This window comes from Bidens hawaiensis, unplaced genomic scaffold, assembly GCF_021521415.1.
Source record: "Bidens hawaiensis isolate Kalapana, Puna unplaced genomic scaffold, B.hawaiensis_p1.1 tig00008375_1, whole genome shotgun sequence".
In the NCBI taxonomy this organism is placed as follows: domain Eukaryota; kingdom Viridiplantae; phylum Streptophyta; class Magnoliopsida; order Asterales; family Asteraceae; genus Bidens; species Bidens hawaiensis.
In genome coordinates, this window is record NW_027491593.1 from 484,730 (window position 1) to 556,818 (window position 72,089).

The 72,089-nt window shown below is 35.0% G+C and overlaps 4 protein-coding genes, 1 long non-coding RNA gene and 2 pseudogenes across 7 annotated transcripts; 2 read left to right on the top strand and 5 right to left on the bottom strand.

Annotated features, from left to right (window-relative positions):
• Positions 1-22,665: 22,665 nt before the first annotated feature.
• On the bottom strand, positions 22,666-25,684 carry LOC143637659 (protein NONRESPONDING TO OXYLIPINS 2, mitochondrial-like). Its single transcript, XM_077104998.1, has 3 exons — positions 25,525-25,684; positions 25,250-25,368; positions 22,666-23,000 (listed from the first exon to the last, which is right to left on the bottom strand). Exons 1-3 carry the CDS (start codon positions 25,653-25,655, stop codon positions 22,975-22,977), a joined length of 276 nt encoding a protein of 91 aa, XP_076961113.1. The 5' UTR covers positions 25,656-25,684; the 3' UTR covers positions 22,666-22,974.
• A 3,797-nt stretch (positions 25,685-29,481) lies between these two features.
• LOC143637641 (uncharacterized) lies at positions 29,482-30,372 on the bottom strand. The gene has a single exon (XM_077104977.1). The coding sequence runs from the start codon at positions 30,370-30,372 to the stop codon at positions 29,482-29,484; it is 891 nt and encodes a 296-aa protein (XP_076961092.1).
• A 33-nt stretch (positions 30,373-30,405) lies between these two features.
• LOC143637642 (uncharacterized) lies at positions 30,406-32,548 on the bottom strand. Its single transcript, XM_077104978.1, has 4 exons — positions 31,800-32,548; positions 31,391-31,482; positions 30,813-31,285; positions 30,406-30,675 (listed from the first exon to the last, which is right to left on the bottom strand). Exons 1-4 carry the CDS (start codon positions 32,546-32,548, stop codon positions 30,406-30,408), a joined length of 1,584 nt encoding a protein of 527 aa, XP_076961093.1.
• Positions 32,549-43,549: 11,001 nt separating this feature from the next.
• Positions 43,550-44,280, bottom strand: LOC143637660 (uncharacterized). Its single transcript, XR_013154468.1, has 3 exons — positions 44,216-44,280; positions 43,805-44,127; positions 43,550-43,704 (listed from the first exon to the last, which is right to left on the bottom strand). It is a non-coding gene; the product is annotated as an uncharacterized LOC143637660 (long non-coding RNA).
• A 2,757-nt stretch (positions 44,281-47,037) lies between these two features.
• On the top strand, positions 47,038-47,637 carry LOC143637644 (uncharacterized). The gene has a single exon (XM_077104979.1). It carries the CDS (start codon positions 47,038-47,040, stop codon positions 47,635-47,637), a length of 600 nt encoding a protein of 199 aa, XP_076961094.1.
• A 603-nt stretch (positions 47,638-48,240) lies between these two features.
• Positions 48,241-52,381, top strand: LOC143637661 (putative transcriptional regulatory protein At2g25830; annotated as a pseudogene). The gene is made up of 7 exons (XR_013154469.1): positions 48,241-48,482; positions 48,632-48,795; positions 49,102-49,162; positions 50,254-50,410; positions 50,483-50,760; positions 51,453-51,573; positions 52,031-52,381. The product of XR_013154469.1 is annotated as a putative transcriptional regulatory protein At2g25830 (transcript).
• An 806-nt stretch (positions 52,382-53,187) lies between these two features.
• On the bottom strand, positions 53,188-57,396 carry LOC143637663 (carotenoid cleavage dioxygenase 8 homolog B, chloroplastic-like; annotated as a pseudogene). Its single transcript, XR_013154470.1, has 7 exons — positions 57,138-57,396; positions 55,602-56,268; positions 54,530-54,606; positions 54,115-54,308; positions 53,640-53,829; positions 53,469-53,571; positions 53,188-53,333 (listed from the first exon to the last, which is right to left on the bottom strand). The product of XR_013154470.1 is annotated as a carotenoid cleavage dioxygenase 8 homolog B, chloroplastic-like (transcript).
• Between the last annotated feature and the right edge of the window lie 14,693 nt (positions 57,397-72,089).

Genomic DNA, 72,089 nt, shown 5'->3' on the forward strand with positions numbered 1-72,089 from the left:
AGTCTTCGGGGTCCTTGAGTAGCTTAATTGATGTGACTTGAAGCACCATGAGGTGTTGCATTTATAGGAGTTGGAGCAGTCGAGGTAGATTGACTTGGGATACCTTGAATAACTTGAGCTTGAACTGTTTGCAAGAAGGTTGTTTGGTGGAAATATGTCTGGTAAACTTGAGCTTGTGGTTGCGAGGTTTGGTAGTGTTGGGTTAAGTAAGGTTGACCTTGATTGATGGGGGAAGCTTGAGAGACATGAGGTTGATGGGTTTGAGCATGGTAAGCATGGGTCAAGTAGTAGGGTATGGTTGTAGATTGGGCTTGATGAGCTTGGGTAAGTTGAGGGCAAGTATTACGGAGGTGATTTGGGTTTCCACAATGGTAGCAACACGAGCATTAGGAACATCAGGTTGAGCATGAGTGGTAGGTTGTTGCAGAACAGCTTGTGCGGTAGGCGGGTGATATACATGTATTTATACATCTCGAATCCCGTGTAAAGTTATGTTTATTTAATGTTTTGAGTTCGTTTTAGTTCGAGTTTTTTTTATCTTTTATTATTTAAGGTTTTGAGTCAAGTATTATAAAATTATCATGTTTTAACTCGTTTGATGTTTTGCATGTTAAGTTCTAATTCTTTCTATCATTTCATAAGAAGTTTATGTTCGTTTTGATCGTCACCGGTTACATGATTAGTTCACTTAGAGTTTTGATTTGTTTTCATGTAGATGGTGGTTTTTAAGTCAAGGAAAAGAAGGCCTAGAAGGTTCATATCGTTGCTTGGAGTTCAAGGAAGAAATCTAGCATGATTTAGCAATACATATAACAAAATAATAAAAAATCCGAAAATTCCCTCCTAGAGGGTGCCGTCGCGAGCGACCGGGTGAGACCATTCCCTCCGCGCGGCGCCTAGGGCTTCCTGGTCACACGTTTTTGCAAGTCCAAGCCCATTATGCGTTCTATATATACATCTTTATATCCTAGCCGATTCTAACAACAAGTGCAACCGATTTCAAGAGTGTTTCCAAGGTTTTCAAGTTGTTTTTGGAGGCTAGGAAGAGAGGAGATAATAGAGATTTCATACAATTGTTCAAGGATCGATTAAGAAGGGTTATCTCGTTCTTTATCTTTGTTCTTGTTCATTATCTTTCATGATGTTTCTCTTTGTTGTTAATACTTGTTTAGGATTGTTTTTAATAATGATTCTAGGCTAGCCTTCATGTCTACCTAGGTTTAATGAACATATGTTGATTTGATACTTGCTTTGGATAATTGTTTAATTATGGTTTCGTTATTTTAATAGTAAAAGACTTGATTTTTCTTTCATGATGCATATGAATGTTTATTATCTTGATTGATTATTAACTATTGCTTCACATAGATCTTATATCTCTTGATTGTGTTCTTTAGATTTAGGGTTTATGTTTAATCATTAATTGGTGTTTTGATTATTGTGATTGAATGGGCCCATTAGATCATAGAAGTTAGTTGATTGTTGGTTAGGGTTTTGAATGTTCTGCTAAATTCCAATAGCTGTAAGGTGAGGAGTTGTTCATGTGTCTTGGTCAATTGCATGCTAGGATAGATAGTGACAATATTCTTGCTCAGTGTGTTGATCCTTGTTCATGATGTCGTGTTTAGCCTATCAAGATATCTAAGGTTTAGTGTTTCATGAGATTACTTGCTTTAGATACTATTAATTAACCATATTTGATAACCGTGAGGAAATCAATATAACTGATTGCTTAATAATCTAATATTCATTCTTTAGGATTTTACTTGATGCGATTGAGGGTCCTTTAGGGTTTGTTAGATGAATACGTTTAGAAATCAGCTTCCATATCATGTTATTTGTCCATTGCTTGATGATTGTTGATACATGGGATTCTTACCTAGGTAGATTCATTCTGTGATTGGTTTCGATCTTGTGGTTAATTGCTTATTTCTTGTTTACTTGTTTATTTGCTTTCTTAATTAAATCCTAGTTTAAAAACCCCCTTTAAACATTAATAATAAATAGTCGAGTCTAATTAGTTAATTAACGTAATTTATAGAGTCCTGTGGGTTCGATATTCCAGACTTACTTAGCTTTAGTACAATTGACCGGTTCACTTGCCGGTGTATTATGTAGTTGAGTCTTAAGTCTAATTTTTTATTACTTGTTTTGTTTAGTTAATATTTAATTGACTGTTTTCATCACATCAAGTTTTTGGCGCCGTTGCCGGGGACTCTTGGCAATTGCGTTATTATTAATTGGACTTATTTTCTACGTTCATGCTATTTGTTTTATTTTCGTTTGAGTCGTAGGAGTCTAAGTTAATTTTAGTTTATTCTCGTTTTTAGCTTTAAATTTTATTTTTTAGTCTACTTACTTGGTATGTTGCGATTTCAGGTTTATGCCACATCTTCGTTCGCCAGGACCACCACCGGTAAATCTGGATTTTTCTCTGTTCAAGATCGAGACCAGCTCGTCAGCAGAGAAACCACCGTCAGAAGCTACTTCTTCACAAAAATCGTCACCGCACAGTTCACCACCAGAAAGTCCGAGAAGTCAACCAGACGTTCAAAGGGCCGACGACAGAACAATTGCTGCTCAAGCCTTCGATAGTTTAACCGGAAACCAGTCATGCATCGTCGCTCCCGCAATCAACAATCCCAACTCGTGGCAAATTCCGTCATACGTCATGAACAACATCGTTCAAACTAATCAGTTCATGGGGCGTGATGACAAGGATGCACCGGCTCACATTAACCGACTTTACCGCGTTCTTAAAACTTTTAATTTACAAGGCGCTACCGAAGATGCTATTTTCTTACATCTGTTTCCATTTTCACTTGCAGGTAAAGCAGCTACTTGGCTTGATACTCAGCCGCCTGGCACGTTCACCACTTGGGAAGCACTGCGTTCTGCATTTATTAAGAGATACTTCCCACCGGCTAAAGCGGTTATTCTTCGCGATCAGATTCACTCGTTTCACATGGAACCGGGGGAGCGATATTGTCATGCTTGGGAGCGTTTTCAGAGCTTGCTGTCTCGATACTCACAGAATGGTCTCACACCATGGGCTCTCGTGGAGAAATTTTACAATGGGTTGAACTATGAAACCCAAGTTCGGTTCGACACGGCCGCGGGAGGAAGTCTACTGGCCAGGAAGAATGTCGCCGAATGTAACGAGATGTTTGAGAGTTTCGCTCAATCGGACCTTGTCAAAGAGCCACATCGCAGGAATTCCACTCCCGTCAGCAGTACATCCTCATCTGCTCGAGGTGTACACCAGGTTAATCTGGATACTAGTGTGGCTGCTGCTTTGGAATCACTAACTAAAGAGGTTAAGGAGCTGAAGGCTAAGGTGGACAGATGTGAGTTTTATAGAGGTGGACATGGTACGTTAGAGTGTCTGGTGATGAATCAACAAGTCGATTTCGTTGCTGGTTAGACTAGGTTTCCCAATAATTACAACACCAATAATCAGAATTGGAACACTTACAAGAACCCGAATCAGAATAATGCTAATTGGCGTCCGTCGGGTGCACCACCTGGATTTCAAAATTCATATAATCAAGGACAAGGTCAGTATTATAATAATAATAACACCGATGGTACTAATGTTCCAAATAATGTGCAGGATTCGAACGGTGGACTTGGGCGTTTGGAAGAGATGATGAAGCTAATCTTGGATAGAGATCAAGTTACACAAAAAAAGTTAGCCGAACACGATTTGCTCTTCAAGAATCAACAATCTTCTATTCTCGATATTCAAAGGACTGTTGGTGATATTGCTCGTCGTTTAGAAGAAAGGCCCCCAGGTCAGTTTTTGGGTATCCCTCAAACTAATCCGGCTGCTCAATTGAACGCCATCTCCACTCGTAGTGGTAGGGTTTTTGGTCCGGAGGTAGTTAGTAGAGAAATTAGGGAAGATAGGGACGATGAGTTGATAGATGAGGAGATAGAGGTAGATGCTCCAAGTAAGTCACAAAATACAACACCAATCATAGAGCCGCAAGTTAAGAAAAACATCGATAAGAAGTCGGTTGGAGTCCAGCCACCACCACACACCATTGACTTAGCCTATGTCCCATATCCCGCTCGTCTATAGAATCAAAAGTATAAGAAAGATTACGGGCATTTTCTTAGTATATTTATCCAATTGAATGTTAATCTCCCGTTTGTCGAAGTTCTTCAGCATATGCCTAAGTACGCCAAATTTTTGAAAGACCTTCTTAAAAGAAAGGATAAGTTGGAGGAGATGTCGACTGTGCCCCTAAATGGAGAATGTTCCGCAGTAGTGCTCAATAAAGTTCCGGAGAAATTACCCGACCCCGGTGTTTTTTCCATTCCATGCCTTTTCGGAAGTGATAAGACGTGTCAAGCATTAGCCGATCTAGGAGCTAGTATAAACCTTATGCCATATTCTTTGTATGAAAAGCTATACCTAGGAGAGCTCACCCCTACTCGTATGACATTGTCGTTAGCCGATCGTTCCGTTAAGTATCCCAGAGGTGTCGTAGAGAATTTGCTCGTTAAGGTAGATAATTTGGTTTTCCCCGTAGATTTTGTTGTTTTAGATATGGAGGCCGACGAGAGAGTTCCTATCATTTTAGGTCGTCCATTCCTACGTACTGCTAGGGCGGTCATTGACGTGTTTGAAGGTAAAATTACTCTTAGAGCCGGTGATGATAGTGCCACTTATTTGGCTAAGTCCATGAGACATCCGAGTGGTCAAGACGGTCTTATTGATCCATGTCACCCAGTTTACTCGATAGAATCATTTATCTCGGGCATGGGCCCTAGTCTTGACGATTCCCTTTCTGTAAGTTTAAGTGTGGGGAAGGAGCGAGCGGTTTCTAGCTCTCAGGAAATGGTGAAGTGTGTTGGAGAAAGAGGTGGTGGAAAGCGTAAGTTTGAGAAAATTCGTGGTGTTAAAAAGAAGAAGACCAAGATTGACGAATGGTCGGATCGTGATTCGATATCCTTGAGGGCATTGGAGTTCTACCGAGGTGGAGGAAGCTCCACTCGGTCCACCACGTGATTCGCATAGCATAGGTTCTTGAGTGAAAACTCAAGTGTAGAGTTTGTAGATTTTACTTTAGTTTAGTTTTTATTTTCTTAGTTTTGTTGAGTCATCGAGTCGCTAACGTAGTATTTTGTAGTTCGTTGTTGTTTTTGCGTTTTTGAGTTTTTCTAGGTAAAAGAGAGATTGTATGAGCTAGAGAGACGATCCCCAAGGAAGAATTTATTGAAAAAGAAAAGTGTGGGGATGGAGTAGCAGTGGAGCCGTATACTTCATGCTTATTTATTTGCTCCTGATTATTATATTTTATATATTTATTGGTGAAATACTTTAATTGCTTAATATCTATCAGTTTTGATAAGATAGATTATTAGATATGTTTGTTTTGTTTGGCCGCTTACGTTCATGTGTGAGAGAAGGAGTTACCATTGTTGAGCATGTTCGTAGTTGGAGGGCATTCATGGAAGAAGACTCTAGCATCATGTTTCATTCGCATATTATCAACTACGTCTTTTCCATTATCTAGCATATTAACTTTTTATTTTGTTTTTATAATTTTTAGAGTCTTAGTTTTTGTAGGCCGGTTTTATTTTATTTTTTTTTTAAGTCGTCCTTATCCTTGCATTGAGGATAATGCAAAATTTAAGTGTGGGGATAGGATATTTGAGTCTTGATTTTGTTTTAAAAAAAATAAATTATTAAAAATTTGAAAAAAATGTTTTAAAAAATGTCGCTTGAATTTAGTTTTTTGCGTTAAAGTGGGAAATGATGATATTTATCGGGAAATCGGTTTTTCAAACTACTAATAATATGAGATAAATAAAAGAAAAAACACTTAACTTGGGATGTGTCGGTAGGCTCAGCCTTGAAAATGAAAGGACAAATTTGATAAAATGGTTAAAACGGAAATATTTTGTGGGTAAAGCGTTTTGTCCGTGGAAAATATGTAATGAAAGGTCGGGCCATACTCAAGCCTCAATTATTGGTATGAAAAAGTGGAAATATTATAAGTTTTAAAATCTGAATACGTTATCATATGATGCTTGGGTAGGTTTAACGTTAGAGTATGTCGTGTAGCCTGTGATATAAATCTTAAAACTGCTAGTTTAGTGTTTTACACCTCATCGGCGTATGGTTTTATAACCTTAAATCTTGTATTGATGGGATGCTTCGGGTCCGGAGACCATGGGTCTGTATGTAATCTATTCATCTAGGTATTCACAATTCCTAAGTGGGGTTATGGATATTTAAAATAAAGCCAAAAAGAGCAAACCTTTATAAGTCTTTAAACATGATCACAAAAGTACAAATTCACTACAGACTTGATCATCCACGCTGTTAGCCATGTGAGGTCCCCTTGCTCGCGTCTCATTACCATTAAGAAACGGACCACAAGGGACACACTACATGTAAGCCCTACAGATGAAATTTTGCATGCTCACCTATGGTGATGGATTTGGGGTATTGCTTGATAACGGGGGTATGTCATGTTGTGGGAAACACTAGCTATTAATTAATTGAACCTTAATCGTATCTAATGGCTGCTTGGTAGACTTTTATGCTTAAGCTTAGGTGGATAAACAATACCCTTGATCGTCTTAACTATTCATGAAAAAAATAGAGCAACAAAAGTTTTAAATCTGTTAATTTTGAGGTTTAACTCAAGTTGGGGTGGTCTGGTCCAGTAAAAGCTGAAAATAAGCGGGTCTTAATTGTGTAAACCACTAAGTACTATTATTGTCGGATCTTATTTGTCCCGGTAAAGATTAAGGCATGGGTTTAAGTGGACAACAATATCGGTGATCGCGGTTTTTGCATTTGATGTGCGAAAATATATATATAAATAAAACACAAGTCACAACTAAGCTTTAAAAACCAAACAATCTATCCTAGTTCACACAAATGGCAAGTGTACCGGTCGCGTATAGCACAGATGAAAAAAATCCGGATATCGAACTCGAAGACACGTGAAAACGTTTATAATTACTAAACTTTAACCAAGACTCACCAAAATATTTAATTGATTTATTTTAGAATTTAATTTAACTACTTAACTTAACTGAATGAAAACTTTTGACAAAACTTTGAAAACTTTGGTTTAAATTCAATATATAAAGACGTCTACCTAGGAATGAATCATGTTGACAGAAATAACAAGACAACGGATTGAAAAAATTCACGACGCCGGTTATAAAAGATGACACAACTAAAACTTGTTTAAGAAAGTCAAATTACCTCTCAGTCTCTCTAACAATCTCTAACTTATCTTAGTTGATTTTAAAGAATAAACCGGAAAAACAATTATTAACGTGTTCAAATAAATGTCGACTCTCCTCTCGGTCTCATCGACACACTATCCTAATGGAGACAAATACTATGTCACCAAGGATAGAGGAACAATTTAACTTAACCCAAATTAAACCAACTAATTGCACATAAACACTCAAACTCGACAAGACAAAAACCCGCTCTCGCGCGGTCTTAATTCTAACAAGTAAAAGCAACGAGACAATATTACTTCTTATCACCTCTCGGTCTCAAAGAAGGTGTATTTTAACTGATTTTAGATTATTTATATTACCCACTTATCCCTACGGTTGTACACCCCGCAAATAAACCCTAAACACCAAGTCAAGAGTCTAACAAGCAATCGATTAATCAAAACTAATTCAATTAACTAATGCAAGAGGATTATAAGTAATAAAACATAAAACACAGCCATGACACACAATCTAATTTATGGTTTAGTTAAACTTTACATCAATAATTCAAGTCTTGAACATTAACAATCCATTAAACAAGTCTAAACTACTCAACAATCATCTATCCTAGGCAAAACAAGCAAGTTTAGCTACTCATAGATTTTGGACAGCCATGTATACTTAAGAAAAACATCACAAACATCAACTTAAACATGATCAAATTCATTCAAGATTCAAACACAATCAATCACAAGTCAAACTATCAATCACTTGCAAAACAATCCAAAGTAAAAGATTAATTCAACAAAGTTAGGGTTCTTGAACAATAACCAAAGTTTAAGGACAATTACTTAGGGTTTATGGCTGAGATTTATGATGTATAAGATGCCTAGCAGCTGCACAAGATGCCCCTTGATGTTCTCCTTCCTCTCCAGCCGCCACAGCCACCTCAGCCGCCCTTTTTTCTCTTTTTTCTTGCTGCTACAGTTGTTCCGATTGGAACAGTAGAAGAAACTAGGGTTTAGGGTTTTTTTATCTTTATTTCGGGTTTGTTGGTTGAATAATGGCTGGAATCTCAATTAATTATCTTAATATAATATTATACAAGGCTTCTAACTTGTGGGCTTGGGTTGGGCCTTGAGTTGTAGCTTTAAAACTTGACCAACAAGTCCTCTAGAATCTTCCAAATTGACTCTTTTTTCACCATCTTTCATAAACCTACAATTAACATTTAAACTTTGTAAATTATTGCACTTAGCCCCCAATACTTTCATAAAATAAACAAATAAGCATAAAAACCATGATAAAATCATAAGGAAAGTAAGTGTGTTTTACTACACATCAGCATTCTTCTAAGCTTTAAAAATTAACCTATATGTTTGTTAGACTATAATTTTCCGATTCTAATCCAACTGCATAAGACTTTTTCAGGGACGAAAAAAGAGTAAGTGTGGGGATATTTGATATACATGTATTTATACATATCGAATCCCGTGTAAAGTTATGTTTATTTAATGTTTTGAGTTCGTTTTAGTTCGAGTTTTGTTTATCTTTTATTATTTAAGGTTTTGAGTCAAGTATTATAGAATTATCATGTTTTAACTCGTTTGATGTCTTGCATGTTAAGTTCTAATTCTTTCTATCATTTCATAAGAAGTTTATGTTCGTTTTGATCTTCACCGGTTACATGATTAGTTCACTTAGAGTTTTGATTTGTTTTCATCTAGATGGTGGTTTGTAAGTCAAGGAAAAGAAGGCCTAGAAGGTTCCTATAGTTGCTTGGAGTTCAAGGAAGAAATCTAGCATGATTTAGCAATAAATATAGCAAAATAATAAAAAATACAAAAATTCCCTCCTAGAGAGCGCCGCCGTGCACGACTGGGTGAGGCCATTCCCTCCGCGCGGCGCCTAGGGCTTCCTGGTCACATGTTTTTGCAAGTCCAATCCCATTATGCGTTCTATATATACATCTTTATATCCTAGCCGATTCTAACAACAAGTGCAGCCGATTTCAAGAGTGTTTCCAAGGTTTTCAAGTTGTTTTTGGAGGATAGGAAGAGAGAGATCATAGAGCTTTCATACAATTGTTCAAGGATTGATTAAGAAGGGTTATCTCATTCTTTATCTTTGTTCTTGTTCATTATCTTTCATGATGTTTCTCTTTGTTTTTAATACTTGTTTAGGATTGTTTTTAATAATGATTCTAGGCTAGACTTCATGTCTACCTAGGTTTGATGAACATGTGTTGATTTGATTCTTGCTTTGGACAATTGTTTGATTATGGTTTCGTTATTTTAATAGTAAAAGACTTGATTTTGCTTCCATGATGCATGCATATGAATGTTTATTATATTGATTGATTATTAACTATTGCTTCACATAGATCTTATATCTCTTGATTGTGTTCTTTAGATTTAGGGTTTATGTTTAATCATTACTTTGTGTTTTGATTATTGTGATTGAATGGGCCCATTAGATCATAGAAGTTAGTTGATTGTTGGTTAGGGTTTTGAATGTTCTGCTAAATTCTAATAGCTGTAAGGTGAGGAGTTGTTCATGTGTCTTCGTCAATTGCATGTTTGGATAGATAGTGACAATATCCTTGCTCAGTGTGTGGATCCTTGTTCATGATGTCGTGTTTAGCCTATCAAGTTATCTAGGGTTTAGTGTTTCATGAGATTACTTGCTTTAGATACTATTAATTAACCATATTTGATAACCGTGAGGAAATCAATATAACTGATTGCTTAATAATCTAATATTCATTCTTTAGGATTTTACTTGATGCGATTGAGGGTCCTTTAGGGTTTGTTAGATGAATACGTTTAGAAATCAGCTTCCATATCATGTTATTTGTCCATTGCTTGATGATTGTTGATACATGGGATTCTTACCTAGGTAGATTCCTCCTCTGATTGGTTTCGATCTTGTGTTTAATAGCTTATTTCTTGTTTACTTGTTTATTTGCTTTCTTAGTTAAATCCTAGTGTAAAAACCCCCCTTTAAACATTAATAATAAATAGTCGTGTCGTAAATCGAGTCTAATTAGTTAATTAACGTAATTTATAGAGTCATGTGGGTTCCATATTCCGGACTTACTTAGCTTTAGTACAATTGACCGACTCACTTGCCGGTGTATTGTGTAGTTGAGTCTTAAGTCTAGTTTTTATTACTTGTTTAGTTTAGTTAATATTTAATTGACTGTTTTCATCACATCAGCGGGACACAGCAGGTGTTAGCAAGATGGCCATAACAGTTACATTGGATGCAGCGACGGCATAGGGATTTAACCGGGTGATGACGGTTCAAATGGAGCATAGCAGAAAAGGACCGAGGTAAGGTTTCTTGTTTGAGGAGACTTGCAGGTGGGTAGGATTTGTTGCAGCGATGTTCTTACATCTCTTGTTGTGTGGATGAGTCGAGGTGGATGGTTTGTAGTCACCAGCAGATGTATTAGTGGGAAAAGTTGAATTGGTTGCATTGATGTTTTGGATTTGGGTCACTATCCTCGGGATTGTAGCAGTTAACTCTTTGGCTATACAAGTAGCTATACGGTGGTTGTGAGAACCAAACGATTGATGTCGAGGATGACGGTGGGTTCTTGAATGAGACATTCTAGCGATCAAAAATGAGGATTTATAAGATGAAGGATAAATTGAGGAAATCATAATAATAGTAAAATGTTTAATTATGTGGAGATAACAATGTTGTCTTATGAAGTAAGAGGAATTGCGTCATGAGGATTAAAAGTAAAAGTTTATAAGATGAGGGGATACATTGCGTAAATAGTTATTAAATGAGAGGTCAGGAAATAAACTAGGAGTACAGTATTATAGAAAGTTGTATTTTGAAAAGATAGATTTTATTGTATGAGCATAATCACTAAAAATCAAAAAGCTATTAGAATAAAAAAAATTAAATTCAAAGATTAAATAAATATTTGTTATATGAACAACCTAGAAAGATAAAATATGTTTAGATAAAATGACAAAAACATCTTCTTTGATAAACTTAGTTATGATTGATTTAATTTATCTGTTTTAACATAACTTGATTAATTAGATCTATAAAATTTTGATTAGGTTGCAAAGTAGGGTTTAATAAAAAAGTTTGGAATTTTTTAGCTTGTTGAATACGATTGGATAGAGAACACACATGGCGTAGGTGATTAAGACTTACATAGTTAGTAATTATAGGTAGAAAGGTATGAAATTGGAGAAAACGTCGTAGCATAGGCTTTAGAATTTGGTGCCATAGACAATTGTGGAACGTCTTGTGATACGTGGAAAGTATTAACAAGATAATCGAACGATTACATGGGGTACAAAATGATATGAGGGTTAAATTGAATAGTGATAGTGGCAAGTGAAGCGTAACGAGTGGATTTTGACGTAAAGTTTCTTGATTGAGACGCTATGATTTTGTTGAGATTGGTTGCTAATTTGATTAATGGCACATAGTTTATGTTTAGACTTGCGTTTGTTATTATTATTATCATAAGAATGAGTAGGGGTAAATGGATCAAAATTACCAACAATTTAGTTTAATGAACAAGATTTAGTTGATTGTATTTACGTGTTAGAAATTGAGTTTATATTTTAGAGATCGCAGGAGCTATCTCCTTGACTAAACATGTGTTCATGAGGCGGTTATAGAGAATAAATAATTGATGTTGGCTGATGTTGAAAAAAACATTCTATGATTAATAAAGATGTGATTTAATGAGGAAATTGGATAATTGTTTAGATTTCATATGAGTTATTGTGTAAAACGAAACTTAGATATGTTATGTTAATTTTTATTTACAAGTTAAGGATAAGTTAGAATCTAAATCGATAATCGATAAGTTGATTTGATGAGAGAAAAGTTTTATCAAAGTTTAATATGTTTTTAATGAATTAGAATTTGAGGTTGAATGCTTAAAATATATTTAATGGTTTATGTATATGATATCATGAGTATTGAATTGTGCTATATCATTTAAATCACTGGAGGTATTGATATTATAATAACGTGATCAGATGAATATGTGAAAATTGATAGAGTGTAAATTGTTTTGATTGGATTATGATAACCGGGTTTTGATAAATGGAGAATTTGTATCCGATCAGGAGAATAAGAATGTTGAGTATATGAATAGATCGAATCAATAGATCTTGATTCAAAAATGATTTAGTAAGTAAAGAATTGATAAATTGCATAATTGAATAATAGAATAATTGAGTAATTAAATCAAGTCATAAATCATTTCGTATAAAATCAAATAAACAAACAAATAAACAAATAACGAATGTTCTTCGATGTGTTGGGTTTCCCATGAGCTTTCCATAGCATTTTGTTTCCCCACTTTTTAGCATACCAAAACCAAAACAAACGTGTAAGTTGGCTTCCCATGAGCGTTACATGACAATTTGAATGGCCCAACTTAATTAACGGATTCAATGAATCAATTAAGTTTGTCAGCCCATGAGCGTTACATGGCGATTTAACAGACCAAACTAAATAACGAATAAACGAACTCAAACATAAGTAGTTGAAACACCTTGTGTATCATAACGGATGATAATTTTACAACAAAATACCGCAAGTATAACGAATTGTGCAAATGCATAGTTGGCTTGTCCATGGCGTCCCATGGGGTTTACACCCGACTAGACATTTTAAAAACAATAAAACGCAATAAAGGGTGTAACCGTTCAGCCGATTACGATGAACGTTAAGCAAAAACAAAGCTAAGAAATTCTCAAGAAAATTTCTGATAATAAAAAAAAACAATTTAATAAAACTAAATAGAAATATTTTGAGGTTGAGGCGTAGCCTCAGAGTTATAAAAATATTTTGAGGATGAGACATGGTCTCGGTGTAATAAAATATATTGAGAGTGAAGCATAGCTTCGGAGTTGTGTGTGTGCATGACAAATAAAATAAACATTAAATAAGTATTTAATCTAGCAAGTAATTACATAAGCTGTAAACAATCAAATAGAACACATCAGGTAAACAAATAAGCACGTATGAGGCTCCTAAGCATGTTACTAAGGCACCACTAACGACATATCTTAAATTTTTGGCTCTGATACCAATCTGTCACACCCCAACCTACGGCGGAAATGTCGGGGCGAACTGATTGCTCACAGCTTTTCAAAGGTGACTATCATGCAACATTTAAATGACAATATCTATTAATTTAATTAAATTTTCAAATAAATCGAATTCAACAAATGCATAATCCATAAACATACAACAATACAAGATCTTGATTTAATTATTTTCTAACTTAAATTCTTCACTAAGTCTTCATCAACCTGCATTAAGTTTCTACGATAACCTGCATATGCGTATAAAATAGAATTTTGTCAACATCACATGTTGAGTGAGCAACACACCAGTTTAGTTGTACATATAGTATGTATAATAAAATACGTAGCTACAACAAGTCATATGAGAATAACAAATTAACCAAATGAGCAAGTATAACTGAGATGTCGAGAAGCACAAAGGCTATAACGAATGACGTATGATAATACTATTATGAGATTATGTTGGACCTCTCCGAATGCGGTTCACGTAAAGCATGTAAGCACATAAACAAGTAAGGTGTAAGTTGTTAACACATAAGACAATAGTTGCAGTTTTGAGTATAAGTATATATGAGAAATATAAGTTTTACGCATATGTCCCCAAAACAGTATGAAAACGAGTAAAAAGAGGGGAATGTGGTACTCACCTCGATAGACGAACAAAAGTGAATAGGTAACACTAAAAAAATAACGAAAGCGGATCACGCGCGTTGACGATAAAACCAAATAAGGAAAAAGAATACGTAGATACGCTAAGTTAATGAACTAGATCGGATAAATGAGGTCGATAATTATTATAAAGCTATTAAGTCAAGTTATATATTAATATAATATTTTATTTTATATAAAGATATTATATGAAATATTATTAGTTTTGTTAAATTACAAATAAAGTAAATTATAATATCAGATAAGTAAAACACATCTTTAAAATATTATTAGTTTACTAATCCGTTCAAAAGTATATTATAATATTTAATATATTATATAAAAATATTATATGAATAAAATACAGCTAAGAAAATTATAAGCTCGTTAAAGCACATAAATATATATAAAGTTTCTCTTTTGTATTTTTGTGTGTATATATATATATACATATTTTTATCAATAATATAGCTTTCTTTTATATAATACTTAGACTATATTTTTAAATACGTAGATTAACGTGATATATATTTTATATGTATGAATATATTAAGTTAAAACCCTTTTTAAATAAATTAAAAACTTTTAACAAATAACTAGAATATATATATATATATATATATATATATATATATATTCGTATATATTGTTTTAACCAAAGCTCGGGAAATAGGATCGGTTAATAATTCGGTTTATGCCGGTCCTATAAATAGATTGATTTATTAATATATTGATTATAAATCAATCGATTACTTAATGATTTATATAAGATAAATTGATTAAAATTCAAATATCTAACAAAAACGGGCTGGTGGGGGATCAAACCCACGTCCCCACAACCATCCAAGATTTAACGTTCCAACACTGGCCAACTGAGATGACAAGCAATTTGTTGTAAAAACAGAAACGATTAAACATAAATAGGACAGAAGGAAAATCCTTATAGATTATGAATTCTAAAATCAAATCGATCAAACCGTTAATTGTTAATCCAATTAACATTAGGGTTATTGTAGTATGAAGAACGACGATCATAAATATATAATCAATTACCTCGGATGATGCTTGAAAGGTGGTCAATTAAGAACGAACAGAGCCGGCCTAGCGAAGATCAGGAACACGATATAAACATCGATTATACTCTAATTAAATAAGGGGTTATTGACAGCGCTGGAGTAAGGATCAAATATATAGGTTTAATTGAAATTTGGTGTTCGTTACAATGTATAACCGTAACGGGCTACGTCGGCATTAACAATAGTCAGAACACAGACTATGTGGTCGTTATAGTACAATTAGGTGTGGGGGTTTAGATTGCGATGGTATATAGATGCTAATTGCGGGTTTAATCGGATTTATATGAATTTTTCTATGTATAACGTGTTTGTGTTGATGTTGGCTAGGTTATTTAGGTAAAACGAATTAACTTGATTGTGTTAACAAAATTAAGTTGTCGGTGATGATCGTTTATACTTAAGGAATGATTCACACAATTCAATTCCAATAATAGGACGAGAATTAAGCCTCAAGAAAACAAAACGGGTAGACGGGTTTGGGTATTCGGGTCTGATAGATGGGTAATTGGGTTAAAGGGTTGCAATATAATAGGTATTGCAGTTTAGTCCTTACAGATTAGAGGTGGAAACATTTAGGGGTAAAAGTATAGATAAGGGTACCAAATGCATATCCTTGAAAGTTATATATATATATATATATACATATATATATATATATATATACATATATATATATATATATATATTAATATTAAATAAATATGATAAGAATTAATAATAATAATAATAATAATAATTCGATAACCGCGATATTTTATTGGTGAAATTTATCGAACGTAAAACGGGTCGGGTTTAAATAAATATATTAATTATGAAAAGTCCGAGTTGTTACACAAGTCTCTACCCAAAAGACTTCACACAGTCTTGCTTAAAATAACTTTTAAACACATATATTTCAAACTTTCAAATTCAGCTTTTTTATTCATTGAATAGTCATTAACGTTTTATCTTATAGAATGATAATGATAAATATATCTTATTTGACCTTAATTAAATGACCAAAAATCTATAAAAGTGTCTTTTTAAGTTTCTAACTTTTTTAAATTTGAAATAGCGGTCAACTATTGAGACAAATACACATTTCAATATTTTCATCAAACAATTAGGAACTCGAAAAAAGAGCCAACAATGTTAAGGTAATTCTATAATTGGTAGAAAAACAAAGTCAAACAAGGTCATGAAAGTGATATGTCATGATCATTGGACTTCTTTTTTCAAAAGGGTAGTGTTATAACAAACACAGATGATCAGACTGGTATTGTTCGTAAGCAATTAAATGGTGGTTGGCTACTTTGGTATGAATAACTAATAAGATTATAACAATATTTATGGTTCACTGCTTACGAGTCTATGGATAACACCAATGTTCTTTTTTATTTTGTGACTTTTAAACACATATATTTCAAACTTTCAAATTCAGTTTTTCTATTTATTGAAATAGTCATTAACATTTGATCTTATAAAATGATAAAGATATCTTATCTGACCTAATTATAAAGGACCAAAAATCTATTAAAGTGTCTTTTTAAGTTTCTAACTTTTTGAAATATGAAATAGTGGTCAACTATTGAGACAAATACACATTTTCAACATCTCCATCAAAAATTTATGAACTCGAAAAAAGAGCTATCAATGTTAAGGTAATCCAATAATTGGTAGAAAAACAAAGTCAAACAAGGTCAAGAAAGTGATATGTCATGATCATTGGACTTCTTTTTGCAAAAGAGCAGTGTGATAACAAACACAGATGATCAGACTGGTATTCATAAGCATAAAAATGGTGGTTGGTTACTTTGGTATGAATAGCTAATAAGATTATAACAATATATATATGGTTCCCTGCTTACGAGTCTATGAATAACACCAATGTTCTTTTTTGTACCTTTAAACACATATATTTCAAACTTTCAAATTCAGTTTGTTTATTTATTGAAATAGTCATAAACATCTGATCTTATATAATAATAAAGATATCTTATTTGACCTTAATTATAAAGGACCAATGTTCTTTTTTTATTTTGTAATTTTCAGGTCTATCAAACTAAGAGATTTACTATTGCAACATTATTGGAGGAGTGAAGAAAACAAGATATATAATAAGATATCTTTGATAATTTTCACTCATTCTGTTTATTTCATTGCAGTTATTTTTTATAAATTAGCAAGTGCACCCCCCCCCCCCCCCTAATCCACCCTAATTTATTTGAACTTTTTTTAAATGTAAATGTAGTAAGAGAGTTAATAAACACTGCTAATTTAAACTTAGTTGGTAATTTGATACTTTTACATGTGAACGATATGTGATACCAGACTTTATATTTTATATCTTAATATGGTAATTTTATTATTTTTTACTTATACTTAACTATCAATTATTCAGTTAATTATTGCGTTAAAATAGAGAATTACCAATACCCTTAATTTATAGAATTGTACGTGCTTGATATAAGTTTTAATAAGAAATAAATACTTTCCAACTTTGAAGTATGTTATAAAGTAAAAAACATGTGAAGTCATTCACATTTTGAATGTATTGTCTTTAGTTACCTTTTTTCTTTTTCATTAGACAAGTAATCACGGTCTCTTCCATGTGATATATATTTTCAAGGTAAAAGGTTTACACTTTCAAATATGGAATCCGTCTTTTCTTAATTTGTAAAACCAGCTTTTACAAATGCTTCACTGAATATCGTATTATCAAGAGTTGTAAGACGAAATGGCCTTGCGATTACTATCCTAGATAGTGATGTCAATTGTCACACCCAAAATCGTTAACTTGGCAACGGAAGACTTAATTTTGTTAATCTGGGCGGTGACAGACGGTGTTCAGCCAATCATATTCAAAAACAATGAACCATTAGTTGGACTTTATTAAATATCAGAGTTTTACACGTGTCAAACATGCACAGTTCTATTTTAAATTACAAGTCCAACTATCATTCATTCAAACGTACAACACCATTTTCCCGAATCCTTCACGAAGCATTCATTTTCTTCATTTACCTGAAAAGTATGTTAAAATAATTTTGTCAACACAAATGTTGGTGAGTTTCTCAATTAATAAAAGAAAACTGGGATGTAACAGTTCTCGACTTTACTCCCATTTATTCATCATTCTTATCAATGATAAAAAAAATAATTTTCATTATTCACCATTCTTTTCAATGGTAATGTTCATTATTCAGCATTCTTTTCAATGGGAATTTAATTTCCATTTTCCAAACATAGCTATATATTTCTTTAACAAAACGTGTTAGTTGTAAACGAGCAAAGAGTACAACACATGTATGACTATCAATATGATAAACTTGATACATACCAAAATCAAAATATTCCCACCTTTTCAACCAGAGCGACTGGAAGAGTGGGGGGCGTCGCCCCGATAGATCTACCGATATTTTTAGGCCCTTTCTCTCTAGGTTAACGACTTTTCCTTTCATAATGACTCATCCCATTTAACATAATTTGTAAAATATATAGCCCTTTTCTTTACATACTTTTCCCCCAAAAACATTTATAACTCATTAAAATATTTAAAGTGGGGATTTACGAGAAAACTCACTTTTGTCTCAGCTCAAATAACATTCAAGTGTGATAATATGTTAATCAACGTCAAGATCTTATTAATAGTCATCCAAATGATAACCGGATTCCTATGTTTAATACCAAGTATATTAACACATAAACATACATACAAAATCCTATCATAATTTAATTTATTTATCCTCACGTATCTTATTTATTATAATTTTAATAACTAAATTACAAACTTTTATTGTTTTGGAAAAATCATAACTGAATCGAATGTTTTAAAATATCTTATGAATATATTGGAACATCGTAGTTTCAAATAATCGTTGTAAAACTAATATATGATTTCGAAACTACACTTGGACGTTATTTAATAAAATTATATATATATATTTTAAAATATAATATTCTTTTATTAATAGACGCGTGTTTGAATTCTAACAAATATATTATATACCACTTTCTTAACAAAACATTATATAATCGTTATTATTATTTATTCCGAAACGTGTTATATTAATATTCTTAATATAAAAACTTTGTTTTCATATTTTATATAAAAGTTTACATATTCTAAAAGTATATATTTATTTGTAATATTAATTGTGGTCACTATCCGGATAAACTATTTCAGTCCAAATATCGTGTGTATATTCTTATATCATAAATTTACACGAAATCGTCCAAGTCTCGATTGTACCATTTTTAACACTCGATATTAACTAACGGTTTTCTAATAATTATTAACAAGATTTTCATTGTCCAAGTTAATTCTGATAACAATTTTTATATCAATCTCTCATTAGCTATCTTTTCCAACACTTAGATATATAAAAGATATACCTCCTCGTGTACGGTTCGAGTCTAGAAATCTACTCAAAACCCACATGCAATGCGATCCGGATATGTCAACGCGTTCGTTTTTGTGTTACGAACGTTTCTCCGGTCTCGGATCGTCCATACGACACCTCAAAACCTACATGCAACTCATTTTAAGTAACTATTTTCGTTCTATAATCTGACCAGTAACTTACGAAGCTTATAACTCACCATCTAAACATCTGATCATCGATCCCATCAGTGGAATCCAAGAGATATATGTTAGGAAGGTTCACCAAAAACTTCAGCTCGATCCGATGGTCAGATCTCCGGGGATCTACATTTCTTCAGAGCCGTGTTTTCAGAATCCGGCCAGTGAGCTGAACACTAAAACGGGTTTAGAAACCCAGCTTAAGCAACTCAGATCTTCATCTCCACCATTAAAAATGATTATTTATGGGTTATTAACTCTCTGTAAAAATATCAAGATGATCGGACAGTTAGATCTTTAGTTATAGACTGATCTTTGCGGACATGCAAAACTATTACAATCTGTCCAGATATTAAACCGGTTTTTTTAACAAACTTAAGCTTAGATTTAGGACAAACGGAGCTTACCATCGCGTTCGGGACGTCAAAAAATGGTTCCGGGTAGAAGACGGGCTTTGTCCGCCGCCTGACCACCGCGCCGGACCACCACCGGCCATCGCCGGACCGCCACGCACCACCGCCGGACCACCACCGGAATTATCTGCCTTCTCTCAACTCTCTCTCTCTCTAGATTTCAGAAATTATGATGTTAAATGAATGAAAAGTGGGGTGACCCACCTTATATAGGTGCGGTTTGAAACGAGTTTTACGATCGCGTTTCGGTTACTCGCTTTAACGAACCCGCTACTACAAATGACGCTATATTTTCCAAATATATTTCGTCAAAATATTTATTTTGTTCTTGACTTTAAGTTTCCTGTTAGCTTATTATTTCCGTTAATAAGTTATTGACGATTGTTACCCAATGTCGGTTCCGTGTTATTCCGAACTTAATAAAACTAGTGTTGTTTTTCCCAAAAACAACTCATCCAAACTTATGGTGTCTATTTGATTTATTTTATCTAAATGCTAAAACCTCAAACACGGAGACAATATCAACTTTTATAAGCTCATCGGTACATGTGCTTAAACGACCGTGTTCGAAAATATTAATTTGCATTTCCAGCTTCGTTATAACTTAGAATTGGGCCACGTTTTCGCCTGCAATCTCGTTTTTCGATCCTCTAAAATATTCAAATGGATTCACCCCTGGACACTTTCTCAAATGTCGGGTTGAGTTTTCCCACGTTTAAACAAAAACGTTCGTTTCTTCATAACTTTTCCCCAAAATTCCTCTATTTGATAAGACTTTGCACGTGTTTTCCATTGAATATATTTCATTTATTCTAAGAATAAAATAATATTATTTACTTACGAGTCTTAAATATCACATAATCCAGTTTAAACATGTTTTAATCTCGATTATGGAATTTAATAAATCGTTTTATTTTGCGGGTTTTCACATCAGTGTTTCAAATGCAACGTCAAATGTTGTATACAAATAAGTATTTAGAAGTTTGTAATAATTTTTTAAATATTTTTTCATTTTGTATGCCATATTTAAGTTACATGCTTACATATTTATTTGTTTTTTAAAATTCAACATATTATATTTATTAATATGTTTAAAAAACATTTTTTTCAACCCGTGTGACACACATGATATAAGCTAGTATAAATATAAATTCATTGATCAATTTTTAGTCAAAGTATCTCACTATTTTAAGTTAAACTAGTTTAAGGCTCATGCATTAAACAAGTAATTCATGAAAATTTTAAACTTTAACTATCAAGTGAAATACAATCAATAAAATGATCATATATTGTTAATGCAATTACAATTTACAATAAAGTTACATAACGAAGATTACACATATATGTTACAAATAAGTAAAAACTTCCTTGTACACTACATTTGTGATTGGATTGGTCGGTATACATTATTTGTCAAAAAACAAAATCTTTAGTCTATATCTGCTTGCAACTCTTGAAAAGATAATATACATGTCTGCTAGCAACTCTTGATATAGCCACATATAATTGTCCGTATGATAAATAAGATTATTTCAAGGTATATTATATCCAAACACTCAAAAGTGATTATTTGCATATCTAACATCGCACAAAGGGTGTCATTACTTTTTGTGCTGAAAATTAATCAACTTAATTATATACTTTTTAAGTTTAGATTGGTTTAGATAATACTACTTTAAAAACTTAGAACCTAGTATTATTCAAACAAGGTTAAAGTACGGTGTATTAACCATCACACCCTATATCACTTTTGGTTTTAATCTCTATTAATTCGTCATTGTTGCCGCTGCAAATAAAACCTTAGTGGTGTGCTCGGGTTTTGGTTTGATATACTATATATAAAAAATTCATGAGTATCAGGCGACCCCATTTCGTCCCTGGGTCTGATTATCTGATAGTTTGGAATGAAAATATGATTATGATATCAAAGAGATTCATTGTTGTTTTTTTATCTATAACCACAAGAACTATCAATTGGAAAACCCATGAGATCCCGGCGATGTCCTGCTAATTAGCGTCCTGTTAATCAACGGGACCAAATTACAACTTGTGCGGGTCTAGTAGTTTTCCCAAGGTTATTGTAAAAACCAGTGTAAACAAGATTCAACCTAAGAGATTAGATGGTAATCACGTGTTTATCATTACATTGCCCCTTGATTAATCGTACATTATGGTATCAAAAAGGTACACAATTGATGTTTGAATAGAAAGTTTAATAGAATACGAATACATGTCATACTCCAATTATATATACTTGATCATGATGAATGAACTTTGGACGAAAATGATATCTACTGTCTATATATCCTAGTAGTTTTTTAAATCACAATCGAGGTAATCACTTTTATAACGAGTTATGAAAAATCCTTATCTTCTAAAAATTAAATACTGTACAAAACTGTGCTTTTCATTTCTTTATATTTATTTTGTCTAATACTGCTAAGCTAAATAGTAAAAAAAAAAAAAAAAGCCAGTCCGTTCTGTATCTTTCCAAGATTGTAGTTAGAAGTTTGGCTAAAGTTTTTTTCAAAAGCGAACGAACTGAACCATGAACATCTATTATCATCAATTCATTATACTATATGCTGCATACATATCTTGTTAAAATATAAAAAAGAAATTAAGGGTCAAATTAAACCGGGTAAAATTACTCGTTTTAACCCATTACCATGCCCAACCAGCCAACCCAACTAATCTTTCCACCCCACAAACATGACTTGTCCAAAATCAAACAAATAGACCGGATCACTTGTAAATCCAATAACATATTCCAACAAAAAGACCATGGGACATTTCAATTTTAAATCTTCACAAGATTCCATATTCAACAAGCAAAAATTAACAAGATTTTCGAAAATGAAACGATAAATATTATGAACTCTGACCACAATTGAAATAGCGAATGTTTTAAGAACTCAAGTGTTGCAAGGGTTATATGAAACTGTTGCTAGAAAGTCTTGTAAATTAAAATGTCCTCGTTCGTGTATCAACCTTCTTTATCGAGGCACACTGAGACCCATCTCTGAAAAAAAAAGAAAAAAAGCATCAGTCAGGACTCAGGATTAAACATGACCATTTGAAAGAAATTAAGACAGGAAACAAGATTAGCAACAGCATAAGAATCTTGTGAAGTTTTAAAGCAATTCACTAAACCAATAAAAAATCCATTGGATCAGTCCATTTTATCTTTACCCAACAAATATTTTACTTTTGTTAAGAATACTGGGTCCAACAAACAGAGCTAGCAAACTTTGAAAACATTGCGGAGTTATGAAACTAAACACTACAGAATATAGCTATATAGAATCTAACTATTTTAAGTTTTGAACAACCAACGGTCCAAGATTTTTAATTTTCACTATTACAACAACAAACAAACTTCAACCATAGTTATGCTAATTGTGTTACTGAAGGTTGTTTATTGACAAAATAGTGAACCTAAAAGGTTAGGTGCATTGGTTCTTTAAAACTGAAAAAGGTAAGGTTATTTATTACTAATTCAAAAGTGTTTAGCACTTTAGCCTTTAATTCGGTAATGTTTATAATGTTTGCATCTCAGCTGCTATTAATCATGTTGTCTTTTGAGCTCATTATTCCTGAAAAAAGTTGAAATTCTGGATAAAAGCGGACCCAAAGAGAAAGTCAAATCATTTGATGACCAAAACACATCGGTTTCCATAATATTTATTAAAAAAAAGAAACTGAAACTTAACAAGAAATGGCGAGTGATGATTGCTAAGTGTGTAAACGAGCTAAGCCGTTCGTGAACTACTCGAGATTGTCTCAAAAAAACGCTCAAATAGAACAAAGCTTAAATGAGTTCCAGCCCATGCTCAAATCTAAACTGAAGCTCGTTTAATAAACGAGCCTGGGCTTCATGTACCAAGCTTAACTAGGTTCATGAGCCAAAGCATGCATATTATTTATATAAATATAATTATTTCTATTAGTTATAATAGATATATCTTAGATAATAAATGTTATTATACAAATAATTAAAATCCAAATAACTAAATAATATAAATTACTGTATACGAATATGTAAAATTATAAGTATGTAGAAAAGTAATTAAAATACATATAAAAATATAATTAAAAAAATAGTAAACAATAAAAAAGCCAAGCTCAAGCCAGGAAACTTTCTAACTAGCTGAGCAAGAGCCTTAGATATATAGATCAAAACAAACTCCAGCTCTATTAAGTCAAACGAGCCAACCTCGAGATCAGTGACTCTATGAGTGTTAAAGATCATTATCAAAAAACTAAAATACAGTAGGATCGTAAATCAGATCATGAGTGCAAATAACAATATTCATTGGCATGCCGCATGCCTAGTTAACCAACACGTTACCTAAAAAATTGGACTCATACATGAGTGCATAAAACAATATTCATGTCCTCGAACCCTAGGAGACATTGGTTAAATAATTGTATTATCTCTTTCGGCTCCATTTACATCCAATCCAACTAGTTCACGATAAAAGGCTTGTTCTCTCAGTTTGTCACTCTAGTAAAAGCTATTCAAGTATTTTACAATTGTTTTCGAGAAAACGCAGTTAACTCAAATAAATGTACACTGCCCCACCTCTAATATGCATGTTTCCTATTCCAAATATTGATTTTATTTCCCCATTATTCCAAATTTCTAAGGCATTATTAGAGCATAGAACTAGTTTGAGAACTGCTACAGTCCAGTAAAAGAAAGCAAAATTACGCAAGATATAAGACCACTAACTGAAAAATCTAAGAAACTTGGATGTGTCACTTGTCATACATCCATACATACCTAACTTAACAAGACTAGAGTCATGACATAAAACAGAATTACAAGATACAAATTTCACAATCATGCAAAACCTAAACTAGCCTATAACCTTAATCTACTAGTCTTTATTATATCGAGTTCAAGTTAAGCTTAGCACACATCCTGATTCCTAACCAGCTATAGGCGCATCATATCACTAAATAAGTGTGTAACATTTCTAAAGATTACTAATTTGCTAAAGGGTAATTCCGGAATGAACTACAGGGCAAACCGCAAAAATAATTAAAGCACCCGTTCAGCCAAGAAGAGAATACTGTATTATTGTGGCACTATTGGAGTTCCAACATTCAGCTTTTAGATGTATATTGAAACAAGTATACAGCCTAAGCAACAACTTAAAATCAACTATGTTACTCTTAACAAAATAAAACAAAGTAGTATGCTTGCTTACAGATAAACATAAGAGAGAAAATATCAAACTCCCGGGTTGGCACTGGAAAGCATACCCTGAGACAAAGACCTTGACCCTTTCGAGTCGATCCCGAGACAAGACGTCAGCCGAGCAGAGGACACCGCCGTGTGTAACGGCAACAGAGATTGCACACAACCTATTCGAGGAAATGACCTGTGACAAAAACACTTCATGAAATTGCATCCAAAATATCAACTTTCATATCTTTGATAATAGAGAAACTAATTATGATAAAAACTACAACCATATGATCATAACATTACTATACATATAGAAGCTAGAAGCCCTAATAATGGAATTGAAAATTACCTGGTTAAAGATGTTGATGGAGTTGAACGAGGAGCTAAAGATGGAATTGAAGTGGGTTTGGGTGAAGGAGTAGCCATGGATTTGAATATTGTGGAAGCTGGTCTTGAAATTGAACGGTATCGAGACGCCATTGATGATGATTGTGAAATGTTGTTAGGGTTACGAATAGAGGAAAGCCGAATAAGGTTTTAGCGAGGGTTTGCCTGACCAAATGACGCTTCACTCCCGGGTGTTTAGAAAACCAAACCAAAAAAAACCGATCTGAATTCTTATTTGGATATTCGGTTTGATCAATCCGAATGTGGTCTACTTATTCGGATAATTTCCCATTCCTTAGCCGGAAAGTTACGTGCCCATGTAAGGCGAAGGAAGGCTGGAATGCTAACGGGCGTCTGTTATTGAATTCAGCTGATCCGACAGTATCCACTTGGGGAACGTTCAATGCCAAAGTCACTGAATGGGTAAGTCGCTGATCCCTAAAATGGGTCTATTGGGTTACGAGGGGTCATTTTGTGATTTTACTAGAGACTTATAAGGTTTGGATTATTCGGATGGCTCAGCCCATTATACTTATGATTTTTATGATTTCTAGCTCATTGATAATTTCATATGATTCGATTCGCTTCTCGATCCCGATCATTATAGGGATTTCAATACAAGTTCCACACCATGTGTATATACATTATATTATATATCTTACCATCTAACATGGTGTATACTTGTATAATTTGCAGTTAAGGCTGTTGTGTTACTTTTCATACATATGATGTATAAGTTGTATAATTTGGCTTGATATCAACCATGTGTAATCTGTATGAATATTATCATGTATAAGTTGTATAATCTATATGAATATTATCATGTATTTATGATAATCCAAAGTGATAGGATAAGTTTAGTCACTAAAACTATGGAGTAATGAAAGCTAAGATTTCCATAACTGAAATTAATTATCTTCATATGAGTTTTGAAGAGAGTCTCATTAGTGTACATGGATGGAAATAAAATACGATATTTTGAACACATTGGAGAAAATTATGCGGTTTAAAATGGTTGTGTGAAGCGAACGAGTACAATGAAAAGGTGTGTGTCTAAGTTGCACCTCAAATTCCATATATACTTTCATGTAAAACATCCAAGGACATAAGAATCAGTATAGGAGGCTTGAGATTGATCAAATCAATGTGTTAAGTTAGAGTATCATATGAGAGTAAAGAGTATAACAAGCTTATTCTATCCTTGTTTAGGATTCAACTCATACCCAATATTTGAAATATGTTTGATTTTTCGAAACTACAATTTGGTTTGTTATTATTGTAAACATTTTGATGAATTTTGTTACCTGACTCAGAACTAAGCGATAATTTTGAAACCATTTATGAGATATTATAAAAAAGAAGTTAATGTTATTATATAACGGTATGTCAAATATGGGTGTTACACATTATCACAAACTTGTCATACCTCCATGCAAACCTCACATCGAACATGAACTAAAGACATGTTGAGGTTATAATAAATGTTTTGCGGCTTTTGCCTCTCATTTTACCAATGCATTTTAGGTGCATTAAATTTGACTGAAAGAATATTTTGCATTATTTAGCATACTCAGGTGGTTAATCCAACTACGGTGGCGTCTTAGGAAATCTCCACCCAACTAACAAAGTCTTAATATTCTAGCGGACAAAACAAACAATAATGATTCGTATGCTATGTCAAATGTTATAAATGGTACCAATCATTCCAAATTCTTTTGTAATGGTAATACAAACCTCACCAAGGACAGAGTCCCCATGGGTATATTGAACACCTTAAACGAATCCAACATTCTAGCTAAAATGGTTGACAAACCTTATCAAGGAAGGCGTGTTTATAAGAAATGATTGTAACACCTTAAAAAGTTGTTGGGTTTGAATTAAAAAACTCACATCCTAATTATCACGTACGTGTTTTTTTGGACACATTAGTTGTGTACAAAAGGACTAATAAGAATTTCACGTTTAAACATGCTCATCAAGATAATTAATGAACGAGTGAGATCATCTCAACTCTCAAGTCTTCGTTCATCTACTCGAATGGAAAGTGGTGAATTATTAGTTGGCAACATATAGCTACAAGCCTACAATAGTAAACGTGTAACTTAATTAACCTTGTTTAAAGTACTTTTATTGATAGTTGACACCTTAATACCTTATAACTAACTTATAAGTTACAAGTTGACTTTGCTTGTTGAAAACCTCAAATTCATTTCCATAGAAAACCACCTCAACAATCCCACCTTTTCGGCCTATTCCTTCCTTCAAAACGTAACCAAATAGAATCAAACTAGGGTATAGACCCGCGTGACACGCGGGTGAAAGAACATGTCACTACAAATAATAAATTTAAACATACGGTCAAATTAAGATAATACTTGTTGACTGTTTGTTACAAAACTATTATAAAATTACATTGTCTATAGATTCAAACTTCAAATTTACAATAACTTAAATTAAACCATACCAACAAAAGACATTAACAAAAACACTAAACAGGTTCTTGATATTAAAACATCAGCAAAATCTTCAAAAGTTATACCAACACAAACTTCAAATTACTAAACACCTGAAAATGTTTAAAAACAAAACAAAAATTCATTAAAATTAATTTAACATAACAACATGTTTAATAATTAATAACATCTAAGCATTACAAAGTTGTTATGTACAAAATACAAAGCTTAAGTTCATAAATATCATTGTTAGTAAGTCTAAAAAAATGTTGTCAATATAATTCTTTTATTAAATCTATGAACAATATCTAATGTAAAGTATTAATATACTACATTCTACTTTCTCATCGGACAACAAACTTTCGGAATAACAATCATAATAACTTTGATAGTGTAAACCGGTTTTAACATCTACTACTTGTATTAAATATAACAACAATACGAAAAGAGTTATATTTTACCTTAATGTTCGTCATCAGACTCAAAATTGTCGGGAAAATCTTCATAATCACTCTCATAGTTAGAACATTCTTCTAACCATTTCACCTTCGAACTAACATCAGCTTCCAACTCAAGATGCGCAATTTCTTTTCTTGCATTTGCTAACTTTAACATATCAAGCTCTCTCAACATCACCAAATCATCAAACGACAATAGTTGTTTCGGCTTAAAATTCTTATACTCTCCATTCTCAAATCAGATAACAACCTTGTTTTGATAAGGGTAAAAGAACCACTCCCTTACATGTACATAAGGTAAACCCTCTTGATAAAGATCATGAAAGAAATGATGTAAAACATTTATCAAATTTGTTTCTTGTTGACATGGCAAATTCTTCCTAAAACCGATCTGATGTATTTGATGTTTAAACTGATTATCGAACAACATGACTGATTCAATATTATCTTTTTCTAACGTTGCTAAACCGCTAAATACAAATTGATACTTACGGAATAGTTTACAAAACCTCCAGTTCATAATCGTAGCCATTATCGGAGTTTAGTTATCTTGAGAAACTTAGTATTGTTAAAGAAGAAGAAGATGAAGAGGATTAAAATGGAAAATTATAAAATATATATAAGAAGTGACGGTTTTATTGTTCCAAGAAAATTAATCATGAAATCTATCTAATTATTATAATGTATAGTTACCCTATAGTTAATAATATTTAATTAGATAGTATGATAAATATCTTAAATAATTTAAATTAAAAAGTAAATATTCAAAAGGCATGTTATAAAACGAATTTTAAACAAACATGTTTATATCCAGAAAATTTGTGTATAATACTAAAAATAACAAATTATTTATACTTAAATAAAAAAATTAAATATAGGATACCAATAAAATATTAAAAAATAAAATTTAAGTACAAATGTTGTAAAGTATAGAACAAAATAAATTATATTATAACCATTACATTTATTATGAGATTCCAAATTGAATTACATAGGAAATTTAAACCATTAACATTCTATGTTTCCAAAAATATCTTTGTAAACAACATTTGTTGTTTTATTTATAAGCTTTGATTCTTTGTCGAGTATCACTAACTTAATACCATCTCTAGTCTTCACTCGTGACAAAGCAACATAAAGCTGACCGTGAGAAAATACTGGATCTTTAAGATACAATCCAACTCTTGACAATGATTGACCTTGACTCTTGTTGATTGTCATGGCAAAACATACAGATATAGGAAACTGTCTTCTTTTTAATCTGAACGGAAGTTTCTTATCAGTTGGTGTAAGACTTACTCGACTAATTAGAGTGCAATATCCGATATTCGTACCAGAGACAACTTTTGCTTCAGTTACACGCCTACCGAGACTAACAACTTGAAGCCGCGTACCATTGCACAAACTCTTTTTGTGATTAATATTCCTTAATAGCATGATCGGAACACCAACTTTGAGGGCCAATCTATGATTAGGCATTCCTGACATCTTTAAACCATTTAATAAATCAGGAGAGTACAACTGTGGATCAAAATCCTCAGAAAGGTCTTCACATTCAGCTAAACTGTCCGAACTTAGATACTCTACTTCTTCACCAGGAAAGAGGTCTAACATACGTTCATTAATTTCTTGAACGACCTCATTCAAAGGTACCAACAGTGCACGGTCGTGAAAGTAAGTAAGTTCGTTGAATCTATCTAATATATTAGGATAGACAAACCTTATTAAATCACCCATCGGATCTACTGAGTTCAATATCAAAAGATCGTCGGGAATATCAATAACCGCCTCTCCAACATTTGGACCGCCAACGTTTCCTTGGCCTATGTCTAATAGCCAATCAGCAAACTCTGTAATATTTTGAATGTCTGAAGATCGACATCCAACTGTAAGCCTCATGTTCTTAGTTAGTTTAAGAACTTTACATTTTGACTAGATATAAGAAGAATTGATGCAAGCATTGACACATTCACTTCTTGTACCGTTGGCTACAACAGGCAAAATTTGGCGAAAATCACCGCCAAAAACAACAACCTTACCTCCAAATACCGCTTCTGAAGTATTGGCCGAATCACCATTCATAACATCGTTTAAAGTCATGTCCAATGCTTCAAATGCATGCTTATGAATCATCGGTGCCTCATCCCAAATTATTAGGCTTGTCTTTTTCAATAATTCATATACGTCGGTATTTCCTTTAACCTAATTTATGAAATAATAAAAAAACAAACCCAAATTAAGATATTTAAATGTAATTTGATATTAAAATAACAGATAAAGACATATGTACTAAAAAAATGATTAATATAAAATTAACATAAAGTAAGTGGTAATATTACCGGACAAATTGAATCTTCGGTCAAATTAATAAGTATTAAAAATCTCGAATGTGCGGTTCTTCCACCCTCAAAAAGCAAAGAAGCTATACCGCTTGAAGCAACATTCAACACAACTTCTCCCTGTGACCTTATCGATGCAGATAAAGTTTCCATAAATAAGTTTCCAGTACCGCCGTAACCATAAACAAAATAAACTCCACCTTTTTTATCAATCAAAGCACTCATTATTTCATTATAAACACCTCGTTGTTCATCTGTTAACGAATCAAAGAGATTATTAAATTCGTTATTCATGGTCTCGGTATCATATGAGAGCTCCTCCACCATTAACGGATTAGTTGCTCTTGAAATTGTCTCCATATCTGGAAATGGCATTTGTTTATATCTTCTAAGACTGTAGTTGTTTGAAATTAGAAAATTTTCAATTTTCGAGAGTGCTAGGTTTTTTAACTGTTCTTCATTAAGAATCAAACCTGAAAATAAAATAAGAAAGTACTATAATTAAATATTTATATTATTATAATGGATATTATATATTTGCAATAATTGAAATAATTATAAAAATGAGTAAATCGTACCGGGGTTATTTTGATCTTTTTGTTGTTTGTATTGAATACCGTCAACTAACAGTTGCCAAGTGCTTTCCCAAACAAAATGATGTCTAGATAAACTATAAGTAATCAACATTGTAGCAATTAAATTTCTTAAATAATATCCAGTAAAGGTATGACTTGCTTCTTCAATGGCTTCTATGTGTTCCTTATCATCATCTAAAAGACCTCTTTTGTAACATGCATCTCGAAAAGTTTCACACACAACTCCATCAACAGTTCGAATGTCTTCAAAACATTTTGGGCCTCTAACCTTATTTAATAATATTCTTAGATAGTAAGCCTCGTCGAATGTTGGTGGAACAGCATGAACTCTACCTATTACAAAACCCCTTAGGCGAGGTTCCCATTTACGTAACTGTTTTTCCAGACATACTTTGTTGGAAACTCTGCGTATGTGAGAGTTTTTGCAAGGTCATGGTTCTTATTACACCCAAACCAGCCGGTAAACATCGAAGAAGCATTAGTTGTCTTGTTTAAAATATCTTCAATATCTTCGTTAACACCATATATTACATGTTGCTCACCGGGTAAATGAAAAGCAAGTCTCATAACAGACGGAATCCTATAATGCACATCAAATGAAAATATCCGCCATGTTGCCTCGCATGCAGAGACATATCTACAATCATAAAACGCTTTGATTTCATCTAAATTAGGATCTGAGTTATCAGCATTGTTATTTTGTACAAGAGAAATTGTTGCTCGGTCTGGACCTTTATTAATGTATTTGAACAAATACTTTATCGATCCATCTTGATTACACCACTCAACATTAATATGTGCTTGAAATTGTTTTAATAAACTCTTGTTGTATGGAACAACAGTTCTGCTATCCATCATTATATCTGACTTGACAACATATTGCCCGTTATCTCTTCTTTTGTATACCGGAAAACCTTGCGAATCAACAGCTGTCTCATCATTAAACATTTTTTGGAAACCTTTGGAGCATTTTTTGTTTACCATGCACGTGTAATTCGGATTAGCATCACCACACGGACCGTGAATCATATGATCAGATACAAGCTTATATAGGTCTGGATCAGTGTCTTTGTTTGGAATCTCAGCAGAAATAAATTTATCAACATCTTGTGGATTATGAATCTTGCTAGATGGATGCATAAATATGCAAATATGAGCATGCGGTAGCCCCCTTTTTTAAAACTTTATCGTGTAAACAACTGCAACATGCATAATAAAAGTAAATATTAGACAACTTTTAATAGGTAAACAAATAAACTGTTTATTTAAATTGAAATTCAAGTATATACATAGTAAAATATTATAGTAGATCATGTTTATAAATTTATACTCATCAAATTAAAGAAAATTACCTGCTTGAACCTTTCCAAACAAAGACTTATCCTTCACCAATTTAATCAGTGCATCAAGTTTGACCTTAAAAAGCCGACATAAAATATCAGGTCTATCCTCCGACTTTAACGTTGTATCCTTAAGAAATCTTTTAACTTCTGGCCAATTGGGATTACAGGTTATGGTTATGAAAAAATCGGGATAACCAAACCATCTACAGAGACACGTAGCGTCTAGGTAATTTTGCATCATATATCTTGCTCCGCCAGTAAATAAGGATGGTTGAATAACACGTTGACCAGCACTTGAAACATCAGTATTTCCAACAGATTGCATACCTCGTAAACTTTGGTAAGTATCACATCGTAGCTCATGTTGTTTACCACGTATAAAATGTAATCGTTGTGCCTCAATCATCATATATTTATCAACTAATATTTGCTGAAACAAACGCCTACCATTTAAGATGGTTGAAAACCGATGTGGCCTATCTTGAATATGATAAGCAAAAAACTCACGCATTGTAACCTTCTTACGTGCTGAGGTTGATGATGATGAAACATTCTTATGAAGTATATTAACCTGATAACCATCTTCACCAAAAGGATGAAACAACGGGTATTGAAGAGGTGTATACGATGGATGAAGTTCACTGATACGCTTTAAGGAAACCGATTGCTTGGTAACAATTATATCTCGGTTATCTACAGCGTCACCAATATCACCGACAATTAAAGCAGTAACTTCAGAACTGGATGGTAGGTTATATTGTCTCGCATCATGCTGTCTTATTCCAATAATATGCAACTTCAAATTGAGTTGTGGGTTTTCTGTAACATCCTAAAATTTATAATGTTGAATAAAGAAAGTTACGTTTAGTGATTTCGCGTTATTAATTAATTAATATCGAGTAAAGAACGGATCATGGACTTAGATTAATTGAGATGGGTTAAATGAGAATGGGCCTTAGGTCCATGGGCTTTAAGGGATATAAATATCCCCTAAACCAAGCTAAAACCCTAAACCCTCATTTCATTTCCATCATAATCCCTACACACTCCAAACACACACACACACACCATAAACGAGCAAGATCCGAGAGAGAGTAAACGCTAGTTGGTAGTAGATCTTATTACACGAGATCTAGAGTGCATAAACAAGCTAACCAAGATCGAACGAGCGCTAAAGGTATGTTCTTGACCTTTAAAGTTTACGTAGTATTGAACGTTTTTACTTAAAGGTCCAAGCTTTATAGTATATACGGGATATATATACGACCAAAAACGGTTAGGGAACGTAGTGGGTGATGTCGAACCATAACAAGGGTATTAAAATCGCCAAAATGCTTGATAAAAACCAAACCCGTAGCTGAAACAAAAGTTTCACCGGTACGTTTCTAGTAAACGGTACGTTTCTAGTAAACGGTATTTCCGCTTCAGTATTGTTTGATTCGGGCGCAAACAAAAGTTTCGTAGCCGCACCATTTAGTAAACTAGCTAAAATGAAATGTTTCCGAGTGTCTGAAACTCTTATAGTAGAAACCGCTAGTGACACTTCGGTTAAAATAATGAAAATGGTTAAGGACTGTAAGATAGAATTGGAGGGACATGAGTTCCCTGTTACCTTGTATGTTATAACCTTAGGAGGGTTCGATGTGGTTTTGGGGATGGATTGGTTGTCTGAGTTTGAGGCTCAGATAGTATGTAAGAGTAGGATAATAAGGTTAAAGTCCTTGGATGGTAGTGCGGTGATGGTTTACGGTGATAAAGAAAGTTCAGGGTTTAACGTCATTTCGATGATAAAAGCCAAAGGGTTATTACGACGAGGATGTGGTGCCTACCTGGCGTATGCTGTCAACGCTACGGCCGAGACGAAAGAAATGAAAGATGTTCCTATCGTGTGTGACTACCCAGAAGTGTTCCCTGAGGATCTTCCGGGGTTTCCACCGGAGCAAGAGATAGAATTCCAGATAGATTTAATACCAGGAGCCCAGCCCGTCGCGAAAGCACCTTACCGTCTAGCTCCGTTCGAGATGAAAGAGTTGATGTCCCAACTGCAAGAACTCCTCGACAAGGGTTTCATAAGACCAAGTGTTTCCCCGTGGGGCGCACCAGTGTTGTTCGTGAAGAAGAAGGATGGAAGTATGAGAATGTGCATAGACTATCGTGAGTTGAATAAGCTTACGGTAAAGAATAGATATCCTTTGCCAAGGATTGATGATCTGTTTGACCAACTGCAAGGTTCAAGTTGGTTCTCACGAATAGATCTCAGATCAGGCTATCACCAGCTAAAGGTGAAAGAGGCAGACATCCCTAAGACAACATTCCGAACGCGGTATGGACATTACGAGTTCCTCGTAATGTCATTCGATCTAACGAATGCTCCTGCAGCATTTATGGACATGATGAATAGGGTGTGTCTGCCGATGTTGGATAAGTCAGTTATCGTCTTCATCGATGACATACTGATTTATTCAAAGAACGAGACTGATCATGCTGAGCATTTGAGAGAGGTATTGGAAGTTCGGAAGAAAGAGAAGTTGTATGCTAAGTTTTCGAAGTGCGCGTTCTGGTTAAGAGAACTTGTCTTTCGAAAACTAAGTAATTACAACATAACACGCCCTGAGCCTTCCGATGCCAGTCTCTTATTCAACGCCACGTGTCCCCTCAAGCGAGCTGCCTCATCCTACTCACCTGTGTGCATACTAAAAGTCAGCTACGTTGAGTGAGTTCTAGTTAATCATACATTATACAATACACATAAACTTATATTCTTTCAATCATACTTTCTTTTGTACTAACTTGATTTCATATCTTACGTTATAAAGAGCATTACGCCCTACATTCCTCGAGTATTATTAGGGCTCGGTACCCTCCTACCTCGAGTATTATTAGGGCTCGGTACCCTCTTTCCTCGAGTATTATGAGGGCTCGGTACCCTCTTTCCTCGAATATTAGTAGGGTTCGGTTCCCTAGTTCTCGAATATTAGTAGGGTTCGATTCCCTCTTCGTTACCATACAACCATACATCATACCTCGAGTATTATTAGGCTCGGTACCCTTTTCGTAACCATACAACCATCCTTTCCTTCTTTTATTAACTTTATCACGCTCATACACATAAGCATACATATCATACTTACCTTATACATAGCGTTACAACCTGACAGTACGTGCAATATCCGAAGATCGTTCACGTACCATCAAGCAATCATTCATACATTTCACATTATCCACATAAGGCGTACACTTATCTCTTAGGATAAGCGTATTAACAAACCTATTGAGTATGCACACAGCCCCGAAAACATAACACATAAATGGGGTTAGAAACTCACCTGAATCCTGTTACGCTCTCCGTTAATCGTTATTCCCTTCTTGAGCTGTGCACGGCTAACTGTATAATATTTACATGTATCAATTAACTACTACTACTCATGTTGTATTTCTATCTTTATATAACCCACAACGAACGGGGGTCCAGGGGCAGCGCCCTTGGCAGCGGGGTCTAGGGGCGGCAACCCCTAGCAGGGTCCAAGGGGCAAAGCCCCTGGCTGGGGTCGAGCTGTCAGGTCAGCTTGGAAAAATTTTATATCCATTAACTGTCGTAACACATTTTCCATTAACATTTTGAATCGTTAATTAATTTGCTACTTAAAAGTTCAACGGCCTAATTGTAATTAAATCATTCTTTTCTAAGTCTAGGGACTGTTCTGTCATTCTTTCAAAGTTCTGATTCGTTACTTCTGTCCTTCATAACGAACTGGCTAATTTGTTACTTCATAACGAATTGGCCAGTTTTGCGAATTGGGCCCTCATAGCGAACCGGTCCTCATAAGGAATTAAACCTTATAACGAACTGGTCGACATACGAATCGGACTTAACGAACTGAAGCTAGTTCGTCATTCTTTCCTTAACGAATTAGGACACGAACTAAAGCTAGTTCGTTATCTTTCCTCAGCGAATCTACTTAACGAATCACCCTTAATTCGCTAAATTCCCGTTAGCGAACTAGGGTTAGGTCAGGGAATGTCAGAACATTCCCTGACATACCCTTAACCTCGTATTACTTTTCCGGCGCCGTCATTGCCGGAAAGCCGCCGGAAAAACGCGAACTCACCGGAAAAACGGTTCTCAGCTCGTTTTTCACCGTTTTTCACCCCGTCCGATCCAGATCTGAGCTAGGGTGATCCCTAAGCTCATCATAGGTTCGGTTTATACCCGATTCCACCCGGATCTCGTGATTTAAACGGTTTAACGGTGTCAGCTCGTCGTTTCGCAACTTTTTCTAACAGATTAAGCTCATACGATATTAAACTATCGTTACCTCGGGTCGGTGCTCGGTTTCCTTCTTGATTTCGGCTAGAGATAAGGAAGAATTAGAGAGAAATCTTAAGTGTGTGTTTTGGGTGGTGTATGGAATATGTGTGAATGAGGATTAAATGGATATTAAGGGTTTATATATTTATTGATCATGGGCTTAAGCCCATGGTCTTTCCTTCTTTCTTTCCTAACCCAAGTCCATAACCCATATTCATTTACCCAGCACTGGCTCAACTCGTATTCTATCTATCTAAACCGATAACGACCTACTATGAAATAACGAAATTTATTTTTATTATAATAACCGAAAGTAGGATGTTACAGTTCGTGAACGTCCGGTAACGTTCGTCCGATTACGTCCGGTAATGTCCGTCAGGTATCGTTAGTGTTTATATCTATCCAGTATTGTAATTTAACTGCATAATTTCTAGTGTTATTAATAACACTTTTATATTACTACACATGTTTGATGTCTCTTATATTATAGTGATCCACTTTATGTTAATATATTAAGTGTTAAGTATATTTGGATGTTATATGGTGTAATTCCTAATTTGTATGTGAAGTTGTTTAGATATATGCTTGGTGTCAATATGCAACCGTTTATATTTGTCCATTAGCGTTCGTCGTCCATTAATGTTCACATGTTTGTTTGTCCATTAATGTCCATTAGTGTCCGTTTGCCCATTATTGTCCGTTAACGTCCATTTAAAATATTAACGGACGAACATGGACGGACACGGACAAACTCAATTTCTTAATGGACGGACACGGACATGAATTTTCGTTCGGTAGAGTGTTCGTGAACCGTCCGTTTGTCCGTCAAAAGCTTAACGGACTGTAACACCCCGGCTAAAGCGGAATACGCCCGAGTGTGACGTACAGATTGCTCAAAACACATGTGACACTATTAAGTGACAATATTATCATTAATTTATTTAAACAACAAGTACACAATTTTGGATGTAAGAGAAATACAAATAAATACACATTTAAGCAATTCGTCCATTTAAGTTGAATATCCTACGTACTAATGTCTTCGTCATTTCAGCGTTCTCTAAATAAGGTACCAGTAGCATATATATATAATAATGTCAACTAAATGAATAGTTTGTGAGTTCACACAATTTTTGATATAAATACATAAAAATCTACAATTCCATGAACAAGCGTAAATGAGCAAGTAAGGTCCTTTTCAGTTGGGATTGTGCACCAACGTACTCGAATAATAGCGCAAGTAAGTGTCTTTTCTGTTGGTAATAACCAACGTACTCGGATCGGAGGTCCCTATTCCACTCATAACATCGAGGTCCTGAGTGCATAGGGGGCGTATGATCATACTTAATGAGGAAACCATGAGCACGTAATCTTTGAGCAGGTAAGCAAATAAACACACAAGTCCATGTAACGATAGTAGTTTGTAAAATAATGAATAACGATATTGTAATGTTGATAGGATATATATGCTACCCCCAAAAGTAGTAAAAGAATAAAAAGGGGGTGTGAGAAACTCACCTTTGCAATTGGATGATAACTTGATATAATAACCGAAAGCGCGTTTAAGGAAATAAATGATCGAACCTCACAAACTATAATTAAAAAGGAAATGCAAAATTTAAAGACTAAATATAGGGATTATAAAAGTTAATTAATATTAGTTTTAGGAATTATGTGTTATTTAAATATCTATTTCATTAACTTATGGCAAATGGGGACTTGAGAATTTTTAATTAGTTTAACAATAATTAATAAAGTTTAGAAAAGTCATTTGATGTTTATTAGTTTAAAAATGAGTTGTAGATACATAATTATAACTTGTTAATATAAGATTAAATATCAATATTAATAACAATTTATGATTAAACGTTTTTTTTTCAAGTAACATAATTAATTAATTTACTAATTAATTAACTTAATTGTTTTGCATGAATTATTTTAAAGAAATTATAAATATTAGTTTATGTTGAAATAAAATAAACAATAATTAATTTACTCAATTATCAATTTAAATATATGAAGTATGCTATATCTATTGTGAAATATTTTAAATAAAAGAAATATAAATCATCTTATTTAAAAGAAAGTTCATAAGTTTATGATGATCAACAAATCATAAGATTTAGATAAATATATATTCATGTTTGTTCTTGCATAATAACTAGGTTTGATCCAAGATTTAGAAAAATCATAGTGTTTATCTTGGATATACATGATCATATTGATTCTTAAAACCAAAATATAAGATTTTTATGATAAAAGTAACATGATCATGAAGAACAACTTATGAACAAGTATGAACATTCAAGATAAAATCAAAACAAAAGCTATAAAATGCTTGACATGGTAACAACTTACTTGTTAGTGCTCTTAAACTTAAGAAAAGAATGGATTGAGGTGTGAAAATAATGGAGGATTTGTCCTCCTTTTATATTGAAAATATAGAGTTGTTATGTCTTAAGGAAATTATGAAAATTAGTCATATTTAATATAAGTAAAACACAAATTAAAAATTGTTTAATAGGGTATTCAAAAGGTTTAACTATTTTAATAAATTTTATTGAATTAAAACATTCATTAGTTATTATTAATTAAGTATCATATGAAAAGATGACGATAATAATAAAATTAATAATAATAATAAAATAAAAGTAGTAGTTGTAGTTAAATAATAATTATAGTAAATTGCATGGGACATGTACTTAAATATTTGATCTTTATTATGAATGTTTTTAAATGAGTATGTAATACTACATAGGTGGTGAAATATATAATTGCATAGAAATGATCACATAAAATACATTAATAAAAATTGAGATTAATTTATAATATTATAAAAATATACAAATTTAAATATAAACAAAACCGGAAATTTAAAATGGGTCGAGTTTGAAAAGTAACGAATGTTACACGGACGGACACGGACATGCTCTCGTCCAGTTCGGTCTGGTCCGTGTACACCCCTAAAAGAAACAAAAGAGAAAAGCCAAACATAAAATATCCAATTATCTCAAAAAGGCTTAACATAAGTGTAAACCGACATAAATGAAAATGCTCACTTAGATTCCTTCTCCATGTTAGGAGTTAAAAGGGCTGCTCCTTCGCCAGATTGACTGGTGGTTCCCATCTCTTCGATATTCTTAGACTTCAACTTAGTGGACGACATGATAGCATCATCTTCAACTTCAAATACTTCAACCAGTTTTCTCTTAAGTTTATCGTCAAAAGACGTTGACGTTCCTTTTGTATCAGTTGCCAAATCACGAGCCTCAACATTTGAACTTGGAGTTTGATTATCTCCAAATTCAGAAATCTGTTATTAAAAAAGTAAGAGCGAATATACAATCATGTTTCACATCTTTCTGTTAACTATATTTATAAATTTGAACTAATATATTAAAAAAAATATCCATACCATAACAGAAACAGAACCGGATGACTGGAATTCAGAAATAGATGCTCCAAACGTTAAAGAATTAGAATTTGATTGCTGATAAGACAAAAATGGAATATCAACATATGTCAGTAGAAATAATTATGAAATATAATTTAATAAAAATTTTTTTCAGATTATGTTATTACCAAACGAACATTAAGCCTTTTCTGTAACTCTGTGATAATATTGGTGTCATCAGTAAGCTTGTTTATACCATAGTCCTCGACATTGTTTCTAAAGTTGAAATCCGCAACATCTACCTTAAAGCGAATATCTTTTCTAAGAGAGAATCCAATTCAGCATGGAATCCACCATTTTCCACCTTATTCTGTAATAAAATTAGACGACAAAGAAACAAATATAATATTAATCATTGTTAAACTTATAAACAAACCTCATTTTGAGAATCAATCAATTCTTTAGATGTTTTCTTATACAACATTTTAGCATCTCTATCAAAAAGAGTCAACGACACAACTCTAGTGGAATCCTGCACCATTATTTTGATCTTGAACCTAGAAAAGTGTATGTAAGGCCCCGTTACCAGTAGCCCTACTTTCGTGTTGGATTTACTCATAAACACAATTCTAAATATCAGAGTTAATTAAAACATTCGCGGAACATTAAAAACTTTCATAAAACATTTCGTAACAATCCAAAACTTGTCTTAAACAAACAACTTGTCTTTCAAAAAACAAAGTAATTAAAACATATCACGTCTTGAACCTTCTGATGCCAACCTCTTATTCAATGCCACGTGTCTCCTCAAGCGAGATGCCTCATCCTACTCACCTGCGTGCATACTAAAAGTCAGCTACGCTGAGTGAGTTCTAGTTAATCATACATTATACAATACACAAAAACTTATATTCTTTCATTCATACTTTCATACTTTCTCTTGTACTAACTTGCTTTTATATCTTACGTTATAAAGAGCATTACGCCCTACATTCCTCGAGTATTATTAGGGCTCGGTACCCTCCTTCCTCGAGTATTATTAGGGCTCGGTGCCCTCTTTCCTCGAATATTAGTAGGGTTCGGTTCCCTAGTTCTCGAATATTAGTAGGGTTCGATTCCCTCTTCGTTACCATACAACCATACATCATACCTCAAGTATTATTAGGGCTCGGTACCCTTTTCGTAACCATACAATCATCCTTTCCTTCTTTTATTAACTTTATCACGTTCATACACATAAGCATACATATCATACTTACCTTATACATAGCGTTACAACCTGACAGTACGTGCAATATCCGAAGATCGTTCATGTACCATCAAGCATTCATTCATACATTTCACATTATTCACATAAGGCATACACTTAACTCTTAGGATAAGCGTATTAAATAACATATTGAGTATGCACACAGCCCCGAAAACATAACACATAAATGGGGCTAGAAACTCACCTGAATCCTGTTACGCTCTCGGTTAATCGTTATTCCCTTCTTGAGCTGTGCACGGCTAACTGTACAATATTTACATGTATCAATTAACTACCACTACTCATATCATCTTTCTAGTCTTAGCTACTACCCACAACGAACGGGGGTCCGGGGGCAGCGCCCCTGGCAGCGGGGTCTAGGGGCAGCAGCCCCTAGCAGGGTCCAAGGGGCAGAGCCCCTGGCTGGGGTCGAGCTGTTAAGCGAACTTATGCGTTAGCCCGATTCGTTCGTTAACTGTCTTAACGCATTTCCTATTAGGATTTTAAGTTACTATTTTATTCACCTACTCATTCGTTAACCCGATTCATTACCTTAAAATGCATGCTAAGCGAACTTAACTTAAGCGAACTTAAGACTCGGCGAACTTAGAGTCCAGCGAACATATGGTTCAGCGAAGTTGATAAGGTAGGCGAACTTGCTTGTAGCAAACTTAACATCAAGCGAAGTTAGGTTTGGCGAAGTTAACCTTAAGCGAACATATGCCAGGCGAAGTTGTCAGGGGCGAACTTGGCTGGCGAACTTGCTTGAAGGCGAAGTTGGCTTGCAGGCGAAGTTATTCAGCATTCGCCTCTATTCATTCGTAATCACCAGAATCACCCTCGTTTCATCGAGAAATTCTTGGATATGACGTTAACAAGTCCCGCGATCATTCCCATGGCCTTGTTCGGGTAAAACTTAGCCCGGAATGACGTAAAGTTTGGACCTTTATGGTAAAAACGTTCAATACTAGTGTTAAGGGTTCATTAATCGAGCCGTTTCCATTTTCGGGTTCATTACACTCGTATTTATCATCAAGTTTACAACTTTATGTTTCGTTTATACCCGATCTACTCTCGTTCTAAGTTTCAATGCTAAACGCTAATAAAACGTAAACTTTAAAGGGTCAAGAACATACCTTTAGTGCTCGTTTGGATCTCGTTTAACTTGTTTATGCACTTTAGATCTCGTGTAATAAAGATCTAATACCAACTAACGTTCGTTTGGCCTCACGCCCCTCTCGTCTCTCTCGGCCGTGTACACGGTGGTGTGTGGTGTGTGTGTTTTGGATGTATAGAGAATAAGATGGAAATGAATGATGGTTTAGGGTTTAAGGGTGATTTAAGGAGGTATTTATACCCCTTAAGGCTCATGGACCTAAGGCCCATTACCCTTAATCCATCTTAATTAAATCCAAGTCCATGATCTTTTCCATATTAGACGTTAGTTAATATTATTAAACGCACGACAATTTAACGCAACTTTCTTTATTTATTATTAGAATATTTAGGATGTTACAGTGTATAAATACGTAAATTGAAATAAAAACATATACTTTTACAATGCACTAATTAGACATTTGAATTTGAATTGAGTAAATACCTAGGTGTAGGGATAACACCTAAAACATTGCATCTTACTGTTTTGCATTCATACTCCTTTCCACCTTCACCATTATTTTCCATGAGCTTACGGCTACAAGTATTACACCCAATGTAATGCCATTCCGTATCTGGGCAGATTGCCTTAATTGTACCAAGGATAATGATACTTTTAGGCTGCATTATAGTACAACAAGACTTAACACTCAATAAATTAGGGTTTAAAGATAATTAGGATAAAATAAAGATTGTAATAATTAACTTACAGATATAATGGTACAAATATCACCGATGTTAAAAAAATCTGTTGCTCTCAAAAACTCATCATCAACAGACGACAGCATCTTCACCGGAATCGGTTTACGAACAGAAACATCATTGGCATTTAGCAGATCCACCAAACTGCAAAATTTAATATTTAATGAATTTAGGAATAAGTAATATAATATGAAATTTACAAACTTAATACATAAATGAAAAAAATTTTGGTTTAATAATATACCTGTTTTTGTATTCTTCAATCTCAAATAAATAGTCGTTTATAAAGAAACGGCTAACATTAGATCCAAAAGAATTCGACACATAAACTTTCTCTAAAAAAGGAAAATTATAAAACGACACATTAGTTTAAGTTAGTGACATGTTAAAACACAAGAAAGTTAAAAACAGTAGACATAGTTACCTTTACCATCAGAACCGGTGTAATACTTAACCCTACCAAACTGCAGTATAACTATCGCATGGCCTTCATCAAAATGTTCAATTACATATTTGGAGAGCTCAGACACATAATGATCCCATAGTGTCAGATACACACAGTTTCCACTGAAATTACAGAAGCGTTACAAACAGTCATAAGTATAAAGTTTATTAACCTAAATATGTAATCAAATGTTAGGTGTAATAGTAATACCGTAAATCACATATCTCCATTGTACGCTTGTTTTTGTCCTTGACGTTAGAAGCATTGCTCTTGAACACATGAACCACGTGACCAATAATATCTAACACAAAGAAAAATAAATAAATAATTTATTAACAGATTTAATGGAAATCTAAGACTAAAACTATAAATCTATTTATTTGCATCTCAAAAAATTATTTTATACCAACTGTCGATTTCAAAGAAATATCTTTATTGATTAGTGATTCAAAAGAAATCATCTTAAAACCAAACAGACGACCATCAAACTCCTGACATGAATTCACATGTGTGTTTGGTCCCAACACCAATTTGTTGGGACAATCAATCACACGGTAGTTCGATCCATTTAAATTAACACTCGGATTAACTATAGTCAGAGTTGAGCTTTCCTTGAGGAATCTTTTGAATCTATAGATATCTTGTTTGTAAACTGTTACTTGGATTCTCCTGTCATTAAATCAAAAAATATATATGAGAATTAAAATCTTTAACTAACAAAATAAAGTTAAACAATTTATTAAATAAGTACAATTTCATCCATGAGCACCATCTCGATCAGAAAATCCCCATTCACATTTTTGTTGTCTTTTATGCTCCACATTCTTAAAACTCTAACCTTCAGAGTTGATGGTGATGTTTTTAGAACATCAATCTCATTAAGCATGGTACATTTTTGATCTTCCACTGACCTATGAATAAAATAAAAATATAAAAGATTAGAAGACATTATTTGAAACATAAACAAAATGAATAAAAAGGGATGAGCTTACATGGTTGGAGAATTTTTAGCTATGAACACTATGATAATGACTTATATGATAATGGCTTATGTGACTACCTAGATATTTATATAGCAGAATGTATAAACTATAAATTATGGTAAACGTATTATGTTTAGAAAGTTTCTAAATAAAAAATGAAACAAATTTTAGCGGTTTATTGTAGGTATACTTATTCCAAAAATAACCTATTTATTATATTTATAAATTTAAGGTAACTTTTTCATTATTAACATAACGAAACGGGTTTATTAAAAATAAAGTCAATGAAATAAGTTTTTCATTGTTAACTTTTTCATTATTATATATTCCTTAATTTAAGGTTATTTTATGGTTAACGGAAAAAGTCAATGAAATCATATATTCTTTACTTAATTATAATTATTGTTATTATTGTCAATTGAAAATAAATTATTTGTTTTAAAAAAATCACAATTATTATTTCAAAACTTACTAAACTTATAATCTTAACAAAATTAAATTAAGATTTCACAATGAAACGGGTTTTTTGAAAATAGTTCAAAATATATTCCTTAATATAGGATTATTTTATGGTAAACGGAAAAAGTGAAAGAAATCATAAATTATTTACTTAATTAAGTTATTATTGTCTTTTTGAAAAAAATATTGTTTGTTTGAAAAAATCACAATTATTATTTCAAAACTTACTAAAATTATAGTCTTAACAAAATTAAAATTTCACAATTATTATTTTGAAAGTTTACTAAAACTATAATGTTAACCAAATTTAAAGTTTTTTTTATTTGTTTAAACTAAAAATAAACTAGCCGGAAAATAAACTAAAACGGAAATTAGCGTGAAAACAGAATATAAAGATTTGAAGAACAAAACTATAAAAACAGGAAAGCCGGAATAAATTAATAATTGGACAAAGAAAACAATTTTAAATTAAACAAAAATATAAACAGAGATTGGTTGGATGTAAAATACTGAAATTTAAATATAAAAACACAATATAAAAATGACCGCAATAATAAATTGAACGGATATTAGCCGGAAATTTAAATATCAAGTTTTGAATAACAAAACTATAAGAACATGTTAACCAGAAAATTCTAATACTTGAACAAACAAAACAATTACTAATTTTAAATAAAAAAAAACCAGAAATAGGTCGGATACGAAGTATTGAAGGATTTATAATTAACTTCTTAAAATTAAATTAAGAAAAAACAATACAAAATTTCATAAAATTATCCAGAAATAGGTACGATTTAAAGTACATAAAATAAAAAAAAAATTATATGACCGGAAAAGTTAGATATCAACAAATATGTACTACAGATTGGCCGGAAATAATTAAAAAAAGTAAAATAAAATATTGTAACTGCAAAATTGGATTGCTCGTTACCTTCAATATAATCATCGGAGAATCAATTCCAAGGATTTTGATGTCTCCAATAGGCGCGCATCCGAACGGTGGAATTAGGGCTCGTATTGTTGGTAAACAATCTAGATGTTCAATGGTAAATCGGATCGACGGATGTAGGATTCGTATAATCATCGGGAAGTTACAACGAATATCAGTGGTGGAATTGATTGTAGATCTCACCGGCGGAATTAGGGTTCGTATAATGATGAGGAGATTAGAGAGAGAATCGTTGGCTGCAACCATTTTTTTGTGAAAAATAAACCGGTTTTGTTATTTTTGGTGTTTGGATAGCAAGACACGTGGCACAATATTAGACATTATGAAAATGGTAACTTGATGACTGGATTGCACATGTGGACAGCCTAGATAAAGGGCATGTGTCCACGTTATATTGCTTTAATAGTATTTAAAAATATTTTATAACTTACATACATAAATCAAGGAAATCATTTTCTACAACCTTAACAAGACAATACACTAGCTAATTTCTTCAAGTCGCTTAAATTTGCATTAATAGGCCTCAAAATAATCCATCAATGCATACTAAATACATTATTTTCCTATACTATCACACACATTGAATAATTAATATAGATTCAAACCAATATAACATTTATTTGTACACCAAAATATACAATATGCAACCACCCGAAAACCCTCTCCGCCTCCTCCACCGTTCCAACTCCACCTTCTTCATCCTCGGCACCACCGGAAACGTCTACACAGTCACGCTCTCCACCACACCTACATGCACGTGCCCGGACCCCACCACCCCATGCAAACACATTCTCTTTCTCTACGTCCATGTTCTCTCTCTTTCAACCAATGACTCATGTCTCAAACGTCGCACTCTCCGTCCATGTCAACTCACACGTCTCCTCTCCGCCAAGGTCTCTGGTGACTCCGTCGCCAGTGCACCGATCAGGCGTTGTTTCCATGAGCTGTACCGTCGTTGGAAAGCTGGCAAGTCGTTGGTGCATGTAGAGGATGGTTCTAAATGTCCCGTTTGCTTGGAGGAGTTGGGGGTTGGTGGTTGGAAGGTGGTGGCGTGTGCCACGTGTAAGAACCCGATTCATGTGGTGTGTTTGACGGCATGGAAGAGTAAAAGGTCGAGGACTTGTGTTGTTTGTAGAGCAAGGTGGAGAGAGTCAAGACAAGAAGATAAGTATATTAATCTGTCGGATTATGTTGGTCAAGAATATGACCACATGGTAAATAAAATTGTGGAGATTAGTTAATATGTTTAGTTTAATGTTTGTATAACATTAATGTACGTCTTAAACGCTATTTACTTTTATGGTTTATTATTTATAATCAATTAATCATCGATCTTCATGAGTTCATTGGCTTGTTAATTTGTATATGATTAAGGTGAAAAGAATATCAGTTTTATACTTTATACTACAATATACGACAATTATTGCGACCAAATTTAATGACCGTGGCACGGTCTTAAATTTATCAACGCATGCACTTATAATATTAGAAAATGGCAAACACTTAGTTTTCTTACTAATGATCATTCATTCATTCTTTGTCAAGATATCACACAATTAATCTATTGGTTTAGAATAATGAATATATAATTTAATAGTTTGAATTAATCAATCAAACTTTTTTGTGACTTGCTATAAATTTTTATTTGTATTAACTATAAACGCTAATGAAATATACTAGTATGAATTTTTAATATGTTAGAGCATCCGCAACAAACTTTCACAACTGTACTCGTCCTCCATATTCGTACCTCTTATTGAAGGTGCTCGTTGGATTTGTGATGTGATTTGCTAATTTCTGTTAGACAGACAGTATTGTAAAAGTCGCTAGTCGGGCGGTCCATATATCAATATACCTCGTAGGGGGTAAAACCGTAACTTCAAAAACTCGACCAAAGCCCAAAAGATGTCGTCGATCATATTCTATCTTCCCCAATTCAAGCATCTTCAAAATCTTAAACCCTAAAACCTGCAAATCAATAAACACATCACAATGATTTCATCATCAACCAGATCTTTCGGTGCACTTCTATACAGATTCTCCACCACTATTAACCTCAAATCCCCCAATTCATTTCCCTTTCAAGGTTAATTAATTAATTAATTAAACCCCATGTACTTGATTTCATTTCTTTCATTGTTTTCTGCAAATTAATAACCTTTTTTCTTCAATTCAATACTTCAGTTACACGATTTGATGTTTATAGCTGAACCCATGTTTTAAATTTGGTTTTAGGTGCTCTTAGGTTACACACGAATCTATCTTCTTCTGCATTGTACTCGTCTGGTGCAAAATGGGTTAACCCGATTGAGTTCCAGCCTGTGGGTTCGGTCAGAAAGATTTGGACTCGAGGTCCGCTTTGTATGGGAAGAAGGTCTTGCAAGATTGCAGGCAGAAAGGTTAGGTCAATTGGTCAAATATTCAAAGTCAAAGCTTTAATTATTTAGTTGGATTCTTAAAATTGTTATGTAATATTTGGTATTTGCATTTAGTTAAAGCTAATGCTAAGAATAGAATGTTGATGGTATTCGTTTCGTTACGAAATGTACTTGAATTTTGAATGTGGAAGATAATACATTTGACTGAAAAAGTCAATTAGGACAACATATGTGAAAGATAATACAGAAAAATTATCTTACAGAAGTTGGTGTAAGGTTTTTATTGCTTAATTATGTTTCTGCATTCATTATTAGGCCTGAATGCAGGGGGTTCAAGATGCAAAGAAACTAAACTCTATGCAAAAGTCGGAAAAGAAGTTGTATCTGCGTAAGTTCCTTGAGTTATTTACTTATGTGCCCGTGTGGAACTTAGAAATTGCTATTTTTAATTAGATTGTTAAGTCTGGTTACAATTGAGTTCTAAAAATACACAGTGTAATTTTGTTTTAGTTAAGCAATTTAGGAGGTTTAATTGTTTAACGTAGTTTAGCCAACTTTCGAGCTCTGAGGATTAAAACTTTTTTAACCCTTTATTTGATTATTGTTGACTAAAATGGTAATAGTCAGTTTTTTTTGATAAACAAAACTTTTTTTTGATTATTTGATTATTCTTTTAAATCAAATTTGGATAAATACTTTCATATCAGCTGCACCCCTAAGTTGACAGACCTTTATTCTCATTTAACAAAAAATAACAGATTAGTTTTTGTTATTTTATATTAGTTCCTTAAACAATAAGATTTACCAAACACTCAAAACATATGATTCTCTAATGTTGTTAAGTTAAAATAACATAAACACTTCCAATTTCCAAATACTTTTTTTTATTACAATTGGTTTTCTAATTTTGATATCAGATTATCCAAAGACCTCGGGTGTAAATGAGCTAAGCCTGAGGTTGGCTATTGAGTAATTTTTCAATCTCTGGTCCGGCTTGTGTATTATATGTATATGCGTTATATATGTATAATTAGTTTTGTCTATATATACTTATAATTATAGTTTTATTGTAACTTAATATGCAATACTTAATTTTATCTGTATATATCAATCAATCAATCAATCAATCAAGCCCTGTATATCTCACCGCATAGCACAAATTTTATCTGTATATAATAATAATTATTATGTAAGTATATATTTAAGCTCGGTTCTATTCGAGATTTTAGCGAACGGATCTCGAGTAGCTCACGATCAGCTTGGCTCATTTATAACCCCTACAAACACCCCTAAAGTCATGGTAGCATCTAATGACATAATATATTTCATATTGTATAATATCTTGTTCGTGACAGAATATGTAGTGTGTTTATGCAGCTTTCATAGTATTCTTCACTTGCAAAACCGAAGAACAAGATTTATCAATCACATATTTATATTCTCACAAATAAACTAATCACGTCCCATCTTAAAATATAGTGTGAAGAAAGGTGGCCCAAGCCCGATATCAAATACAGCTCTTGCAGCCATTCTCGAGAAAGCTAAAGAGCTTGACGTGCCAAAGGATATCCTAGAGAGAAACATCAAACGGGCTTCTGATAAAAACCAAGAAGCATACATTGAGAAAGTATACGAGGTAACAAATTCATATTTGAAACAAATAAATCCGTCAATAAATAATAACATGGGCTGTGTTCTATAACCTTAGGTATACGGTTATGGTGGAGTCGGTATAATAGTCGAGGTTTCAACTGACAAAATCAATAGGTCGGTGGCACTTGTTAGAGAAGTGGTTAAAGATTGTGGCGGAAAGATGGCGGATCCTGGTTCGATTATGTTTAAGTTTAAACGGGCCCGGGTTGTGAATGTGAAAGTTACTGATGCTGATAAGGACCAACTACTTAACATTGCTTTAGATGCTGGTGCTGATGATGTGATCGAACCTTCCATTGATGATGATGAACCCGAAGAAGATAAGGCCGAGAGGTACTATCTGTCTTTAGAAAAATAAAAGAATAAAAAAGGAATTTTTAATTAAAAATGTAATTAAAGGGTTTTTTAAAAATATAAGCAAATTGAAGTATGACTAATTAAGGGCATGGTAATTGACCTGCTATGAAGTGGTACCCTGGTATCAGTTTAGGGTCTACTCTAGGGGTGTGCATGAGTCGGTTTGCGTCAGTCTTGGGTTGAAACCAAAAAGTTGGTTTCTGAGTTTACAAACATGGATTGGTTTCAATTTATTTGGGCCGAATATAAAATTTGGCCTAAAATAATGAACCTGGGCTTAAATCTTTTTGTTAGTTCATGATTAATTGATTTTTATACATTCGGGCTCAAATATTTGGATTGCGCTATTTGTTAAATTCTTATAAATTACTTAACACCGAAAATAAAGAAATGAAAATATATACAATCGGTTCGGCTTTTTGGGTTTTATTGCATGAAATACTGAAACCAAACTGAAATTCAGTTTTTACGAAAACATAAAATCAAATCGTCTGTTTTCATTTGAGTTCGATGAGCCGGTTTTCCGGTTTCATACAGATCTCTAGTAAAAGTCCAAATTTTCATGTGCAGAAGAAGATATGTCTTTATAAAACTTTTATGGTGTTTTTTTTTCGTAAAAGCTTAAGGGTAGCGTCTTGCATGGTTTAATGTTAATTCAATTTTTGTAGATACTACAAAATTGTAAGCTCTTCAGAGACTTATGGGGAAATATTGTCGAAATTGCGTGAGGAAGGAATTACGTTCGAGCAAGATAATGGCTCTGAGTTACTTCCACTGACTATGGTTGAGGTATACTCATATCATATTTTGTGTAGATATGTTTTATTATATCTTGTTTTTAGTTTTAATCAATCAAACTCAAATCCAAATACATATCTTTATGAAGTTAAATATACTCTTAACCTAGTTTTATTTTCATTATTATTAAAACTGGAAACAGTTGGTGACAAAATATGTTTGTAATATTTAAAAGTTAGATTTTTGGAATATGCCTGCAATAAATTGTTAATTTTTATAGCTTAGTTGGCACACGTCATACTTTTGTAGTGTTACTTTTGGAGCCTTGCTTACATGATACCTCATTTGCTATTTATTAAAGGCAAAAGTGTAGCATAAAACCAAATTAGTACAAGTGGTCTTGCAGCTCAAACTGAATGTTTATTATATTTACTTTTTGTACAATGTAGCATGAAACCAATAATGTTACTTCTTTTAGGTGAACTGATTCGTTGTCGGTGAATTGCAGGTGGATGATGAAGCTATGGAGTTGAACAAAGAACTGATGTCAAATTTACTTGATCTTGATGATGTTGATGCTGTATATACTGATCAAAGATGATTTAGTTTTAGAACTATATATGGATTTGACATTAATTTGTACGATTTTGTGTCAACTTTAGTCTTGAGTTGTATTATTAATATGAGAACTTAGACAGTCGAGTTTTCTAAGAATAATTAAACTAGTCGATATTGTTTTAAATTTGTTATTATATTCTGGATTGTGTTTTGTGCTTTATTGATTGTGTTTAACCATGTTGTTGAATACTTAGCTTAAAAGAGTTTATGCATATAACATTTACGCTATTTTTGCATAAAATTAAGAGCAAGTCTTAACATTTACGCTATTTTTGGGTCCAATTAGGTGCCGCAAAGAGGCCTAATGGAGTCTTCGCAGCACCAAATCTCTTATTGATACTTATTTGGTAATATCCAATATCACATATTAATTTTCTTGTTTTCTTTAATTTTGAAATTGATTGTTTTATTACTTTATTCATGTACATTTTTATATTTAATTTCAGTCATGCATATATTAATTATATTAAAAATATCGTTTTACATTTTCTTAATCTTCATTAATGATTACTTAATTTTTCATATATTTAAACAATGCAAGAAACGAGTCTCTATCCCCTAGTTAATAAAACAAGCTAAAAATCATTTTCAGGTTGATAACTTGATACTTGATACTATAAGTTTTATATTATTTTAATATTTTATTAGTTTGACCATTTTGAAACTATATTTGTATGAACAAGTTTGACCCGTAATCCAACCTTCTTATATTAACTAATGCAATTATTTCGGCCGTGGTAAAAAAATCTGGATCCGTCAAAAGTCAAAAGTCAAAACATTTACACTATTTTATTACTTTGATGCATATTGGGGATATTATTACTTTCCAACACCAAACTTACACATCTATCTACAGTGCAAACTATGTCACGTTTAACCACTTCAGAAGAAGAAGCAATTAAATACATCAAGTGACTGTTACATTAAATATAGTTGAATCATTTCATGAATCACATAATTTACTGAACAAACATTATATGTAACAAACAATATTTAAGTACACAAGCAATCCTCAACGTTTTCGGTTGATTTTTCGAAATCTTTGGTCTAATTCTTAGGAACCCAACATCCGTGAAGTCCATATGGAAGTCCGTATGGAAATTTTGCTCTTGCGATTTCTTCAAACGCTGTCCCGTCTAAGATCAACGTGTATCCTTCTCCATTTTTATCGCTTATCATAGATATCACAACTCCTGTATAAATATATAAGAACCATCAACACAAACACATAACATACTACCAAGAAACAAATACAAAGCAAATAATGTTAACATTATAATTTGTTCTTGCTATATAATTTAATTGAAACATGGTTACTACAAACTAACCGTCATCTTCCTCGGATGCACCAGGACGAGCCACAAAATATGGTTCGGAGGGGACAGCACCCTCGTCATGCCAGTTTTTCGCCTTTCCGTCAACCAAATCTATCTGTATACCGATAAATTGACATTAATATATGCAATAAGTTGAAGCCAATATAGTTATTAAAGTTTTACCTTGGTGAGGGTGTTAGGGAAGTTACAAGGTCGCTGAGCTCCACATGCATACGCATAGCGATATTGTTTCCCTAAGAAGTTCGGGTTGATGCTACACATATCCATCCCTCTTCCATGTTCATCCGGGTTCAATGCCGCAAATAGTTCTCCTTTTTCGCTACCATCTAGAGGTATCCTAAAGCGACCAACTCTACAAATCGAAGTCATACACAAACTTCTTTACATTCCAGAAAAAAAAAGCAACCGAAAATCATAACAGTGTTCGTGTTTTATTGGACATGACTTTGGCTAAGTCTTGAGTTAATTAGGTGACTAATAACTAATAGGTTGAAATGTCTCAACTAGACGGATCATATTGACTCCTTCGATCAATCGATATGGACCAAGAACGGATCAGGGTTTAAAGCCTTGAAGGGTAAACATGCTATATATAGTTGTGCTATAAATATATATATATATATATATATATATATACCTTGCATCTGGAAGGACATCTTCTCCGGACCATGACCGGAGATTTTGAAGCCGGAGGTTGTCAAGAATGGTGGTATCCGCATAATGCTCACAGCAGTCCGCAATAACTCCGGTGATCCTCCCTTCTTCATCCTTTTCTTCATACGCATTGATGAAATGAAATGTCACAAATAAAGGAACTTCAACACTTGCCACCTTCAAATAATTAATCAAACCTTTTAGTTTACAAAGTCTGCCCTAAATTCAAACACACATGTATGTATATAGGATATATATAGGGTCGGATCTGGTACAAATAAAACATACTAAACATACAAATAACAAGAGTAATTATGTACACTTAGCATGTTAAATCTTTTTGTATCATATCTCAACACTATATATATAATATCAAATTATGAATCACATGAACTTACAATCTTGCCACTAGCTTTGCACATAACATGCATAAACCCTTTAGACTCCGGATGCCATCTAAACTTATACAACGGTGAAGAGGTAGGTCCCAGCAGAGCCCAGTTGGACCCGCAAGACTCACCTTGAAGAGAGACGTCTGCGCAAAAACCAACTGGATCCGCAGGACCCACCATGCTCAGAGACGTGACGTCCTTACGCGCAGTACGCAAGCTGTTCCCGCAGGAAATGCCTCCCAATGGTGAAGTACTCCGCCTGTTCCCGCAGCTGCGGATACAAGCCATCAGGGAAGGCCACCCGCGCAGCAAGGCTACACGCACAAGGCACTTAGCTCTCAATAATTCAGTTGTCACCTGAAGGAATGAGCAAAGCCGGGAACAATCCCGCACAAAGGCGGGAGGGGGAATACTCCCGCCCAAATAAGCCAGTCCGTACGATACGGGAAGATCTTCTGTACTGTACCTGACGAGGTATGGGCAAAAGATCTGACCAAAGATACGACAGCTCATTGACAACAGTATGGCGAGCAGCATGCTCTTGTACTGTATGTCACTATTAGCCGCTGCCTACTCACCAACTCCTGTCATACCACGTGCATAGCCGGCAGTTGGTGGAAAAGGAATAGTACACAGCAGGCCTGGTCACTGTCAGCCGCTGCCTACCCACCAACTACCAGCATGGCACGTGCGTAGGCCACAGTTGGTAGAACAGGAATACTATTCAGCCGGCCACACCTTCTTGGAAACCTACCTTCGGCTATAAATACCCCAAATGGTATGATCATCTCATCTTATCATCATATACTATCTCGTATTACATATTATACCTGATATCTGCTCTAGCAATCTCTTAATATACATTTATATTCAAGAGCAATCTAGTCTGATTCTCACGCCGGAGGGTGGTCACAAGAAGGAACCCCCCCCCCTTCTCAGTGACGAGCTCACGGTGTCTGTTTTGCAGGTTATCAGAAGAACCATCTTTGCCGGGTCTAACCCCTCGTGGGAAACATCTATCTAACCCCCAAGTTATCCGTAATCTGCCCAGGGTCGATTAGTGTTTCTTCAAACGGTGTCGGTTCCGCCTTCAACAAATTCTGAGCACAATACCTCAAAGGCATCTCCGGCACAATCACATAATGCTCGGTCACCGGAAACGAATGCACCCACCCGGGAGACGGCCCACCGCGACAATCAACCCGACCGATCACCTTCCTCTCATTCGTCCCAGGTTCCATCCTCACCACCATGTAACCAGGGTTTATTAAATCCGGCAACAAGGTTATAAACTCCGAGTCAGTAACTATAGGATGAGCAGAATGAATCAACCCACCCCATGAATCATCATACTCAAACTTCTCTAAAGTATCCAACGTATTCGGGTCGATAACAATCGACCCTTTGATAGTTTCGGTTAAACAAACCACACGGCCGTCGGCTAGCTTGACCACTCCCGTGTTGGCGTTATCGGTCAAGGATGCGCCCGAAAATAAGTTTGCAAGGTCGCCAATGTATGCTAGAAAGTTGTCGTGTTTAGGGACTTCGGAGAATTCACGGTAGCAAAGCTTGTTGCTGTTTTTTGCGGCTTTGTAGGCGTCGGATTCGATTTGCCGGTGACCCATTGTGAGTCGGCCGTTGTTGAAGTGGAGGCGGACTAAGGTAGCGTAGCCGTCGAAGAGGTGGCGGAAGTTGTAGTCGCCGAGATGCCATAACCCGGGTCCGTTTCTTAAGTATGTTCCACTCTGTAAGAAAATATTAGGGCGAAGTCAGCACACTACTTAGATGCTTATTTTAATGTGTTCTAGTACCAGAATTATTAGAGTAACGACACGGTGTGTCTGAAATAGTTGGTCTAAGAAATATTTGATTTTAAATAAATACTAACTAAGTTTTAAAATTGTTTTAATTAGGTTATTCAACTTTAAAATATGTTTCAATTAAGTCACTTAACTTTTATATTTTATTTAATTAAAGTTTTTAATATTTTTTTTAGTCTTTTTTTTGTTTCACATAGGAAATTTTTTTATCTGTTTTTTGATGTTGACGTTGAGTGGCGACGTGAATTTTATTTTTTATTTTTGAATTCTAATATAATTAACGTTTTTTAAAATTTTCTAAATTTAACTACATATATTGCAATCTTCGACCCCAACATCTTATTATCCATTACTTTTTTGACGCACAAAAAAAAATCGGTGAGATTCAATTTGAAGATTTAGTGACCCGATTTGAAAAAAATATGCATTAGTGACCTAATTGAAACACTTTTGAAACTTGATTACTATTATATGAGGTATAACCGTTATAAAAATTATATATATAGCCCTAAAATTTATAGGGAGTGTTTATTACATGACCACACCCTTTTAAATAACTCTACATACACATGTGTTAAAGGTTCATACAAAAAACAAAAGCGGATGGTTATTAATAATCAACTGAAAATGATACAAAATCACACTTAAACATTTTGTCCTTGTTTTCAAGTGTAATTTGGACAGTTTCCCATTGTTTTTTAGTATAAATATTATACCATGATATTGATATGTTGATGAAACGTTAAAACATAAGCCAGAGATGATCATATATATAATTTTATATAGTATCATACCAGCCATTTAGGTATTTCTCCATTGACGACAAGCTCGCCTTCCCACCGTTCTTGCCGGACACTAGTCCACGCCACTAGCTTCCGCTCATCAGCGACTTCATTTTGAAGCGGAGATTGCGCTATCCCTGGCTTATTGGTGGTCACATTCATAATTGTGGTTTGAGTTTTCATTGTACAAAACCCTAGTATCTCCTGAGCTTCCCATGCTAGATGAAAAACCATAGTTTTTTGCTGAGGATATTGAGATCAAAGAAACCATTAATGGAGGGTGGTAATTGCTTTCTACTTGGTGGTATGAGGATATGGGTAATGTGATAGCTAGGGTTTATAAAGGTTTGAAAATACACTAATTATAATGGAAAGGTATCTTTATTGTTGGGATCTATTTTACTAAAAGACAACCTAAATTTAAATTTACATAACCAACAAAACAACAAAAAATAATTCCAATATGACCCTCATTATTTAGAAATTTGCATTTTCTGTTACTTTTAAGGAACCTAGGAATATAATTATTGTCATAATGTCTGGATTTCTGAGGCCGAATAGAATCGGCATTTGACAACCTAAGCAAGAACGAACACTACAAGAATTTGTGCTCGTGACTCTATATAACCTATAACCACGACAAGTGGTATCCAAATAAACAAGCATGCAGAAATGATAAGTCGTCTTTATTGAATTTCTCAGTTTTTTTTTATCAAACAAAACCACGACAAGTTGTCGCTGTAGAGGTTGCAAGGTGGTGGGAAATCTAGCTAGGTACCAAAATGAAACTTTTAGCCATGGAATAGCTAAAAATGAATTTCTTTTTGCTTTTGTTTTTCTTAATATTCAGTATAACTATATATATCAAAACTTATTTCTCATCAGTCAAAACGACAACTCGACGGTATATATATATTTTTTTCCTTTTTTTATCATTTGCAAGTTTCAACTTGCATATAATAATGGTAAATCGGTTTACATCGAGCCATGCCTGAGCTCAGTTTTTTAGCTTAATTTCAAAACAGGCCCAAGCTTTCGAGCTTGCCCTGACCTGGTTTGTGAACAACTTTAACAGGAGCGGGGCGTCAGCAAGGTCGGCCATAGTGTAGTGCGAGCTGGACAACTGGTCGAGCCCCCTATTTTTTGGGGTGCAAAATGTTTTTATAGATATATATTTATTATAATTTTTTTATAAAGTAGGTATGTATCTTAATAATCTTAAATATATTGGGCCTCAAACGTTTTCTTTTTATCCATAATCCCTTTAAACTACTGGGCTGAAACTAAGTTTAAAAGCTAAAAAAAAAATTAAAGAAATGCACACGTCCGATAAAATTCCAAGCCAGCTCATTTGATTTTAGTACTACACATTTTTGTTATGTTTAAATAGACACCAGTCTTTCTATTTACCGTCATTGCTTCTAACAAGAATACACAACATTAACGGTTCAACCCACAATCTCAATTAAGTAGATGTATTCTACTCTTCTAATAAAAGAAAACAACGGTAGTACATGTCGTTTTGTGATTAACCCTCATATCTCTTTTCCCTCCAAAACTAAAATATTAATTAACCATAATATATGTCTTTAATAAATAATTATTCATTTTCCTTTTACACCCTTTTTATATTATGTTTATACATTTTTATAAAATAATTATTAACATATTATGTATGTTACTATATATTTCAAAATACTTGGTGAAATCAAAAAAATCAACAACAAACCATGTTTGTTAAAGATTGAGAAAAATATAATTTCAAATGTTATCATTAACATGGCCTTTGTTTTCACTGAAAGAGGATGTTATGGTCTCGTGGGATGATTAAGGGGTTGAGTTCCCCATCCAAGTCTTCATTTACTCTCTGTGATAATCGTTTGTTCGTTAGGACATTCATTTGTTCGTTTGAAAAGTGTCGTTTCTGTTTTTCACTGAACGGGGCTCGCAAAGACTCGTGGGCCTTTGCTTTCACTAAAAGGAGATATTATGGTCCCGTGGGATGATTAAGGAGTTGAGTTCCCCATTTAAGTCTTCATTTACTCATCGTGGTCATCATTTGTTCGTTATGGCATTCATTAGTTCGTGTGAAAAGTGTCGCTTCTGTTTTCACTGAACGGGACTCGCGACTTATGGGCCTTTGTTTTCACTGAACGGGGATATTATGGTCTCATGGGATTATTAGGAGGTTGAATTCCCCATTCAAGTCTTCATTTACTCGCTGTGGTCATCATTTGTTCGTTACAACATTCATTTGTTTGTTTGAAAAGTATCGCTTATGTTTTCACTGAACAGGGCTCGCAACGACTGATGGACCTTTGTTTTCATTAAACGGGGATATTATAGTCCCGTGGGATGATTAAGGGGTTGAGTTCCCCCATTCAAGTCTTCATTTACTCGACGTGGTCATCATTTGTTCGTTAGAGCATTCTTTTGTTCATGTGAAAAGTTTCAATTTTGTTTTCACTGAACGAGGCATTTTTGAAAATAATCAAAAAGCCCAGGATTTGACAAATTGACTATTTTTCCCTCTAATATTAAATTTTAAGAAAAGATAGCGAACACTTCTGATCAAACTTTTATCAAATTTGAAACCTCTGTGTCAGCGTTAACTTTCCTTCAATGGTGATCGAAATGTTGTATGTGAAGCATGTCATGCAAAACTACGCCAAAGTGAAGCTTAATATTTACAAGATTGAAAGGGTTAACATGTTATTTTAAATTTAATCATTATGACAAAGTCTAGAAGTCCCTTGAAACATAACAAAATCGTTTTCATGGTGTGGCTCATAAAAACATAGTTCTTGAAGAACATCCGTCATTACAATTTAATGTTCTCTTTTCCTTCTATTGGTGGTAAATTGATAAATATATCAATAAAGATAACACTTAATCTGTATTTAGGCTGAGTGGTCAGAAGTCAGAACTACCATTGTATGAGAAGTTTTCTTCCCAAAATTGGTTCATAACGAAAATTCTTTTAATTATACATATATGATATTGAGAATGAAATTTTCAATAGAAGGAGCATTCTCGGGTTCGTTTTTACACGTGCATTTCTTTTATTAAGTTCATTTAAAAAAATCATTTTGTGATATAAATAGAGTCAATTTATGTACACATAATATAGATGTAATACATTTTTTCATATACATTATGTAATTTTATAATTTGGATCATTCCATGTGTTACATGGGCTCTAAAACTAATAATATTATAAAATATTAAAAAACAGTGAGAGAAAAACAAACTATAGTAATGTCGCAAATGGTGAAGTACCAATGTAAATATAATATTTTTATTTCCTAATTCACCGTTTCTACGCTTATTGTTTTCGACACTTTTTGTCATGATCTTCAGGTTTTAAACATATACACTGTCAGCAGTGGCAGATCTAAAAAAAATATTCAGGGGTAGCCTAATTTTTTTTCCGTGCATTCAAACAATATAAATGAAAAAACACATGATAACAAATAAAGTTAAAAAATATACCTAATAGTTTTTTTCTCTTCAGATTGTTTGAAATCGAGCCACTATACCGACATCTATTACTTTTACTATTTCACCAATACAAACCCTAATTTCATCTCTTTGCACATAAAACTTAATTCCAACCTTTCTCCATTCAATTAACCTAACATAAAAGAATTAGAGATTTACATTACACTTTTATATATCTAAAAGTTACGTATTTATTTATTTTTTGGATGACATCTAAAAGTTAACTAACTAAATTAAATATCTTAACATATGAATAAAAATTTATACATAATTCAATTCACATTTCAATAAAATGTATTTATAGAAAAAAAAAAAAGTAACATAGGTGTGTCAAGGTTAGTAATTTTGAAATATTGTAAAAGGACTTTTGGATTGTTTACAGTGAACTGCTAGATTCATTTAAAATAAAATAAGCCTTTTCTTTTAGACAGGTAGCGGGTGAACCCAACTTTATTTTCTAAACTAAACTATTTAAGTATTTATCTTAAAAAACTAACAAGTCCATTGAAAATTGTCTTCTTCAATGTCTTATTTACACAGTTCACCGGACCACTCCTTTTTTGCCAGAAAACATTTAAACATTTTCTTTTCTCTTTTAACTTCAAGGTTTTCCAGGGGTAACATATTATTTACTTAGGGGTATCCTATATTTAAAACGAAGGAAAAAACAAAAAGTTTACACTTTACGACAAAAGTTGAGGGGTAACCCAGGCTACCCCTGCCCCTCATATAAATCCGCCCCTGACACTGTGGCTGCATCACAAATTTGTCATCGAATTGATTGTTTTCAACATATACATTGTGGCTGCATCCCAAATTTGTCATCTAATTGATTTGGATGTTTGAATCCATATTGTAAGTGTTTTGTATACATCCCATGCAAGAGTCTATATTGCATATAGACTTTAAGGGCATTGTGGCTTAACTGTGGAGATGAAGTCAGGATCTAAAAGAGGGGTAACCCAGGCTACCCCTGCCCCTCATATAAATCCGCCCCTGACACTGTGGCTGCATCACAAATTTGTCATCGAATTGATTGTTTTCAACATATACATTGTGGCTGCATCCCAAATTTGTCATCTAATTGATTTGGATGTTTGAATCCATATTGTAAGTGTTTTGTATACATCCCATGCAAGAGTCTATATTGCATATAGACTTTAAGGGCATTGTGGCTTAACTGTGGAGATGAAGTCAGGATCTAAAAGATCGAATGAAACAGTACATAGATAAGTAAATTCCTTATGAATTTCAAGATACGTACTCTAATTAAGAATTATGAGATTCATCATTCACACACTGCTTAAGAATTTCACATTTCTTTTAGGCTATGTGCAGTGAATGAGCTACAAAATGGGGCGACCTGCGTCGTGTGTCGCCCAGTCAGCAAAAAATGAGTTTTTGTTTTATGGGTGTAATAGTGTGTAGCCTCTCTCTCTCTCTCTCTCTATATATATATATAATCACACACACATATAATATAATAGTAATAAACAAACAACACAATCTGGCGACAAATATTCCTCGCCCCCTCCCCCCTTCTCATTTATCGCCTAGGGGGTGCGGTGTTCCAAAATATTGTCGCCCCTTATCGTCACAAATTCACGCTCACTACACACTACCTTATGCCATAATTGAATAAAGAATTAATTAAACCTAAATAAAAAGTGTTATTTTTTGGATAATCGATCATTTCGAGCTAAGTTTTACATTAATCGACTCGTATCCTCCTTCCCATTAAAAACTCTAAAACATTATTTTGAAATTCGGAAAAAAATATATTACGCTGTTAAGTCTTTTTAACGAATGACCATTGAAGACCAACTTTTTTAAATTTGAGATCGCCTATTGCGATGATATAAACTGACTTGAGATTATTATTGGCCAATACCATTTAGTAGAGATTCTTAAACTCTAATAAACCTAAGAAAAAAGATATGAGAGATGAATAGTGAGAAACAAAATTAAGAAATTGATTTGTAATTTGTTTTCCCACCAAAATATAGTGTATGCGCATGGAGATGAAGGATGAGATGTAAAAATGTTTTCTATGTTCCTTTTTTTCTTTTTTCGTGTCAATTTCCCTCAAATTTAAGAGTGTCGTTACGATAAAAAAAAATAATCATAAAAGATTAAAGACCTTTTTATTTCATGGAGCTAGCTAAATTGTAAGTAGCTTCTCTTAACAAGGAATCATACAAATGGAATCTTTGATTTCCACAAGGTTAGCTTCTTCCATATTCCTCTTTCTCATGGATACGGAAGAACTAATTGTTTACTTCAAAAATACATATAATAATCATATATAATAGGAAAATATTGCTCGTTTGTTCATTATTTCAGTTTTTATATAAGTTATCTAGATCATGTTTGCCGATCATTGGTGGGCAGGCCAGCACGACTGTAATCTTCATTTGACCACCATTTTACTAAATAAAGGTGGGATATTGGGCTATATTTTGATTATAGTTGGGCCGGGATCTTAGCATTGGAGTTGGTAACATATGGTAATTTAGTGATTATTGTTCCTACTGGGTTGGCTATAAGTCATTAGGAGTATGAGTAGTTTGTTAATTGTTAGTCACTGGTAAAGGTGCACAAATCGGGTGTTTTCTAATACCCGGGTTCAGGTATGGAACCGGTTTCGGGTATGATCGGGTATTGGAAAATCGGGTATTGAGAGAAACCGGGTAGGGTTCGGATAGGGTATTGAGGAGAAAAACTCAACCCTATGTACCCGGGTAGGGTATGATCGAGTTCAAGTATTGGAACCGGGTACGACCGGGTATTAATACCCGGTTTTGAATTTGTAATTTTTTTATACATTTTTTAATTTGTTTAAAATTTAAATTTGCTTTTTAATTTATAAAAATAATTAAACGATATTACAAAAACCATAAATCCACTTAATTACAAATTATTACTTAGTAATATGCCTTTTACAAAAACTTGAACATAAAAGTTGTGAAGTAAACATAAAATATACTATAAAAACTCATGTATTATTTCGGGTATTAAAAAATTGGTATCCGGTATCGTCAAAATATACTATAAAAACTCATAAAAGTTTAATTATTTTTATAAATTACAAAGCAAGTTAAACATCTGTAACATGAAATTGAACACTCAATTCACTCCATATAATCTCGTAATCATCAAACAATTATCAATCGACCATCAATTTGATCATCGATTCGATCATATGAACAAAATATGAACGTCTACAACTGGGTTTTCGCAAATGGCGCTTAAAACTTTAAACGTTCAGTTAAAACTCATCACTCAAAATTTAAAATTAATCAATTGAAACTTCAAATTGATGATTAATGGGACCAATTTCAAAGTTTAATTGGTCAATTAGTTCAACAATTTCAATTTCAACTGGTCACTTTTATCAACAGGTCGTGACGGAGGAAGATGGTGTACGGTGGACGGAATCATTGGATGGTGGACGGTGGATAGGATCGTTGGATGATGACGGATTGCTGAACGGTCATGTTGAAGGTGGACGAAATCGATGGGAGCAACGATTTGATGAAAATTACAATATTGCCACCGCGTGTTATTCGAAATCGACGGGGATGCGAGTCGCGTACGTAATGTACGATTAGGGATTATTGTATTGGATCCTTTATCTATCTATCTATCTATCTATCTATCTATCTATCTATCTATCTATCTATATATATTATTTATTTATTTATTTTAATTTATAATGCCTAAGTGGTAAGAGGCGGAAATTCATTGTGAGGATCGGGGATCAAACCCAGCACTACGCAATTTACTCTGAGACACGTGATTTACCTCTCATTTAGTTATGGGACCAGTCGACAGGGGACCCCTAACGGTGGCGTTGTGGCGTACACCATTTTGTTTCTACCACTTCCTCTTTGCATGTTACATGTAGTGACGGCGTACACCGTTTTTCAACAATACCGGGGTCCATTGTCAATCGTTATGCTAAGTTTAAACTTTTTTCGGTTCAGGTCAGGTTGTTTTATATCATATAATAAAAAGATAAAACCAAAATTTGTGGTCCAACTTTTTATTTTGAAAGGTCATGCGTTTTGTTTGGTTATATTGTCACTTTATAGTTTGTTTTTGGTCATTGGGTGGCTTTATAATAGCTACTGTAATCAACCATATATCTTTAGTCAACTTTGGTTGACCCGTCGCAACGCACGCAACAGAAAACTAATTATTATATAAGTGCTATAAGAAATATGGGTGTTGCACACTATTATAAGGCCGTAACATTCCTATGTAAATCTTACATCGGACATGGGCCATGGGCTAAAGACATGTTGTGTTTATAATAAGTGCTTCATCTCTCATATCACAAACACATTTTTTGGCACATTCAAAATGCAATCATGAAGACGTGTTGGAGGTAAACACGTTGTCAATTATATGTATTAGTGGGGCATTTCTGAAAGCTTTAATTTACGAGGAAATTTGTGAAATCTCTTTTAAAAGAATAAGCATTTTGTGAAATTTTTTCAAAATAAAATAAATGATCACTAGAGATTTGACGGGTTTTCATTTTGTCAAACATGTAGCAAGGTCCCATATTAGAGTACTTGAGACTCTATTTCCTGATTAAATTGAATGAACTAATTTGCATGATTAACCAAAAAGTTTTAATCAATCAACTTCTGACCCCTACCTAGTTTTTGTTCACCTATCATTATCCAGCTGTCCATTTCACTCACATCTCCATAATCGTTTTAGGGGGGCTGCAATTTAGTTCCTTTTAATTCGGACTTCGGAACACCAAAATTAAGGTTTATGTGTAGTGGCACTGTTAAAATTTTTTTTTTCTTTCAGGTTCAGAAATTTTGGAGGGATAGACAATCGATTATCTATCACTAGCGTTCGGTTTTTCATTTTGATTCGGCTAAGCTAGTCAGGTCGAGTCACATAATAAAAAGAGAAAATTCAAATTAAAATGCAAAAAAATCAATGTTACAAGTTTAACAAGTTACGGAGTATTATTTTAAATGCAAAGGTGTATACTGAAGAGGTATGTACCCGCCTCAACACCGAGCAAGGCGGGTCAACCCACAAGATAAAGACATTATGAAGGCACAAAGTCAAAACCTATGCGCATGGCGCATACAAAACATGCTCAGGCATCATATGCCCAGGCACACATATGCTCGCGCATCGCATATGCGCGCGGCGCATCAGCGCGCGGCGCATATCACATGCCCGTGCATATCACATCTGCCCAGGCACACACATGCTCGCGCATCACATATGCGCGCAACGCATCAGCGCGCGGCGCATATCACATGCTCGTGCATATCACATCTGCGCATGAAATATCTGCGCGTGAGAATAAAGAGAAGACCTCGCGCATCCTCAGGGTGGGCGCATATCATACGTGCACATAATCAACCTCGTCCTTATCCAAATCAGGATTAGGGCAACCTTGATTGTGCACATCAGACAACCTTCCAGAAGGCATCTTTTTAAGGAGAAAGAATATGCTGATGTTGACAGCTGCCAAATGAAAGGTCAACAACTCAGCATGACACATGTGTTACCACGTGATTACAACCAACGAGAAAGCGCCAGGTGTCCCAGAGGACACGTGGCGCAGTGCGATTGGAGGAGGCCAACGAGGTTGAGCCCAATCAGTGGAAACCCTAGCATTATAAATACAGCATCAACTCCACTTTGATGACACATTCATACTCAATCATTGACAGTTACAGGCAGTGATATTCATATTCAATCATATTGAATTACATTCACTCACAGTCAGTTACATAAAAACACAGTCTCATAATCAGAGGGTATTGAGCTATTCAGCAGTACTCTTGAGATTCCCTTACACACATTATCATCTTCTTCACAATATACTGATTCTCACGCCGGAGGGTTACCCCAAAGAGGACCCCCCTGTCCCTTTCTGAGGGGTAAGTAACGGCGCTGTTCATTTTGTAGGTGGAAGAACACAGATCCAGAAGAACCATCGGTGAAATAGCATAATCACACCTGAGGAAAGTAGATCTGCTACCAGCGAGTAGATCCACGTTTCTTCATTGGCGCCATCCACTGTTACATCGGCAATCAGATCTCATCAGATCTACAAAAAAATCATTCACCATGGTTTCTGGCGTTCGTAACGTTGATCAAGCTCTGGAGGATATTGAACGTGAGGGTGTTAACGACGGACAGCAGGTTCTGAGGGTTCCGCGTGATTCTACGCGTACCACCAGCAGCCGTCCCTTCGTCACAACCCCTCACGGCCAGACTGAAACTCCTCCAGACGATCTCACGTTACAAAATATGGCCGGCGCGAAACTGAAAGGACCAATGGGTCCAGAAGAAGAAACAAATGATCCGAATGAATGGCTCATAAACGAGCAGCGGCGTCTGATGGAAAAGTACACTGAAATGGTCAAACAGAAGAAGCTAGCCGACCAAACACAAAGGCAAGCGTTTGATAAACAGACTACAAAAAGGCCGCGCGCGCCGGAAGAAGGACATTCTGTTCACACTGCACACACTGAGTTCAGTGATGAAGAAGTGCATAGCATGAGGAAGACACGTGATACTCATGCAGGAGGCTCACAGCTCCGCGCGCCTGTGAACCAGGCGCCTGGAGCCAGAGCAGATCTGGATCTGCACATGCCGTACAGCCCACCGGTCAGAGGGCAAGTGGACGTAACCACACCCTACAGACCAGCCATCCTGGTAAAACACTCAAAGTTTACTGCGCGCATCGCGCAGGCTCCCATCCAGCACAAGACCAAGATGCCAAGTGGTCTGGGCAAATATGATGGCACAACAGATCCAGATGACTTTTTGCAAGGTTTCTATAACACGGGAAACCTAGAGAGCTGGACGATGCCAACATGGTGTCATATGTTTGCTCGCTGCCTCACGGGCGCAGCGCGGGTATGGTTCGAGAGCTTGCCGACAGGGCAAATTGATGGGTTCGAGGAGTTATTAGAAAAGTTCCAAGCCCACTTCGTACAGCAGCGCAGGCACACGCGCGATCCTGATGACATCATGCACTGTATACGCAGGAATGATGAAACGATTGAAGATTACATCACTCGTTTCAATCAGGAGTCCCTGGCAATCGGAGGTATAACCGAGCAACTACTGCGCGTGGCCTTTATACAAGGCGCGCGCAGTGATCAATTACGACGAGCTCTCGTAAGCAAAGATGGTATGCCCACCACGTGGGCCAAGTTAATGGAGGCATCGCGAGTTTTCGCGAGAAATGAGAAACAGATTGCCCAAGATAGGGCAAGAGAAAGAGCGCATCAGGCTGAATCACCGCGCAGCAAAGAGAAGAGGGCCAAACAGAACTCTGTATGGTCCAGGTTGCAGCCAACAAGTTTTTCTTCCGCAGAAAAACAAGCGCAACCAACCTCACCCCAGCCCCAAAAAGATGTTCGTAATCGCGGGGAGGGTGACAAGAGGGAGGGCGGCAGAGATCCTAGCAGACCTCTGCCAAGAATATGGACACCCCTCACTAAAACACCTTCACAGGTGTTAAGTACTGAGAATGTTCAATTCAAGCCCCCCAAGCAACTACACTACAAGGGACCGCAAAACAGTGGCAAATATTGTGAATTTCACAGGTCCCCGGGCCACAACACCGACGCATGCCATCATTTAAAGGATGCGATCGAGAAGGATGTAAAGTCAGGCAGGCTGGCTCACTTGGTGAAAAACCAAAGAATAGAAGATGAGCAACCGGAAGGAGCCTCTGCCAGCAAGAAATACAAAAGAATCTGTGTGGCTGAGGGGGGACGACAAGGGCAGACGTCAAAAAAGAGAAGCGCGCAAATCCACGGGGATTGGCGCGAGCAGCAAGTCATCTTCCCAAGAATCAGGGGAGGCCCTTCAATAAGCAGTCCTCTCGTCATCACCACACACATCGCTCATTACGAAGTGTCGAAAGTCCTGGTGGACACTGGAAGCGAATCTGACATTATGTATGAGCAGTGTTTCAGAAAGTTAGACCCGGCAGACCAAGCGCGGCTCGAAATTGTGAACGCACCAATCTGTGGTGTTTCAAATGAAATCATCCATCCACTGGGCCAGATTCAGTTTGAACTGACTATGGGGGATGATGAGCACAAGCGAGCAGAAGTTGTCAACTTCTTGGTCTTGCCTACCACGTCATGCCACAATATGATCCTGGGTAGGGGAACGATTGCCCAATTTAATGCTGTACCGTCGCCAGCGCACGGAGCTTTGGGGTTTCCTACACCAACGGGCGTAACATTTGTTTATCGCGATCATTTGTGCGCAGTGACAAGTACGCCGCGGGAGGGGAGAATGAAACTTCAAATGGCGGACAATGCGCCAGAGAAGTGGATTTTAAACCCAAAATTCCCTGAGCAAACGGTCACAATTGGCGCTACCATTTCAGACGAAACGAGATTGAGAATGAAAAGGTTGCTCACAAAATACACGTCGGTCTTCGCGTGGCAACACTCCGATATGACTGGGGTCCCACGAGACTTGGCGCAACATTCTCTTAACACGTTCAAGTCGGTGGAGCCAATTGCTCAGAAAAAGAGAATCATGGGGGATGAAAAGGCGAAGGCCATGAATGAGCAAGTTGAGGACCTGTTGCGCGCAAACATCATCCGCCCGATCCGATACCAGACGTGGGTAGCCAATCCTGTGATGGTAAAGAAAAGCAACGGGTCATGGAGGATGTGTATTGACTTCAAGGACCTCAACAAAGCATGTCCGAAAGACTGTTACCCCCTCCCAAACATCGACGCAAAGGTGGACTCCGTGGCGCCATTCAAGCTCAAGTGTTTCCTGGATGCCTACAAAGGCTATCACCAGATTCAAATGGCACCACAAGACGAAGACAAGACGGCCTTCAGGACCGACAAGGGTGTTTTTTGTTACACAAAAATGCCCTTTGGTTTAAAGAATGCGGGCGCCACCTATCAGAGACTTATGGATTCGGTTTTCAGTGAACAAATCGGAAGAAATCTAGAAGTCTACGTTGATGATTTGGTGATCAAGAGCAGGGAGGAGAGACAAATGCTCAAAGACATCGAGGAAACTCTTCAGCGCCTAACGGAAGTTAACATGAAGCTCAACCCGAGCAAATGTACTTTCGGCGCCGAAGAGGGGAAATTTCTTGGTGTAATGGTCACTAAGGATGGTTTCAAGGTGAACCCTGAAAAGGTGGAAGCCATCCTTGACATGCCTTCACCATCCACCATGAAAGAGGTTCAGAAGCTGAATGGTAGATTGGTGTCAATCAACAGGTTCCTAGCGAACCACGCCAGCAAATCTACTCCATTCGTTAACACCTTGAGGAACTGCTTGAAGAAGAGCCAATTCAAGTGGACGCCTGAGGCTGGGCAAGCTTTCACTGAGATAAAAGAATGTCTCATAAAGCTGCCCGCGCTCACAGCTCCACTTCCTGGCGAAACCCTTACATTGTACCTGTCAGCTGGAGACCGCGCCATCGGCGCAGTATTATTGGTGGATCGCAAGGGGATCCAAACGCCAATATACTATGTGAGTCGGGTGCTCACAGACCCTGAGACGCGCTATTCCATCATGGAAAAGTTAGTTTTGTCACTAACACACGCGTCGCGCAAGCTCCATAGATACTTCAATGGTCATCCTATTGAAGTTCTGACTGGTTACAACATCCAGCAAGTCTTGCGACGCCCCGCGCTCTCCGGAAGGCTGACAAAGTGGGCGCTGGAATTAGGTGAACACACGATCACCTATAAGCCTCGTCCAGCAATAAAGGGTCAAGTTTTAGCGGATTTCATCACAGAAATCCCAGATGGAAAGATTGAAGAAGCTCAGCGCGAGGTAGACCCTCCGCGAGCAAATGATGAAGAAGATGTTTGGAGGCTATTCACTGATGGAGCCTCCAACAGCGAAGGGTCCGGCGCAGGCCTCAAACTGGTGGACCCTGATAATCATGAATATACTTATGCTATTAGGTTGGACTTCAAGAGTACCAACAATGAGGCTGAGTATGAAGCCCTGCTGGCTGGTCTGCGCATTGCGCGCAAGTTTGGAGTTAAAAGGCTAGAGGCCCATGTTGATTCTTACTTGGTAGCTGCTCAGGTCAACGGCCTATATGACGCCAAGGAGAACACAATGCCTCTATATCTAGAGCAGGCAAAAAAGCTCGTCGAGCAGTTTGACTTCTTCAGAATCATACACATCTCGCGCAGCGAAAATAAGTCTGCTGACGCGTTGAGTAAGATGGCTTCAACTAATTTTGATCACTTTGGCAAAGATGTCAGGGTGGAAGTGATGAGCAACCCGTCAGTGCAAACGCAATCTGTTCTTGTAATTCATACAACCCCTTCATCCTGGATAACTCCAATAATGGAATTCCTGAAGGAGGGGAAGTTACCGGACGATCGCGCACAGGCGAGAAAGATAAGACACAAGGCGCAGAACTATGAACTACTTGATGGTACAGTATATCGGCGCTCTTATCTTGGACCGCTCATGAAATGCCTGGATGCTGAAGAAGCAAGCTATGTGATTAGGGAGATTCATGAAGGAATCTGTGGAATACACGCTGGTCCGCGCATGGTGGTTGCCAAGGCAATGAGCTCAGGCTACTATTGGCCAGGCATGTACTTGGATGCGCTAAAAGAAATCCAAAAATGCAAGGCATGTCAGAGCTACGCGCCAAACACCATGCGTCCAAAGAACAACTTGATTCCAGTGACCTCCGCATGGCCTTTCCACAAATGGGCCATTGATATTGTGGGGCCCCTGCCGCAAGCGCAAGGGCGAGTGAAATTTTTGGTAGTGGCGATAGACTATTTCACAAAATGGGTTGAGGCCAAGCCACTAGCAAAAATCACAGCTGAGGCGATGAAGCAATTTATCTGGAGCCACATCATTTGCCGTTTTGGCCTTCCTATGGAAATTGTGAGCGACAATGGCAAACAATTCACTGACAGGAAGATATCCAGCTGGCTCAAAGAATTGCACATCAACCAAATCTTCACTTCGGTCTACCACCCTCAAGGGAATGGCCAAGTGGAGCGCGCGAATCAAAGTTTGTTAAATGGGCTGAAGAAAAGATTGGAGGGAGAATCCCATTCTTGGGTCGAAGAGTTACCTAATGTCCTGTGGGCGCACAGGACATTAAGCAAAACTAGCAATGGCGAATCCCCGTTCAGCCTAACCTATGGGACAGAGGCTATGATCCCAGCAGAAATTGGATGCCCATCCCATAGGATACTCATGATGAGCAAGACTGATAACGAGCGCGAAAGAAGATTGGACCTCAACTTGCTTGAAGGGCGCAGAGAAGCGGCTATCATCAATGAAGCCAAATACAAGAAAAAGCTGGAAAAATATTATAATCAGCGCGTTAAAGAATGCCACTTCAAGAAAAATGATTTTGTCCTTCGAAACAATGAAGCTAGCCGCGCGATACCCCCAGGAAAAATGTCCCCCAATTAGGAGGGACCTTAT

Bases quoted from the DNA above. Each gene is read 5' to 3' on its own strand.
- LOC143637644 (XM_077104979.1), top strand. From the start codon at position 47,038: ATGCAACCACCCGAAAACCCTCTCCGCCTCCTCCACCGTTCCAACTCC.
- LOC143637659 (XM_077104998.1), bottom strand. From the start codon at position 25,655: ATGGCGTCTCGATACCGTTCAATTTCAAGACCAGCTTCCACAATATTC. The intron at 25,369-25,524 runs GTAATTTTCAAT...TTTTTGTCACAG, and splicing joins CCATCAACATCTTTAACCAG to GTCATTTCCTCGAATAGGTT. The intron at 23,001-25,249 runs GTATGCTTTCCA...TTTTTTTTTCAG, and splicing joins GTCAAGGTCTTTGTCTCAGG to AGATGGGTCTCAGTGTGCCT.
- LOC143637642 (XM_077104978.1), bottom strand. From the start codon at position 32,548: ATGCATCCATCTAGCAAGATTCATAATCCACAAGATGTTGATAAATTT. The intron at 31,483-31,799 runs GTATGTCTGGAA...GATTACTTATAG, and splicing joins TACGCAGAGTTTCCAACAAA to TTTATCTAGACATCATTTTG. The intron at 30,676-30,812 runs GTAATATTACCA...TTCATAAATTAG, and splicing joins CCGAAGATTCAATTTGTCCG to GTTAAAGGAAATACCGACGT.
- LOC143637641 (XM_077104977.1), bottom strand. From the start codon at position 30,372: ATGAGGCTTACAGTTGGATGTCGATCTTCAGACATTCAAAATATTACA.